The sequence below is a fragment of the Megalops cyprinoides genome, chromosome 21 (genome assembly GCF_013368585.1).
Source record: "Megalops cyprinoides isolate fMegCyp1 chromosome 21, fMegCyp1.pri, whole genome shotgun sequence".
NCBI classification, from domain to species: domain Eukaryota; kingdom Metazoa; phylum Chordata; class Actinopteri; order Elopiformes; family Megalopidae; genus Megalops; species Megalops cyprinoides.
In genome coordinates, this window is record NC_050603.1 from 9317538 (window position 1) to 9388299 (window position 70762).

Consider the following 70762-nt stretch of genomic DNA (forward strand, 5'->3'; position numbering starts at 1 on the left):
TCAGGATAAAATCTAAAAAGGCAATATGACCAGTGCCATTTTAATATAGCTGACATGTGAATGCAGGAGCAAATTTGACCTCTTTGGAAAATACTGGAGGAAAAAAACCCACCATAGTTGCAGCCAGGAAGAGATAGGGGTGCGCTGTACAGCACTTGATCGGTGTCTGGCAAAGAGGTATAAGAAACATTTTTATGGAACCTGTAGTGTTTCTGAGCCTACTATGTGAGAGAGTTATAAAAGCCTCATCGGCTGTTGGAATATTCACCCAACAGCACAACTTCAGTATAACTTCACAAAGCAAGGGTGAAATGTGCTCATTTCAAAAATTAAATGTTTTCTTACCAAGTATGAAAAGGTGAAGAAATATCACAATTACCTATCAGATCAGAGGAACCCCTTATTATTCAATAAATCTGACATTATTACTCGTTTTTCCTACAAACTGTTAAAATGATTTTTAAATGTATTTTCTGTTGTATCACATATTACCGTGTTATTTGAATTTTGATGCGGCACACCTAAAATGTACAGTATGAAATATATTTTGATACCAATTTTCGATATTTACATGTATTTCTATGCATTTCGTTATCAAAACATAAATACGGGAGCGCATCTGTATGGCGCAAAAACGTGTTGTCTATCGAATATACTATGTAGCTGCCTGGCAAAAGATATTGTGCTTCTCAGTGAAAGTTGCTGATTCAGTTGTTCGACAAATCTGTTTCACAGTAGTCGGCTGATGTTTTAAGATTGTATGTGAATAGCAACAAATTACAAACATAATCGAGATTTCCTAAATAAACTCATACTATTTTTTCCCAGACTTCAAAACTTGTGTAGACAGCCCTCCTCACTGCTGGGCTTTGTGCAAAATAATGATCTTTAGATGGACTTCAATGAACCAGGTAAGAGTGGACGCCTGCGCACTGCACACAGGCGGAACTTCCTGCAAAATAGTGCTCCCTAACAACAGACGAGTGCAGTGGAATCAATACGAGGAAATTGAGCACGTTGACTCGAATAAAGAGCGTTACCCTAATGGTAAGGATTCATTTTATTTGTTTTATTAATTTGCGTCACCGAAGTTACGCCGAAATTGTACGTTTCCCCATACCTGTATCTAAAGGTCAGGCTGTGCAGGATTTGAACTGAAAAGTGCACGCTGGATTGCCAGATAGCTAGTAGCTTGCTAATGTTAGCCTGCTAGCCAACAAAAATTGAAGTGGAAGTTTCTCTCTTTGTGTTACCCTTTTTAAATCGCAAAATACACAGTTTCTCCTAAGTCGAAACTGCATTGCTATTTAAAAATTAAACCCAGTGTACTCTGTTAACTTAGGTTGCAATCTAGTGTGGTGACGCCAGGTGTAACGTTAGCTAGCTAACGTTACTGTTGGATACAAGACGCTAGTTTGTGGAGCCAAAAAACCTACCAAATGACCCAGCTAGCTAGCTAGCCACTTAGCAAGCCAGTGTTTGCAATAACTCACAAGCTAAGTAACGTCAGCGTGATAATCAGCCAACTTGATCCACCTTTAGTGCACAAATTAAAGTGCACAAATTAACCAAATTGCTTAATAACATTGTGGCTTGCTAGTCAGCTAGTTATTTGCTGACAAGAGAGTACAGTAATTAGCCAGAGCGGATAGCCGTGTCTTGTTCTGGTCGCCACCGAGTTCTGCAGACTTCACCTTCAGTAACCATCCGTCCTTGAGTAGGCGGTTGCATGTTCCCTTCTTTACTGTCTAGCGAGCTAACATGCAAGCGGTGTGCTCAGCCCCACTTGTGATTGCTAAAATCACAACATATCGACTCTGCCCATCCGCAGGTCAAGAGGCTGGATTTCCTTTCCCTTGTCCACTTTTAAGAGATGCGTGACTTCCCAATTCCCCCGGCTTTTGTTTTATAAGAACGGCCCTCATTCCACATTCAAAATCCCGGAGTAACGTTGGCTATCTGGGTCCGCGCGTCAGTTCGCCGCAATTTGTTTGTGCCATTCAGTGCCGAATACAACCTCATGTATACAGCAGAAATATTTTAATTTATTTGCATTATTTGCCAACAGGCTTGCTCAGATGGACTTTATTGTGGTTAGTAGTGCTGCGGTTTTACTAGTCGTTTTCCAGGTATAGTCTGTGTGCAAAATTACCTGTAAACTGTTTTGACTACAGACACCGAAGATCTTGATGGGCGACACAGTAATATGTAAAGGTGCTGTCACATTAATTTATAGTTTAATTCATTATTATACGACATATTTTGAATGATTATATACAATATCTCTAGTCTAATGAAAAATCGCAACCCTCGCGTGTCCTGTCATGACAGTATGCGCATTGCATGATTTTAGTCAGTAATGAAAACATTTAATGCCGACAGAACTGAATAATAGGCAAGTGAATTTCATGACAGCCAACAAAAGTCTGCCGCAATATGTATCGTTAGGACAGCGGTGTCGCGCCCAGGATTTGACATGGGGAAAAGACCCGTTTGGGGTGTGTGTCCTATATCGTGTATAAATCCTGTATATACGAATTGAATCTATGTGGGGAATTGCAGTTGACATTTACAGTTCAGATATCGCCGACTTCTTTAACTTATTAAGCCGTTTCTTTAATTTATTAATTCCTCCATTAATTAACAGAACCCACCTTTTCAATTGACTTGCTAAAGTATTAAGTGTCGCACGTTTGCGAATAACAAGCCAGTAACGTCTTTGCTGATTCAAAGCAAATTGCTGCGCAGAACCTTTCATGTTTGAATGCTGATGCAATAACATGCAATAATTTATATTCTGTGTTATAACCTGTGAGATTAACTAACAAGTAGGCCAACACATCTCAGAGACTACCCGTCTGTAAGTGCAGACATGAAACAGAGCACCAAGGAGATGTTTACTGACTGCTGATTTTCCTTGCAGCAGTACAAGACCAGTATAATGGCCAGGTAAAGGAGGTACACTCACTCTGCAAAAGAACATGCTGTTCCAGAACGTTGCTCAGATCTGATTCTGACTATATCTGGATAGGCTAACGGTGGGCACAGGTGATTAAATTTATGCATCCACATACTGCAAAGTGGCTAATTAGCACAGTACCTGCTTGAAATCGATGGCCATAAACAGGGATAATGATTTTACAAATGGTACAATAATTGTAAACAAAGACAAATCGAACGGACAAGCAGGGAGGAGAAAAGAAAACCTTTGAGACAGTAGCATTGTTCTACCGTAGGGAAAATTCCACAGGAGCTACAGTTTCAGGACAGTGGGGTTGGTAAGGATTTCCAAGAAGTGGAAAGGGTAGGCATGCTCTTTGTGGTAGCCAGCTGCCGTTTCTTTCCTGTTGAACTAGATGCTTTTAACACCCAAACAATGTTTAATTGTATCTTTAATATAGCTTACTAAAATAAGCAGCTACACAATTTGGAACCATAGTCATAATAGCATGTGTGTGTTCAACAACAACAAAAAAAAAACATAAAATGAGTTAGCTGCACACTTCTCTGTGAAAACTGATCAAACCTGGTAGTACAAATAGAACTGGAGTCAGTACATTTATTTTTACTGCCAATATAAGCGGACAGAAGTAAGCTTAGCAGGTCCACTTTGGAGAAATACTACCATGCAGTTCTTTAGGGTGCAGTACCTAAAATACAGCCTTTAATGTTATTTATCATCATGGACATTAAGTAAGCACACAAAAGATAAGGAAGGGAATATGGAAGGGAAAAGATCTGCTTTGAGATTTTTGAATATTTACCTGAACTGGCTGTAGGAGCAGTCTCAAGCCAAGGGTCTGTTGCCTGCTCTTGCCGTAGGAACTGTATGGCTAACATGCAGAGACCAGCACAAAGACTCAGTGTGGGTGACACCAAGTAGAGCAAGGATTGAGTATGAATTTTAAGATTGAAACAGACCCAGTCCCCGTCAACCCCGTCAGGTCTGGGTTGGTTCAGGCTGTCTCATCAGTGTGCTCTTATGCAGCAGATCGGCTGTCAGGATGCTGACACTGGCAGAACAAAGGGCGCACTAAATGTAAAAATCGTGATATATAAGACTCACTCCACGTCAGACAATCTAATAAAAAGAGGATTCAACAACAACCATCTCAGAACTTGCTGCCATTCTGTCAGTTGGTATAAATTTAGTATAAAGTGATCAAAGAGGTGTCCCCCAATAGGTTCTTTGTTTGTTTGTTTTTTTTTAGGTGAAAATGTTCAACTAATTTTGACAGCCTGCCATCTTTGTTTCTGATGTTTGCTGTGAAAATCAATAATTTCAAAACTATGACTCAGATATGGTCTTTCCTTGGTTTTTGCAATATTTAAGGGCCCTAATAATCTGCACTAACAGCAAAATGCCCAGTTTCATCCCATAATTGTAATTTTTAGTTGAACATCATGTAATGTAATTTATCTGCATCTGACATGTGGTATGGAGTTGTATTCCTCAAATTAAATTCCAAAGACAATGGCATATTGTTTGGGTTGTGAAGGTTGTTTTTTTCCTGTCAAGAGAATAATTTATTGTATTTATCTTGTATTTAAACAATTAGACCACAAAATATTAATGTAATTTTCTTGACTCTTGACTTGAAAAAATAACCTTTGTTAACCAAGTTTCCTTTCTTTCTTTCAGATATCAAACCCCTAACTGTACCTGTAGTCATAACGTACCACATGTTTGAGAGCGATATCATTTCTATAAACATGTTCATAACAGGCTGAATTCTACTTAGCTTAAGTCTACCTGAAGTTAGCAGAAAGACCGAAATTAACAAAAGTTGCATTGATTACATGAAACTGCCATGGAAAGCGGGACATATCTTTTTACGATACCTCTATTAACTTTCCTGACATTATCAAGTAGTGCTGCTGTGTCCACCAGCTCGCCAATAAACAAACTGTCCAGGAAGCGGGCTTTTGAGACACCTTTGTTTAGTAGAGTTTAGTTGCTGGCTTACTACAATAGCTGCTTGCTTCTTGAAAGAGATAGTAAATGTTTCCATTGTTTCCATTTTCCCATCTTTAGTAAGTTTTAGTGCGATGATAAAAACTGTGTAAAAATGTTGATGAATATTGTCACAGCTTCAAAGCAAACTGAGCAGTTGGAATAATGGATTGGAAATACCTGTTTTATAAAGCAAGTAAAAAAATCAACTTAAATGATATTGTTGGGAAAAATGTAAGTTATATTCTAGCCAGTTTATTCTAAGTCACATGGTAATTTGATTTCAACGTATGTTTTCAGGGCCACAAAACATTGTCATTTTCTGATTTCTCAAAATTGGAAACTGACGTTTTGTCTGATGCCTTGGAGATGCTAACTGAAGCCATATGGTATGCTAACGGTTTACATTCATGTTTAGGGTAATGTGCAGAATAGGGATCTAAAAATGGTTTGAAAACTGTTCATTTTACCTGTGTCAGATGTTAATGAAGAAAAGCTGATTCAGCTTTATAATTCACTTTAAACCTACTGCACACTATTTTACTGTGGCAAAATAGCAGTTTTACTTTTAACAGCGGTGTGACTTAATCAGCAGTTTTATCTGCAGTGAGACCATACAGGCTACCAGGCAAGGTGACATCTGTTTGCCGCATCTCAGGGTAAAACTGCATGCAGTGGTATCGGGACTGTCAAGAGAACTGTAGCAAGTCTTCAGCAGTCTTCCTGTGAACAACTCATGACACCAAGGGGTACTCTGAGTGAATGTACCAGGCATAGCCTTCATGTATTCCACAGTGAAATATTGAGAAGATGAATGTGATAGGCTTAAGGGCAGACTCAGTGAGGCTGAAACCATTGCAGGGAGGTAAAAGTTCTGTGCATGTGTCCTGGTGTTAAAAAAAACAAACTGCAAGTGAGGGCCTATTCAAACAGCTCACCATTTAAGCTTGCTCAGAAAAAACAACTTTTAAAGGCATCAGCGATTTTGTTGCTGTAGAACACAATGGAAAATGCTGGCTTGGCTATGTCCTGGAGGTTTTCAGAACACATCGGAGGTAAAGGTGAGCCTTCCCCTTTTTAGTTAGCCTGGCTCATTGATTCTGCTATCAAACTGTTGATAATATTTTCCGATATGCGAGAACCAAGTTCATAGACCTTTTAATATCAACATACCAGAATTTGTCTGAGGGGCACATGTGTAGGGCTGGACACATGTTGTCCATTAGCGCTGTGACATAAGTTCTCAGAGATCAAATGGGATACATTGCACAGTGTCATTCTATTTATTGTATAACTGTGATATTTCTGTCCCCGTCATAGTCTGTGTTTTGTCCATAGAAATACAGTAAGCACCACTTGAAAATTTGCCGTGCAGAATTTCCGGTTTCAGAGGGGGCAAATAAAGATAATTCTCAACACAACACACAAGCACCATTGAGAAAAGTGTTTTCTCTGCCTACATTTTAAAACTAGTTATTGTAACTGGCTCTTCGTTCTTTCTGTTTTTGTTTTAACTGTGCCAGCTACTGTATATTGTAGTTCATAAATCACCCCTTCTTGGGAGCTGCTCGTGAAGAATGTTGTTTTGTGCTTTACATGCAGTTACAATTAGCTATAAAAGTACTCAAGAGTTCATGGTGGCAGCAAAGCATGGTGGCAGCTTGCCACTGACAGTGTTAATAACTCTCTGGATGTTTCTAGAATGCGTATATTAGTAAGTAACATTAACTGGTTACTGATAACTGATTTATAAATCCACTGAATTAATAGTCTGAGTAGTAACTTGTGTATGTGTGCCTGAGATAGAAATCAGAAAATCATAATTAACAGAGAACTGTCTGTTTTCCCATGAGACATTTAGCTTCATCTTTAGGAGCAGTGTATAGTCATGTAATATATAATCTATAACAGACTAGGTTCTTCTTTATTTTTTGGAGGGGGTGGGGGTTTGTTTAAGTTTTTTTTTTTTTCCCCCCTCAATGTGTGCTTATATAAAAGCACGTGTTTGTGATTAACAGAAACCTCATTTTATAACAGGTATCCGGTATAATTATATTGTTATGAATTGCCATCTGACCTCTTTGCCTTTTTTCCCCTCCTTCATATCGCAGTTATATAAATGATCTGTGATTGAGGTGGAAAAAACAGGACAGTGGCGGGGAGAAATCAGGTTAGATCTTATCCTCCACGCTACCTATTGATCTGACAGCTTGCACCTGAACATTTAATGCCCCTAATATAATCCGTGGAGAGGGCTGGTGGATAGTGTTCACTGAATGTAGGTTAGGTCACATGCAGGGAAGCGTCCCCCCACCGCGGTTCCCCCGTAAACATGGCGCGGCGGGCGGATCGGGTGTCGCGCCCGCCACACGTGCCTCACCTGCCACTCGCGTGCGGGAGATTAGGGCGGCGTGCCCTACTTCCTGCCCCGAGGTGAGGCATGGCGCCCCGTCCGGCCCGATGGGCAGAGAGGGGGAGAGAGGGTATTTAAAGCGACGCCCCTGTGTTTTGTGATTGCGTTGAAGCAGGGTCCAGGCAGCCCTCGGAGACAGAGAGAGTGAAGCCAGCAGCCTGTCAGAGCAGGGGGGGGCACGGAGACCGCAAGTCTTCCCTCTTAAAGATGGACGAGTCACAGAACCTGCCCGAACTGCCGGTGAGTTCAGACGACAGCTCCTGCATCCTCCGCAAGCAAGCACTACAACATGCAGGCATAGACACACACAGGCATTGAGTCTCACACAGGTGCTGACTGTCATACACGCACTGACACAAAGAGTGACTCCTCTCAAGGATATTGAAACAGTGGCTTGCTTCCTCAGTGACAAGTGCTTTCAAGGCCACATATGCTGCGGCGCAAGGGGCATGTCTGCAACCCACGCTCTACAACGCTAACGCTGTAATTCGTGGTAACTCTCTTGTTTTCCTTTAATGTGCTTCTACAGACCAAGAAACCTCGGCAGGAGCTGGAAGCTGGCCAGGAGAAGGGGTCAAGGTTTGTCATTATTACCTGATTGTTAATTTTAACACTAATTCCAGCATCTGCACACATATACAGATAATGACCATTGGGTGATATAGCAGCTTTTACTGCTTGTAATAATGTTGGATTTATCAACTCGATAGTGTTTTGAAAATATATAAAATCTGTTTTCTGCAAAGTTGATTTTCTTAGTTGATGGATTGATAAATCAGAATGTTAAAAAATAGTTAGTGTGAATGTCACATGTACTACACAATACTTTTGATATAAATCCAAGGGATGAGATGGGAGATAGTCAGTATATCTGTAGATATCACATCTATACTGCACCAAGAGTCAAGTCCTTTCCAGGGTGGCCTACAGTGACCACAGTAACCGCAAAGTCTGCCTCCTTACATTTACTTCTGTACCATTCAGCCTCATTTCAACATACAGAATTCAGAGACGATTTCATGCAATCACATAGTACATGGCTGAACTTGGAGGACCGTTTGTTCTTTTCTTGCAGTATTACATAGATATGATTCTGCCGTTTCCCTTAAAACATACAGTACCAGTTTAATGTTTGGACGCACTTTATTAAGATAATGGGAAGCATGCATTCAAAGACCTTTTGATCTGAAGACTTACTCTTAAATGCTTGAAATGTGTTTTTCCTCAGCATCAAATGCACTATTTATATTTGCCTATGCATGAATTTCTTTCCAAAATTTTTTTTTAAATCTTAAAATATTTTTTGGCTACTTTGAAGAATCTAAAATGTAAGGTAGTTTTGATTTGTTTAACACTTTTTTGGTCACTGCATAATTCCATTTGTGTTATTTCATAGTCTTGATGTCTTTACTATTATTCTAAAATGTGGAAAATCGTAAAAAATAAAGATAAACCCTTGTATGAGTAGGTGTGTCCAAACTTTTGACTGGTACTGTATCTCACCAGTGGTTTTTGGATTACCTGAAAGTCTGAATAAACAAACTCTGGTGTCATACTGGTTTCATACTGATATCATTAGCGGCAGGGATATTTTTTGCAAATGTGTTTGTATTGACATAGAATATGACAGAGAATACTGACAGAGGATATGTTTCACGTGGATGAATAGCTGTTCATGTGTGTTGTTTTTTTGTCAATGATCTTACGCATGTGACAGGAGGGTGGGGGTAACTGATGGCAACAACCAATCAGAAGGGGGCAATCAGACTGTCCTGGGGTCAGACATAAACTCTTACCCACCGCCTGCTGGCACCCAGCTGGAAGGAGGTGAGCTGCATCTCTTGCTTGTTGATAATCAGCACCCAACACAGCAACGAGACGCAGGGGAACGCCTGCGGCTTCTGTGTGGCAGATGGTACATATTGACTGTGTGATTTGATGTCATTTTACAAACGGCTGTATTTTTCTCTCCACTGTTGTATGACCCAGCATTGTCCAAACCTCTCCTGGAGGGCCGCTTACCCTGCATGTTTTGGATCTCTCCCTGCTCCAACACAGCGGATTTAAATGATCGGTTTGTTATTAGGCAGCTTCAGGAGTTCATAACGAGTTGATCATTTGAATCAGCTATGTTGGAGCAGGGAGAGATCTAATACATGCAGGACAAGCGGCCCTCCAGGAGAGGTTTGGACAACGCTGGTATAACCAATTAGGGGGAATTGTGGTTTGTATTTTGAATGTATTTTTTAACCCCTAGAGAGAAAAAGTCCCATTAGTGCCAGAATTGTGACTGCAGTGTGGGCCAAAGTTATGGGGAAATAATGTTGCCTCCATGTTACCCGATGGCTCATGTCGTAGGTAGAGAATGCAGCCATAGCTCTAACTGGACATTTCTTCCCCTTGTGCTTCTAGGGAGGTCAGAGTCAGTGTCTGAAGGTCAGCTCTGCACCGAGCCCAACGACTCCTTTACGCACACCGGTATGGCAAACACAACCCCATACACACTAACAGACACAGAGGCGTGCAGGGCATGACCCACTGAGTACATGCACCTTCCAACACACACGCACACATGTATGTTCACCTTTCCCTTTTAACGTCAGCGTTTCCTGGATCTTTTCTCGTTTTCTAGCTGTTACCTGTAAAGGCCTTACCACCACGTCCAGTGAATATCCGTCTCAGCTCTACCAAGGAACAAAGTGAGTCACGCACGCGCACACACACACACACACACACACACACATACACACACACACACACATTTTGCAGAGAGCACACTGCCACATCTACCAATTTTACCTGGCTTGCTGTTTCATGTAGGTTTGCAGTGCTCTCTGCTCATCAGAATTATATGCATCCAGAATGCTTTATTTTTGTTTAAGCAGTTTATTTTTAGAAGAATTATTCCAAATGAATGAATAAAACTGATTCTTATACGTCAGATTTTGTTCTTGCCTTTGGGATTCATCTTCATACACACAATCATTCGTTAGATTTCCAGTCGTTAGATTCTCCTACAGGTTATCTGTAATAAGTAAATGCCCTGACGATCCCATATAAGGACATGCTGACTTCTGAGTTGCAGGTACAACCAAAATGCTTTTCAAATTCAGAGATGTTAACAATTCTGAATACATACATATTTTGTAGTGTGGGCAGAGGAGTGTCTGGGTCATCAGCAAGTCACAAGTTAACATAAGCCCAATTTTGAAAGGACTCCAGTGTCTAAATAAATCATTTTTAGAACAAAAAGCTTGTCCTTGTGTCGTCTTGTCTAACAAATTTGTATCCACCACATATAAAGTATGTGGGAGTAGACATTGTAGATAAAAACCAGGAGTGAAAAGATATGAGGTGTATACAAAATTCGCTCTGTTCACATATATCCCCCATCCTTTAAGAACGCCAGTAATGTGGGACTTTTATGTATTTGGTTGTGTCACACAACACATTTGCAGCTTCCCTTGACTTCTGGGGGTTGACCAGCAGTGCCATCGGCCAGGGTTTTAGCACATTGTGTATAAAAGAGATTAGCACTGATGAATTTCACTTGACTGAAATGTTAAAGAACACATTTTTATAGATCTCTGTGTTTACCTTGTTTATGTTGGTGGGCTTTTTTTTAATTCCGGATACTAACAGCGTGCGGGTCAGCGTCTCAAAACCAACACGCCCGGGGTAAGCTGTGACTTCAGTGTTTGCTTATAGGCACAGAATTAAATGCTTTTCAAGGCAGTAACCTCTGTCACATATCGTGTAGGCATATTTAGGTACAGTTTAGAAAAAAGAATTAAAAGCCGAATAATCGGATTAGTTATGTAGTATATTTGTTTATTGCAAATATGCTCAAGTGTGTATGTATTTCAGTTGTGAAGTGCTATTTTGTTCACATAAATTTGATAGTTACAGTTTTATCAGAATGGGAAAAAGCAATGTGATTTTGCTCAAGTGTGTACTAGTGTACATGTTGCATGTGATCTAGAGGAGTTGTAAAACTAGTTCATACACAACCACAATCTCTAAATAAGAACAAATTGATGAATTCCAACATGCTTTTCAGATTGATCGTACGCACAAAATCGTTTGTGTGCATGAGTGGTGAAAGTCTTCCAAAATTTTTTGTATTTAATTTAGAAATCTCTTTAGCTGACCTCTTCAAACATGGAACAAAATGTATTTGAATTTGCACTGTTTTGTGGAATCCTTATAAAAATAGTAAGACTCATTAATTATTTGAGTTTTGCTGTCAGTAGTTGCTGCTGTGTAGTCTACCGTGCCGTGGCCAACTAAGTCTTAGCTCAAACCTAAAATATCGCTGACTCATGTTAATTTCTCAGTGGTGATTGGTACTGTGAATGCTCCAGAGGGTTCCTCTGGTCCACTTTCCTTTCCCTTCAGTCTGCAAGATGCACACGCTGATCTTTCAGAATCTTAGTATATACTGTGGTTCCCAATTTCACAGCTGCAGCTCTTTGGTAAGGCTCGTCAGCTGGCATTCCAGAGTCAGAGCTTAACGCTTTCAACGTCTCAAAATATTTTACATGCTCGTTGCTTTTGTGTTAGCTGGCTAGCCTGTTGTCTCAGTGCTGTGTACTGTGGAAAATTCATCAGTGTAAATTCATGCAGCTAATTAAGTTTACTGAACCAGTTAATCCAGAGGAATTTGCTGGGACCGAATCTCACCCGCCCACCGGGAGTGGATTCTTACCCCTCTGATGCAGGGCCATGTTTGATTAATGGGTTTTTTTGCGCAGGTCCCTTGGACACGTCCTGTCTCCGCCCACGGTTCCGGCCGTTACCTCGTACCCCAGCCAGGCATCCTTCTCCCCCCTGGCTCAGTCCACAGTCTACAGCGCCTTTCCCCCTGCCAGCCAGGGCTACGGCCTGCCACCCTTCGGTTCGTATCCACAGCCCCTCCTACATCACAGTGCCTGCGCATGATGTCATAATTAGAACACAGTTGGAGCCCTTCTGGAAAGTGCTTCGAGATGAATGCACCCAACCCTTCCCCCGCAGGGGTTTTAAATACAATTTCATGCTTCCTTTAGGTGATGGATGAAGGTGATTGTGTTGTCAAGAGCAATGTACTTTTCATCAGAAGTGCTGCCCTCAACATGCTGTTTAGTAGGAATGCCTTTAAAAGTATATAATTTGTTTACAGTGTGGTGTCTTTCCAGTCTTTCCAGTCTTTTTGTTTTACCATTCAGTTTATTTAGATTTAATAAATGTCAGTATTTTATAGTCAATTAACTATTAATAAGGCAGTTGTTTGGTATGAATGGATCTGTACCTTCTTCAAAGTTACACTGTGTGAAGAGGAGAGCGGTATTTACAGTTTTACCTAAAATGCCTAAAATACCAAGTCATGCCAGAAATAATCTATTTTTTTCCTCTCTTCTCCCTACTTTTCTCCTTTCCTTACTTCTGTCTCTCCCTCTTTTTCTCTCTGTCTCTCTCCAGGAGCCATGTGGCCAGGCATTAAGACAGAGACAGGACTGCCCGAAACGCCCTCTATAGGCCAGCCTGGGTATCTCAACTTCAGCACCACGTATACCTCAACCCAGGCTGGCCAGGCACACTACTCCTATCCGAGCCAAGGCAAGCCCTCTCCCATGCTCAGCCAGCCCAGCCCCTGGAGTCTTCTCTTAAAGTGTCACTTCCTGAAAATAGCATGCATTTGGGGGTGAGGGGGTTCCAATACATTTAAATCCTTTTTTTTTTTTAGATGAGGATGTTATTTCAGTCCAGTGTGGTGTGGATTTTGAATGATGGTCACACAGGCGGTAATATAATTAACGTCATGGCTCTGTCTGTGTGTCTCAGGCTCCAGCTTTAGCACGTCCAGTGTGTACACCTGCATCCCCTCCGGTACTGCGGCAACAACGGCCTCCACAACATCTGCACAGCAGGTGAGGGGGTGGACTCTGCCTTCTGCCCCTTACTGTCTACTTAGAGCACTATCTGGCATCCAGTTAGCACACAGCTTGCTCCATTCACCTTGCAGCTTGCTACCCAGTCAGTGCACTCCCTGCTCCAGTCAGACCACTAGAAAAAAAAGATTGCCACAGTCTGTTGTCAGATTAACTGAAAGCCCACTGTTCCATCACACACACTCTGTACAACACACTGGTGTACGATCAGACGCCATCCTGCTACTGAGTAACTGCACAGGACAGGGGAGTCAAGGAGTGGGGGGAAAAAACCACAGCCTCTTAAAACCCTTTCCTCTTTCATACCGGTCCCTCTGTGTGTTCAAACCCAGACACCCTAGGACGTATATGCCTTTTTGAAGTCAGCTCTGTCAGGTTGGAGAGAAATGGTTAACAGTAATCAATAGTCTGTGTAAAGCTGTGCCTCTGCCATTTCTCTTGCTTGTGTTGTGTAATGGGGAGAGATGGGGACAGTGTCCTATTCTCACCCGCTGTGCTCCCCCTGCTGGTGTAGGAGTACAACTACAGCTCCCTGGGACAGAACCAGTTCCCCCAGTTTTACGTGCCCCCCAGCTACACAACAGCGAGCCTACCCGTCACCAGCTTGGAGGGGGACGGTGTGAGCGTCCCGGGGTACCTGGCCCCCAAAACGGAGGGCAGCACCACAGCTGGACTGCCCAGGGCAGCAGGTACCCCAACAACCATCCCTTCTCTGTCACCCTCCCATCACTGCAGCCATGGCATGACCTCTCTGCAGCTGCTTGGTTTGATGCAGTTTTTTTATTTCTTAGGTTTGTGCATGAGCCAGTCTTACAGATCAGAGATTTAAAGTGTAAATTCTAAGTGCTGATCAGATTCTTTTTTCTGCCACTCGCCATAATGAATGTCGTTTTCATTAAATTGAGAATCTCATTCAGGGTGAGGAGGCTGTGTCCGAGCTGAAGCTTCTTGCTCGTTTGACCTTCAGCGTGGAAGACGTTGAGTGTTGAAGGTGAGATGAGTATGGGGCGGTGGCCCAGTGATCAGTTTGTCACTGTCCTCTTCCAGATGCCTCTGCGGGCCTGGCCCTCACCCCAGCGTCACGTGACCAGGAGGAGACAGGGAGGCGGAACAGTGGGGGGAAGGCCAAGTCCAAGGCGAAGAAGTCTGACAGCTCCCAGTCCACTGACAATGACCTGGAGGTATATACACAAACACCTACTGTCCCCTCCTTAAGACAGGCTTTCAGGCCTTCTTTTCAGAGCAGGAACCAGACCAGCTCATTATATCCCTTTTCCACTGTAGAGCAGGAACCAGGCCAGCTCATTATATCCCTTTTCCACTGTAGAGCAGGAACCAGGCCAGCTCATTGTGCCCTTTTCCAGTGTACAGCTGAAGCCAGACTTGGGCCGTTCATGCGTGGGTTATAATATGTTGTTATAATATATATATGTTATGGTCTCGGCCCCTTCTGTGTTTCAGCGGATCTTTCTGTGGGATCTGGACGAAACCATCATCGTCTTCCACTCCCTGCTTACCGGGACCTTCGCGCAGAAGTTTGGCAAGGTCCTTGTAAAATTCCAGATCCGCACCCCTCATCTTCTGTGTCTTACGTTTTGCACTTTTCCCTGCACCTCTTCCTCCTTGCTGACTCCCTTTCTGTTGCCCTCCAGGACCCAGCGACTGTTCTGAACCTGGGTCTGCAGATGGAGGAGCTGATCTTTGAGCTTGCCGACACACACCTGTTCTTCAATGACCTGGAGGTGAGACTGTTTACAGTCTACTACTACTACATGAAGCTTGACTGGAGGCAGGAGCTGTAGAGACAGGTTATATATCCAGAGATTTAGAGATGACAGTTGTTTGAGTGAGACGAAGATGACGGTTGGGTTCTTTACTGATTTGGAAATGACAGCTGATCGAGGTTCACTCCTTCTCATAAGTACCACATGCCTCTCTCCCCAGGAGTGTGATCAAGTCCATGTGGAAGACGTAGCCTCTGACGACAATGGACAGGATCTGAGGTGAACCAAACCCCTAATTTCCGCTGATTCCTTCCGGCATCTCACAGGTCACACAAGATGGATCTGAGCAGTAAACATAGTTACAGTGGCCCAGTGGAAGAGGCGACGCCTGTTTGCTGTGGCCGGGAGGAATTGCAGGAGTCGTGCAGAAAAACCTGTTTTGTTTTGATTTTTCCTGATAAAAAGAGATTGTTTGAGAACGCTCCCATCGCCACACAATTTTCAGACATAGAAGCGTAATTTGTAATCTTGTTGGCTGTCGTCAGGAATGTGAGTGTCAACGCTCTCATTGGCAGCAGAGCTTTAAAAATGGAATTATCAGGAAAAGGTTCTTAAAATAAATTGGCAAACATGCTAATCTGTCAATAATGTCACTGATACACCTCAACATATATATTTAATAACATTTAATAATATTTAAAGGGCTGCGCATTGATACATCTATTTAAAAACTGTATGAAAATGTACATATTTTCTATGAATTGGGCCATACAGTAATTGCAAAAGTAATTGCAAGTGGGCTTTTGGAAGACATTGTTAAGACTGTGGCATTAAGACAAGAGAGTCTTCAAATGTTTTAATTTCTTTATGGAGTGCACAGAATGGTGAAATAAAACTCCACATAAAAAATAATTCAGAAAGCTTGTGATTTTTCATGAATATTATCGAGTTGCATATGCACATCTGGTCACAATACACCTGTCTGTTATTGGGGTTGGCGGTTCATCAAGTCTTAATGTCTGCATGTTTCGACAGCAACTACAACTTTGTGGCAGATGGTTTCACCAGCCAAAGTAGTGGCGGCAGTGGCCCGGGTTCGACCAGCGGGGTTCAGGGGGGCGTGGAGTGGATGCGGAAACTGGCCTTCCGATACCGACGCCTCAAGGAGATCTACAACGGCTACAAGGGGAACGTTGGGGGTGAGCCAGCCGAATATAAGGAGATCACTGTGACGTTACACACAGGTTACGCAGAGATGAAGCTGGCAGTCATTGATGGGTTCTCTCAGCAGTGAGGGCCTGGCAGAGACTAAACTGCATCTAAAGTCTGCACCAATGAGCAGGTTTGGGCAGCAGTATAGCATAGGTATGGTAAGGAGTGGGACTTGTAACCAAAAGGTTGGCAGTTAGATTCCTGGCTGTTGTACTGCTGCTGGCTGTACCCAAAGGGCAAGGTACTTTACCTGGAATTGCCTCAGTAAATATCCAGCTGTATAAATGGATAACGTGTAAAAAAAAAATTGTAACCTATGTAAGTCACTCTGGATAAGAGTGTCTGCTAAATGCCAGTAATGTGGTGTAGTGCAGTGTTTGAATAGCTACTGCATGGTGGTGAGAAGTGCTTGGACCGCCACCAGAGGGCCCGGGTGAAGATGCATTGCGGGGGCGGAGCTTGTGGCGTGGGGACAGGGGATTGGCTCTGACCCGCCCGTTCTCTCCCAGGCCTGCTGAGCCCCATGAAGAGGGAGCTGCTGCTCCGGCTGCAGGCGGACATCGAGACCGTGACGGACTCCTGGCTGAGCACTGCCCTCAAGTCCCTGCTGCTCATCCAGTCCAGGTGCGTTAAACCCACACCTACACTCACCAGCAAACCCCTATGGTGTCTTAAAACGCCAGTGTTTCAGGGGTCATCCATATCTGAACTTCTTGAAGGAACAAAACATTGTGACATTTGCTTTAGGCATTGCATTTGGCTGAAATTATCATAACTATAATTCAGTGGTGAATAATGAAATACATGACTTTTGTTGCGCTTGTATTAGCAATCGTGATGTGTGTGACGCATGTATCCCCAATGAAGATTTCGAATTGTTTATGTCTTGCAAGTATGTGCTGGAAGGTGTTAGCAATTTTCAGTGTCTGACTGTCACTAAAAGTGTACCATGCCTAGAAGAAATTTTGACAACCCTGCTTGTGCCTTAAGCATTAGTTAATAAAAATTACATGATGGTGCAGTAGTATTCAAGGGCAGTTCTGCTCCTAAGCACTGAGCCAGGACCAGTTTCCTTTGGGTTAAAATTTGCTGTAGTTACTGATCCTGGATCAGTGCCACATGAGCATGTGCAGGTCATGCAGAGCACAGTGCTGATGAGTGTCAGTGGTTTGGCTGCAGGGGCAGATGTGTGAATGTGTTGGTCACGACGACCCAGCTGGTCCCCGCCCTGGCCAAGGTGCTGCTCTACGGCCTGGGAAACGTCTTCCCCATCGAGAACATCTACAGTGCCACCAAAATAGGTACCCCTCTCACCTGCTCATCCTCCTGCTACCCACCCCAACTCCTGACCTCTCTCTCTTGTGAGGCAGACTGTACTAAGCATTCGCTAATCGTTGCTTTAACGACTTCACAGTGGATCTTCTGTTAGGACTGCACAGTGCGTATACGCAGGTGGAAATCTCACCGAAAAACTTCTGTACTAACTCTTGTACAGAGGAGAGTCAGCTGTGTGTGTGTGTATACGTGTGTGTGCATGCGTGTGCATGCGTGTGTGTGTGTGTGTGTGTGTGTGTGTGTGTATACGTGTGTGTGCGTGCGTGCGTGTGTGTGTGTGTGTGTGTGTGTGTGTGTGTGTATACGTGTGTGTGCGTGTGTGTGTGTGTGTGTGTGTGTGTGTGTGTGTGTGCGCGTGTGTGTGTGTGTGTGTGTGTGTGAGTGCGCGTGTGTGTGTGTGTGTGTGTGTGTGTGTGTGTGTATACGTGTGTGTGCATGCGTGTGTGTGTGTGTGTGTGTGCGCGTGTGTGTGTGTGTGTGTGTGTGTGTGTGTGTATACGTGTGTGTGCGTGCGTGCGTGCGTGTGTGTGTGCTTGGGCCTCTGTTGGTGGTCCGCTTTTTGCCTGAGCCATCCTCCTGTTCCTACAGGGAAGGAGAGCTGCTTTGAGCGAATCGTCTCTCGCTTTGGGAAGAAGGTGACATATGTAGTGATTGGGGATGGTCGTGACGAAGAATTCGCAGCAAAGCAGGTAATATTTGCATATACAAACAGGCTGACAACACACATACGGGTGGATGAGAACGGCTTTGGAATGTCTAGTGTAGGTGGCCAGGCTTTTCTTTGAGTTAGATTAGAGGGACAGACTTGCCTTTAACTGACTTCCCCTTTACATTATATTCATTTAGCAGGTGCTCTTATCCAGAGCAACTTCCAGCACAAGCAAAATATGTATTTAAAGCACTTACCTCTCACCTTTCTTTAATATCAGCTGTTCACATATCCCTTTAACGCTGTCATATTTAAGGGAGCGACTCTTAATCTTGTAGATTGTTCAGATTTCCATTGCAATTCCATTGCTTCGTAAAATGGTTAATGGCAACGCTGTGTGTTATAAAACAGACTACCTGGGCTGATTCTCTCTGCTCTGACTGTCTCGGCAGCTCAACATGCCATTCTGGCGCATATCCACACACGGAGACCTGGTGTCCCTGCACCAAGCCCTGGAGCTGGACTTCCTGTAGAGGGTCACGGGGGGGAGGGAGAGTTAGGAAGCTGGCCCCTCCCCGCTCTGCTTCAGCCACACCCCTCTGCCCCTCCCCTCGCAGTGTGACCTCCCTGCTGGCCCCGCCCCTCTGTGATGCGGGAGCCGGTATGTTAGTGACTCGGAGTGACCGAACAGTACAGGACCCAGCAGGGTCGAGCAACTCCCTCCTTCCCTCTCACCTGACGGCAGCTATCCACTGTGGGGTCGGCCCCGACACACCCGCGGAGGGCTATGAGGGGACTGGAGGAGGAGATGGCAGTATCTTTCTCTCTCTCTCTCTCTCGCTCCCTCCCTCGCTCCAGTGTTCTCCCAGCAATGTTGGTTTTCTTCTGTGTCTTGGCAAAACTAACCACAGGACAGACCAAAGGTTCGCACTGTACTCACAACTTTATCATGGTATTTTCGGTCTTGTTTCTTTACTGTGATTTTTTTTTTTTTTTTTTTTTAGCAGAGTTCATTTGGGTTATTCATGAAACATTAATGTCATCTTAAATTCTACAGCTGGATATACTCGTGTGTTTATGTATGTGTGTATATATGTGTGTTTATGTATACACACACACATATACGCATATATATATACATACATGCATACGTATAACATCATTGACTCAGTATTACGTTTTGTTGAGTTTTGTCCTGGTTTATCCTTTAAAAATTATGGTAGTAGCACATGTTGAATTTAAGATGACTATAATACTCTATGAATAAGGCCTACATTGTGTCTGGCTCCCCCTATCCCACACAGCTCAATGCAGTCATGTGTCATTCGACACCTAAGCCAAGTCATCGCCCATCCTCCACCCTGGCACTGTTCATGCAGGGAGGGGTCCTGCACGTCATCACTAACTGAATCAAACACTAAAGGCCTGTATGCTAAAGGAGGCATTAGCAGGGATTGGTGAGGCCCACCATGTGACAGCTTTCATCCACAGACTCTGAGCTGAGATGAACACTGAAAGCTGACTCGGATTCCTCCCACCTTGGTTTGCACCAGGACCCAGAAGTCCTGAATCCCAACTTGGCAGGGTCTGTGGATGACACCTGTCACGCAGTCCTGAACCACTGACTGCAATCTTCATCCCATGATACAGCCAAAAAGTAGCTGTCTTCAGCCTCACATGAGGTGTCTCACAGCTTCCAAGGGCTACAAGAGTTGTTCTCTGACAGAAAACCTAGCCTAGGAAAGGTCCATCACATTTGTCCTGTTAGCACTGGATTGGGGTTCTCTTGAACAAAACATGCATTTGTTTCAGTGGTCCAAGCTTGCCTCACATTACCTTAAAAGGGCTGACTGATTTAAGATCTTGACTTTTCCTACAGAACACTTTCACTGGCATTAACATTTTTTCAGAGAACAAGTCTTTGTGTCTCACTGAATTCATGAGTGATGGAGATGCTGAGGCCGAGAGGCGAAAACAGCCGCTGAGGTTGTAGCCACGTTGTTGGTTTGTGTGTTTTTCATACTGGAATTTCTCGCTCTGGAACTGGAAGGCCTGTGCGAGTGACCGTCACGAGCTGCACTGATGTCATCAGCCCCCTGCAATAGGAGTCACGTGAAATGACCCGATGGAGCAGTAAGAAAGCAAGCAAAGACACTTTTTTTTTGGACTGGGTCCTCTGCTCCACAGAGATGCTATGTTTGCTCATGCGTTTTTGGTTGCAGCCGCTGCACCTGGTTCCTCACCGACCGACTGACTGAATGAGCAGCTCCCTGAAAGCAGTGACCGTACCTTCATGCTGCCACTAGATGGCGACAGATGCACTAATGGGCATCCACCAAAGCTGTCTCAGCCCCTGTAGGGAGTTCCTGTTCTGCCTTTGTTTTCTTGTTCGTTTCATTATGTTTGTGTGCAGCTGGGAGAGCAGTCGTGCTGGAAGCTCAATATCTGTTTCTGGAGAAAAGGGGGCTGCATCCCACAGCCTGAATATGCTGTACTGTTTACCAAAAAGATCTCCACTGTGCTGCCCTTTTCCACAAAGCCAGCATCCACACCACAACTCAACCTGGACAGGGGGAAGCAGCTGCAGTCAGTCCTCGGCACTAAGAGGTCCAGTCTAAGAACTGGAAGTGATCTGCGCATATTCATCAGTGATCAGTTGAGACAGACTCCACATGGGTGGCCTTGTCTACCAGCCATGTCTCAGGCCTGACAGCTTGCTATAGACAAAGATAATGTATTCTCAAAGGCTGAGCAATCAGAAGCAGCAGGTGATGCATCCACTCAATCAGTGTGCAATAGACATTGCTTATTACCTAAGGATGGGTAATAAGTAGGTAACATGTAATGCCCCTCTGTGGTTCGTGCATGCTTGTCTCAGTGGAGTGTATAAAACATATTTAAGGCTGGCTGAAATAAGCTAATGAACTTGCCCATTCTCTGTTTTACATTTACTAGGAAATGCAACGCGCCCTTTAGCTCCTCTACCCATGATGCAGTGGGAGAACAACCAAAAATAAACAGCAATGTGTATAACTTACACACCCAAAGTAACAGAGGCCTTTTTGGGGGGGGGGGGGGGGGGGTTGGGTTGGGGTGGCTGTCAATTAGTATAGAATTGATGTAGATACATAGGCAAATATTTGGAGGAGTGGGGGTAACAAATCTTCCAATTGTGCAATAAATTTGTCATCAGTGGTACATTCAGATTGTTGGACGCAGAAGTGGAGATGGTTGGAGAAAGGTGCAGAGCTGATATCTTTGGTCTGTGAGAGCTAAAGAGCTGATATCCCTGATCTGTGTGATAGAGATGCGGAGCTGATATCTCTGGTTCCTGAGAGAGCTGAAGAGCTGATATTCCTGCTCTGTGTGATTGAGCTGATATCTCTGGTCCCTGTGAGATGATGACTGAACAAATCTGAGCCTGAAGATTTTTGCATTTTCACACACAAGCAACTCGCTTGATGATTACGAATGTGTATTCCGTGTATTTGTGTGCGTGTTTGTACATATTTATATAGTGCCTTTCAATCCATATATATCAATCTGTAAGGGATACTTGTGTTTAACGTATTATGAAATACAATCATTGTTATGCTGTAGTAGAGCTGAAGTGTTATTTCTTTTTGAATTGTATGCCTTTTTTACCATTGCATATATCTTTGAGCAGTGCTGAAACATGTTTTGACATCTATGGTAAAACTTTCTTAAACTGTTACATGGACTTAGTACGTTCTCCCTAGCAGGTTATTCTCCCCGTTTATGCTGAAATTTGCTATTTGCAATCTTTTGGAATGTTGTGTGTTCAATGCAATATGTGCTTTCTGTCGCGTCGTAGCATTGGACGAGTGTTACTCTCGGATCCAGGGCACTGTGAACTGCCACCTTATCGCACAGACAATCAATCAATCAGTGGCCTCCATGTGAGGGGCACTCAAAGAGATGCTACCAGCAGCTGCTGCGGTTCATTAGTCCCGTGTGCCTCCAAAACCAGGGGGAGTTCATTGTATACTGCAGTGCAGCTGGAAGCAAGCAAAATGATGCAACAAAACCCAATTGGTTGATGACACTGTCTTTGTTAACGCCCTTTTGTTTCGGTGCCCTTGAGCCAATTTGACCTTTTGAATATTGTCTCTAGGTACAGAATTTTCCATGGGTAATACTGGGGTGGGGTGTGTCATGGAGGAAATGGGGCACAGTGATTTTAAGTTGTAAGAGTGAACTCTTGTAGTCTGTAATTGGCACAGCACTGAGGGGAGCAGGAAATAATCAGTAAAGTGACAATTAAGGTTTGTTCTTTTTTTTTTTTTTTGGTGAAGATGTTCTGTCAGCATATGCTTGTTTTAAATGGAAGGGCCTGAGTTATTCTGACAGTTGTGGGAAAAGCAGAAGAGATTGTTCCCCTTTTGATTTTTTTTTTTTTAACCCGCAAATTTCACTGCTTGGTTTTCCCCCTCATTTAAATATTGTATATGCAAAAGTTTGGGAACTCAAAACCTGAAGACTCATTTGTCAGTTTGCCACTCTATTTATATTTTAACCCAAATGCAGACAGAATTCAATTGCTGTTAGTAGTTTTACAGTAACTGTTGGGTCAGAGATATGGTGTAAACCTCTCAGGCCAGAATAACATTACATGTTGGTGAATCTTTTTGTTTGTTTTGTGTCCCTTTGAGCATCATTTGGTTTGTTTCCCCATAGACTTTTTTTGAAGTATTTGCAGTTGTGAATGCAAATTTCACAAGAGCTGTTAAGGCCCAAAGCTTGTTGGCAGCGTATCAGGTTTAACTTGCCTATATGGTGATCTATATATTCACTCAGTAGTGGACTATGGAAAATATTCAGCAAAAAAAGTTTTTTCGTTTCATCTGGGGTTTTTTTGTCTTCATTTTGTATTGGACCGATATACTGTTGGGTGGCCCAAATGTTTTCCTGTGTACTGAAAGAGTTTCATAGTTGTGTAAATAAAAAAAAAAAAACTATGCGAAATTGAAATTGTGTCTTCATCCAAAACACCATTGCATTACAATAGTCCATGTTCTAAATCCTGCCTCTCCCATCTCGGGCTGCTTTTCAGTATCATACACTTTCCATTCCGTCTTTTACAACAGTATATTAAACTTCCATGAGCCCACTGCTGCAGGCTTTTCCAGTTACCTAATGAAGGTTAGCTAATGGTAGTTCTTTTGAGTCAAAACAGGCATGTTTTGCTGGTTCCAACAAAGTGAAGTAATGCATTAAGGCTTGATGGTTCCCAACTTGTCCTAATAATACTTGGCAAACCAGAGTCTGGCCTCCTCAGCAGCCATTCTGCAGTTTGCTTTGTGCCCTAGTGTTGTGTAATGAGAGTTAGCTGAGCCAGCTGGTTAGCTTCCCTGCCCCTCACAGCCTTGCAGCAACACCCTTCCACTCATTTGTTTCTGCTTGTTGTGTCGTCTTCTTCAGGTCGTGTCAGAACTTGGCTAACAGAGGTGTGTTTGTGTGAGAGCCAAAACTGCCCCCAGGCTCTTCCAACTGCCAGGTGCGCACCGCAGCAGTGCTGTGTACCGGGGAGGCTTCTGAGGAGCGAGTGCGGCGGAAGTACGGCCAGCATCCTCCAGACGAGGTCCCACTGGACCAGACGATACTCGACAAGTTTAAGAAACGTAGGCCTTGAAGGGCCAAGGGTCAGGTCACCTGTGAAATACTCAGACGTTATCAGTGGATATGCATCTATTCTCCAATCCACATTTGAGGTGCATTGTGGGACTTGTAGTCTGAAAATAGTGCTTGGTGGCATGAATAAGTCTGTTGGGAGAATAGCGCTCGTCTTACTTCAGCACTCCTGTGCAAGCATAGAGGGTGGACACAGAGGTGAGCCCACAGTAGTAGGATTGGCAACTCCAGAATGTTGGGGAAAGAAACAGGATAACTTAAAAAAAATTTCCAGGGTTTCCACATTTCCAAATCTGCTAGTGGGAGATGGTCTCATCATACAGCTATGCTCTGAAATCTCCACTTCTCACTCACTCACTGGCACTGTGTAGTTTCCAGGAAGTGAACGCGGGCACTCATCACAGAGCTAAGACCACAGAGTAACTGAAACTGCCCGCATTTGGCATTGAAGCCACAGTGCACAATTGCAATGATGACAAACTTCCTCTCCTCAGCTGCAGTTACACAGAACACCATTTACACTGAGGGCCTCTGCTTGGACTATAACATTAAGATATTTTCCAGGAAAAATAAATTGCATAAAACGCCAATAAGGTCACTGGAATGTCTGTTGCTTCTCTGAATTTTGTGTTCATACAAATTACTGTCCTTACTTGCCTATGGACCTCCTATTTCATGGATGTTTTTTTTTTTTTATCGAACCAAACATACATCAAGTATAAAAGCAGAGGCATGTTATATCCCAACAACAGGTGCAAAAGTAGGGTCCCACCATTATAAGCATTAATGGCCTTGCAAGACAGCAACTGCAATCAGCTGTAATATGCAAATGTAAATGTAATACCCTAGAGAATAAAGGGCATTTCCCACACTTTGTATTTCCTGTCGACTTCTAACATAAACGAAGAGTTTGCATCACATGCTAACATCACGTTAAACTCACCAGCAGAACTTACAGGAATTGTTCTTGTGTTGTAACCGGAATTCAGTGTTACAAAACAACACAGACACACTGTCAAATGCATTTCATTGAACAAAATGGCACTACACAGACTTTATGCAAGATGAATTTGGTCCATAACAGAAGCCTCAATCAAACAGATGACTGATGATGTTCTCATTTTTTACGATGTAGTAGTATTGGTGAATGAAGCCTTCCAGCCTCTACAAATTCAAAATGATAAACCGTTGACACAAAAGAGTTGGAGTGTCCATTTCATCTTAACTTCACTCATTTCACACACAGACTATGCTCCTCACTGCCAGTGTACAATCAGTTATTTTACTACTAAACCAAGGTAATTCCAGATCAGAAATGCACATCGTACATGCAACAGTGTCAAATGCAAAAAGGTACAAAACATGAAAATCAACCCATATATCATACTATAATGAGGTATGAGATTCACCAATGCCAGCTAGCTGAACCATGATTTATTGCTATATCTCAGCGATTGGAAATGATAGTGTAACACCAAAGTAACAACAGTAAAAAAAAAAACTACAGTAAAGGTCTGCACAAACAGCACAAAGCCCTTGTAATTATAGCTTTGGCATATCTAAACATTTACTGCATTCATTTTCGTTTTTTCAAAAAAATTCACAAAATGCATCAGTGAGGAAAAGATTTTTCTACATATAATGTAAAAATCTACATGACATTACATCCAACAATAATAAATATGTATAAATAATGTAAGGAATATCAACCCTGGAACTGTCAATATCGGCTGCAGCATATACATTATTCTGTGCAACAAAGCATATCTTGGCCATGTGTAGCAGCCAATGCATTACAAAAATATCAAGACACCTGCTTATCATAAGCATGTACTGTTTCAGAGTTTGCTTCAATAAATATTGTGCTTTTAAACATTAAAAACTTTAATCGTTGACAGACTCACAAGAAAAGATACTATGCCCATTTGGGCAAAAAACAGCATGAAGTTGGACTGGTTTGTGACGTCACAGTCCTTAGACTCAACGTCAATATACATTAACTTAACGCTCCTTTCACGGCTCTGAAACACTCATCCAGATGACATTCCCCTCCTGATAGGAACATACTATGAGGGTTATTGTACAGTTATACACTTAGCCAGAGCACACAAATAAAAGGAATAAGTTCAGTCCAGTAGGGGTCAAAATGAGACTAGACTGTAAAAATGGGGCGGCAATGTAGCATAGTGGTAAGGAGCAGGACTCATAATGGAAAGGTTCGCAATTCGATTCCCCACCCGGGCACTGCTGTTGTACCTTTGGACAAGGTACTTAACCCAGAATTGCCTTAGTACATATCCAGCTGTGAAAATGTGTAACATAAAAAATTATAAAGTATGTAAGTTGCTCTGGATAAAAGCGTCTGCTGAATGCCAACAATGTAATGCAAGGTAATAAAATGGGGTATGCAGCTACAGGAAGTCAACTATAGGTAGGTTTGTTCCCTTTCAGAGATAGCGCTGGTAGATTTATTCCTGTTCCTGCTGACAAGAGGCTGGGGTGAACCTGTGGAGTAGAAATATTGGGCGTGGCCGGCCATCCTCTTATTCCACAGCGGTGATGAGACAGCGGTCTGAAGGGAGTGGAACTGACGGGGCTCCTGGGCATCAGGCACATCCTCCCCTGCCTGACCGCTTTGGCTGTACAGCTTGGGGTGGGAGCAGGTGTAGTACAGGCCTTTGAGAAGCAGGCCCACGAGGTAGGCCAGGGGCAGCGCCAGCAGCAGGCCCCCCGCGTAGGACTGCGTCAGATCGGGGTCCCTGTACCACCACCAGGTGAGCAGCAGGATGGCTCCATCGGCCACCATGAGGGAGTGGTAGATGGTGCTCCTACCCCTGGTCCGGCCCTCCGTCACGTTGAACCAGCTGAAGTACCAGATGAGGCCCACGGTGGCCCGGTAGAGCCACTCTCCCCCGGCGCTGTCCATGAAGTCCGTCTCCTGCCGCCAGGCCCACAGGACCAGCGCCGGCCACAGGGACAGGAAGTGGACAGCGATGTAGGCGGGCAGGACGGAGGCGAACAGGGCCACGGCGCCCACACGTGGAGCAATCAGCAGGAGGTTCCACAGGAAGTAGAGGACAGAAGAGCCCCACCCCTGCTGGGCCTTGTCCGGTAGGAAGGAGCGCAGGGAGCGGTGGTAGTCCACCACCATCCAGGCCACGGAGGAGGTGGAGGCCGCCACACTCACGTCTGCCAGTTGGACAGAGGGACCAATCAGCTCACACAGGCACAGACAGAGGGACCAATCAGCTTGCAGAGTAACTACTCAGAGGGAACTGTGACCTCATCTTACTTTGAATATATTTGCAAAGACGAAACATGATGAAATGGGAAATGAAATAGCTTTTAACAGTTTTTATTGCTTTAGTGCCACTATTTATATTTCACTATGTATGAATTTCTGTCCAAAAAAATTTAAAAATATGTTTTGGCTACTCTGAATAATCTAAAGTATAGGACAGTTTTGTTTAACATGTTTTTTGGTCACCGCATAATTCCATTTATTTCATAGCTTTGATGTCTTTACTATTATTCTAAAATTTGGAAAGTAGTAAAAATAAAGACAAGCCTTTCTATGAGTAGGTGTGTCCAGACTTTGACTGGTGCAGTATGTAAGCATTATAAGGACGTACGCAGAGTCACTCACACTGCATGGTGCGCGCCCGGTTGGTGCGGAGCATGATGTAGAGCATGAGGGTCAGCTGGGGGGCGCTCTCGCAGAAGGTCTCGATCAGTCGCAGCATGCTGAGGTCGTGGGTCATGTACACGGCGTACTCTGAGCCGCGCTTCCGTTGCCACCACACCTGGAACCCCTCCTTGATGGCTGAGATGTGCCTGCGGACACAACCAATGATGAGCCTTCCTCTCACACACAGCAGGTGCACATTTGGCCCTTACGGCCCTTACAGTGCGCAGTGGTTTTCACGGCACTTTTCATGGCCGAGCTGACACCAGCGGTGGTCATTAAGAAGCTTTACATACAGGGAAGGCTGAGGACTTTTCCTTCTGATAAGTTTCTGTGTCATGCTGACAGTGTTTTTCATTTCATTAAAGTTAAGTTCAACCCGATAAAGCTCCCAACTCCCGAACCTGTTTTTCATGATTGTCAAGCCAGTTTGAGTGAAGCTCATTAGGCAGCTGAACTGCTGGCATTATCTTTGTGCATTTCACATTAAATCACTTCAAGTTCGACAAAGAAAGTGAAGGTTGGTGATGTGATGTTGTGGAAGGTGATGTTGACATAGTCCATTTGGCCAATCAGAGACTAGTGTGCTGGCTGATTTGAATGATTACTGGTTATAATAAACATTCTTTATTATTACTAATATGTTGTCCTAAAACATAAGAAATTTAAGGAATATGTTCTCCAGCATATTATCCAATGATTAGTCCAATAAGATCTTATGGACAAGACTGTTTTCTGAATAATAAATAAATAATTTATATTTATCTTTAAATATAAAAATATGTCATGTATGTCGTAGCTTCATTTTACGATATCAGAAATGCGCGTCTTACGATTTTAGATTTCATAGTTTACCATCTTCGTACATTCCTTTTTCTTACGACTTGCTTGTTCCAAAATAACTGTTTTACAGCTGTGAGTAGTGGAAGTAGGTTGTAGCTAACGACCAATAATATACTATAGCTGATATCAAACTAAGTTATCAAACTTAAATTGTTATACTGCCAGCCAGCAGGCAAGCTCGCATCATATCGTGTCCGTTATCTACCTGAAGAAGAATCCAAGCTGTAGAACATGCAGCCAACAGTACAGCTTGCAGCGTCCATCGCTGCACAGAAGCACATTTTCGCCAGCTGTTTGGAAGCCCTGGAGCTCCCGGTCGTATTTATACCAGAACCAGCTGAACATCTGAACGACGACGGAGGACAGAACCATGAAGGAGACCAACACCCCGAACCAGAAGAAGTCGCCCTCCACGTAGAACTCCTTGGCGACCCACAGATCGGATCCCACATCGAACAGGAAGGTGCAAACTCCAATTACCGCGAAGGCGAAATCCAGCCATGAGTACGTAGAGAAGGTAGAGCATTCCATGCTACCCGTACCGGTAACTGTCCGCGGCAGTGACACTCAGCCGTAACCTGAGATAACTTCAGCTGTACACACTCATCCCTTACGAAAGTGAAGGACCCTTTCCAGTCGATCGCTAGCCAGGTTTGCTAGCATCACACTGCAGTTTGGTCTTAAGTTAAAAAGTTGTCTCGCACATGTTGAGCTAGGCGTCTACGTACCTAGCTGACACGACTAGCTTGCTCCGCCTGCGAGCAAACTTATGCAGATGTTTTCATGAACTACCTAAAATATTTATCATAGTGTCTTGTTTTACTAAACTAAACTACAAAATACCATCTTTATCACAATGACTGCGAGGGGAAGTTAGTTCCATTGCGGAAAGAATGTTGTTATGGTGGGCTGTGACGCCGTCACTACCGCCCGCTGCTCACATCCCTTTGCAATTTACAACGCACACTACGCTTAGCAGCTAATAATCAGTTTGGGAAGTTGCACGCCCCTCCCATTACGAGAGCGCATGAAAAATATCCGGCAACTTTGAGCCATAGCGCAAGCTTGATCTGAATTTGCTCTCTACGAGCAACCCGCTGCATGGTTTCTCGCTTAGGTTTTAGCGGTGGACCGCATACATTCTTTAATATTTATGTGGATAACTGTGAAAGTAGTTGTTGGAGATGTTGTCTAGAGATATTGATGGTAGGGTAAAAAAGCGAGGGAAAACAGTAAGCAAAGAATACTTTGACCGTGAAATCCATCTCTGATTCCCAAAGCAATGTCCTTTTTTCATTTTTCACGTACGAACAGGACTTTCAGAATAAACACATATAACACTTATCTCTCAGTTAGAATGACTGTTCTCTGTATTTAGTGTAATTACTGTCAGTAACGGGTTTTCATGTGGTCTCTTTTTACCTTTTTTTAAACTACATGTTTTTAGATATATGCATGTGTATTCTCTGTATGTTTCTATGTGCATTCTTTATCCAAAGGATCGGGTAAATGTTGCCAAATGGGTAATATGAGGAACATTTCACAGATATTGGAAGCTTTTCTGTCCTGTCCATTCCACATTTGGTTACATTTACAATTTAAAGTAATAGGCAACGCTCTCAAAGTTGAGACCAAAAGAGGAGGACAGAGGGCTGGAACCAGACCGGTGACACTTACACTCTTAGGGGACCACACCATTGTATACTGATATATTCCTAAAATAGTTACACTGCAGACCAAGGGCGTAGGTTTGCATATGGAAGGTAGGGACATGTCCCTACCAATATTTGAGTGAACTCGTTTGCATTATGTTTGGAGTGAAGTCATATTAGATAATTCCGATGTGCCCTCGGTTGTTGTGTACCTACCAATGTTGAGACCAAACCTGCGCCCTTGCTGCAGACATACATCATTTATTTCTTCTTTCACGGTTGCATTTCCATGCATAAACTGTAGCATGCGGAGCACTATGTGTACTTGTGTAAAGTATGAAAAATATATGCATACCTATACATACGTAAAAAATAAATGTGTGCAAAGATATTTTGCTGAGGTTACAATTAGATATTGACATTGTTGTCTCAGATTACATTATTAACCCTCTAATAAGCAGCCTAAAGTGAGCTTTTTAACCTAAAATAGTTTAGAGCAAAAGAAGGCAAGGCAGCAGCTTAAACATGAGTCCTTGATCCATGTGACCCGGAGCCAACATCACAGACAAACATGGGACACACACACATCTCCACATGCCTGAACAGGAGACAAAGGAGATGAAGGTAATGCATCATGACAAAGTAGTGTATGCAAGTATATTGGTGTGACAGTGTGAACGGAAAATGTAATTAAAATGATGAGTTCCCCTTATTAAGTGAAGGCATAATTATTTCTGATGTGGCTGGCTTGCTAGGAATTTGCTGCATTTCTTAAGGTTGCATGAGGAACCATAGGCCGTCTGTCACCCCACACAACACATGACAGCACTACACAGGATGTAGTGATGTCATAATCATCTGCTAATGGACAGCATCATGTTCCTGTGAAAGACACCCCCCACCATTCCACAAAAATTACACCATTTTGGAGATGAAATAGAGAAGGAGATAATAACTGACAGTTTGACATAGATTCAATTTAACAGCAATGTGCTTTGTCACAAGATTTATGCATATACAAATCTGTGAGTGGATATTCATTAGCAGTAAAAGCAATCATGAAAACATGGAAAAACTGGATACTTGTGTAATGCCTGACTACATTATTGTTTAAAATAAAGCTATTCGTTTAAACTTTATTGTTTACAGCTAAGGGCAATTCTTGGATTTTTTTGGTTCAGGCAAAAGTATGTGCATGTGTGTTTGTATGTATGAAAAGCACAGGGCGCAAAATATTAGGAATATCCAAATCATAGTAACAAATGCAGAAATCAGTGTATATAAATACCAAAAAGTTCAAGTTTTGTCCTTTACTAACTTGTAATTTTTTGCACTTTTATAACTTGCAATAAGCATTTTCTGGAGTTGCACAGAGCGTTGTGTACTGTGGCATACATAGGGCTATTTTTGTGCCATGGTAGTATAGTATTACTCGATCTGCTATCGAGTATGTATTATTGTGGGCTTACTATTTACCACATACCAGTGTATACTCTGAAATACTTTTGGAGAGCTGTGAGCTAAACTTTCTGTTTTTGTGTTATTTATGCGTGCATTATAGACTATATATTCAAATATCATGTTAGCATATGCCATCAATGCGTTGATATGTGGTACTAGTAATTACAAAGACACATTTTCCCCGTTTATTTCAGTGAAACGTAACAGTTGTAGAAATGTTCAATTGTGCGGCGCAGCAGTGCACGCCTCCTCCAGAGCGCGCCCTATGGCGTTGGTGCGACGAGGGGAGGGGTGTGTGTGTGTGTGTGTAATTGATGTGCGCTTCGCCCGGGCTGTATATGTTTTGTGAGTGTGTGTGGGGCACACGAAACTGGGACCGGGGAGATGTCAAGAGTTTACATCGGCAGATTGAGCTATCGTGCAAGGGAAAAAGATGTCGAGAAGTTCTTTAAGGGTTACGGGAAGATATTGGAAGTCGACCTCAAAAACGGGTAACAAAATAGCTGAAGGCCGAACGAGTCATCCAGAGCTGGCCGCGCGTCGTGGCCTGGCTGGAGAGGCCCACTTAAAGGATGTTGTAGGCAATCGTTTTTTTCTGTAGCAGCGACGCGTTTACACATAAATTTTACGACAAACGAAAATTTATGTACACATTGGCTGAATCTTTCGTTATCTTGGGTATTTACGATGGCACGCATGCTTCCAGATCGCACTCCGCACCGATAGCTTGCTTGCTAAGCTGCTGATGTGCCAGCTTGGTTCATTGTTTTGAATTGTTGCTGCGTGTGTAACTAGGTATGTTAGCTAACGCTTTAGCTTCCCTCGTGTTGTTAATGATTTTTGCTCTATGCAGTCGATGAAACTCATAGTTTTCCACGAATACATGCGCTATTGTAAGGATTGTAGCTAACAATGTTTTAGGTTTGCCAGACATACGATATTTGGCAGCGCGTTTTATTTGGTTGGCTAGTTAGCTACCACGCTAACTTTTGTCGTTAACGGCTAGCAGGTTAGATACCTTAAAAGTTGGTAAGATACTGTTTCGCATCTTTAATGTTAGACACTTTAACTGATTAATGGAGGGTAGTTCAGAAGAAATACGCGTTTTGTCGCCCAGCTAGTTAATTCGTTGAGACGGCATCGGCTTCAGTTTCTGTCGTGCGAAGCTAAGCTATCTCGCATACCTTTAGTAACGCAAGGCCCAGGCTGCGGCCTAGCTAGATAATGATCCACGATGCAGCCACAACGTAATATCCACTACTACCATTTCATTGGTTGCACGGACAGTTACGCTAGCAAGCTAGCTCATGGTTAGCCTGATCAGTGTATGCGTTTGTTACACGACATATTACTACCCCGGCTAGTTGTTCTTTACGTAGCTTTAGCAGCAGCACTTAACCAGAGCGACTTAAATAGGTTCCAGTTTTTTACATTATGCATTTACACAGTTGGATATTTACTGGGCCAGTTGTGGGTTGTGTACCTTGCAGATAGGTACAACAGGAGGACCCCTATGGGGAATTAAACCAGCAACCTTTCGGTTACAAGCCCTGCTCCTTACACTGTACTATACAGCTGCCGCATTTTGGGAAAAAAAAAAAACAGCTAGAATCCGTAATACCTAAGACCAGTGATAGCTAGGTGGCAAGCCACTATTCAGTAACCATTTGTGTGCGAAACGGTATGCTAATATTTACTGTGCTAACTTGCGCCTCTGCATTTCCATTGCCTTTCGGTGGAAGCCCCGACGATACAGTGCGATTAACTTTTAGTTAGCTAGGTAATATGTACCTAGCAAAACCTTGAATTTTTGAGTTTGTTAGATAGCTACTATTTGTATGCCTTAAAGTGTACTTGATTGGATTTTAGCTATAGCTACTGTGTTTCAGCTACAGTGTTTTAGCTATTTTACTAAATGACTGGGCCCCCAATATGTGCATATCCACGTAGGTTGCTAACTTAGCTAGCTGGTCACATTTCCGTAAGATTTATTTCAGAGTACCTGATAGGCTTGCGCTCAAAGAATGATTTCTTCGAATCGGCCCTCATCGTTTTGAGTGGCGTAAAGTTACGCGAAAACTTTGTTTGCTAGATATGTTGCTAGATATCGAAATTGTTCGAGTTTAGGTCTCGGAGAACTGAACAGTACCCCGTGTTAAAATGCTGCTCAGACACATGTAATCTTTAGTTACATGATCCGAATCGTTCGTCTTATTCATTGAGCCCATTACCTGATTACCGCACTCCATGTAGTAGTTATACCTAACTACGTAAATGCCAGTAAATCTGCAAAGATCCGATATCGGGTTGCGCCTACGTGGAGGAAGGGTAACATGACCTTAGTGGTGCAAACATAATCAACTTAACGTTAGTAGGCTACAGTGTGCCATTTTGATTGTAGATAATACACTGTGAACTACTAAAGCGCTAACAGACCTCTACTTTTGTAACTCGATACGCTTTGTGTAGCGCCAGATGTGAAAACATTTGTAAATTTGACTGTTCATTGACATACATCAGGAAACAAATTTGCCCGAAAGACCACAACAATAAACTGAAAAAGCACCGCTCTATTCCGAATAAAACGTGATCCCAGAAAGAACATCGCGCTTAGTTGCATCCAGAAAAAAATGTTGGCAAAGAATTTCTGGAAAGCCCCGGGGTATAATGAACCGACTTTGAACGGGGTAAAGGGAACGTGACTTGCTGTTAGCGAGTGGTATTTGAAACTCAAAATAGTATTCCTCAGAACCACGTGGTACAGAATATTTTTATGAAACAGTATTTTTAGATTCGTAGAATGGGAGTTCAGATGAAAACTGTGCTGGACACCATACACCATTTGAGCTCCAACTTTTATGTACGTGGTGGTTTGATAATTACTTCAGTAAATGACCAGTTAGGGTGCAGTGTCATAGTTTTGGGCATGGGGGCAGATTTTTTGAAGGGGGGGTGTCACATGTTTGGTGGACACTAATTTTAAGTGAGGTGGTGGTGTCATTATTTGTTCTGTTTGGGTTCACTGACCTCTGATATAACATTACCTGCATAAGGAAGAGAATACACCATTTCGGCGACTGTTTCTGTCAGCTCCTGTGTTTGGGTTGGAGAGTAGTTGAACTGTTTCCCTCTCGTTTATTATTTCTGGAAACTTGTTTATCCTTAATTTTTGCTCTCCGGCTCTTTGTGTGAAGGTATGGGTTCGTTGAATTCGATGACCCCCGCGATGCAGACGACGCAGTTTATGACCTGAATGGCAAAGACCTGTGTGGCGAGAGGGTCATTGTGGAGCACACGAAGGGGCCGCGCCGTGATGGGAGCTATGCTTCGGGAAGAAGTAAGTAAAGATGACCGTGTCACCGACCGTACGATTGGACAGAGCTGTTACACTGCATTGCATTTAATCAGACAGGCTACAGAAGGGGGCCCTTAGCTTTGGTCCCGGGTGACCACAGTGTATGCTGATCTCTACCACATGTTAGTGGTTTTTTTAGCCATTGAGTCAGTATTTCCCTCCCCTGGTCCTGTGAACACATTTTGTGTGCTGGTTTCTGATCCAAGGGCTACTAATTTAATAAACCATTGATTGCATACTGGTCTGAGTTCAGGAATACTTGTCTGTCAACAGCTTTACTTGTAGAAAGTGTGTTGTCAGAGTCATGTGGCGCTAACAGAAGAGGTGCAATTAAATATTTGTTAGTTTAATATTTTGCCCTTGAAGTTGGGGCAGCCATTGTCATTAAGATTAAATGGTCACTCCATTACTGACCAGAAATAAACCGAGTTACTAGCTGACATCACGCAAACGCACCAATCGCATAACGCAACCGCAGAGGAAAAACAGCGCATACCTATCAAGTGATTCTTGAACCCGGATGAGTATCGAGTTAAAGCCTCGAATGTATGTGAATGCTAATGTGTTGAGAGCAATAATCGGTTTTTAAAGGTAAGATTTCAGCCTCCTCTATTTTGAGCTGACGAGGCACTGCTGACATTCGGGGCTGTACATGTGATCCATGCTATAGGTGGAACAAAGCCATGCACTGTAGCCACCAGGGACCAAGCAGGGCGCCCTGTACATAAAGCAGACATGCACAGCCAACAGTATAAGCCTTTAAGTTACTGATGTACATGCGTAATGTGTAGCAAAAACAATCTGATGCAACAAATGAATTGCAACAGCATTTAATGGAACAAGTTTTCAGAGACCAATTGACTTGAGTTTATTTATCCACTGTTGTAGTCATTGCCAATAATAACTCGGATGGATTTTTTTTTATTTTTGGCTTTTCTATTTATATTCTTTTTTCTTTCTTTTTTTTTTTTTTATAAATGTGATTGTTATTAACGCTAGAGATTTAACAAAGAACCTCGATGTTTTAATTGAAAGAGTCCTTTGAGCCTAAGATGACTGGCTGCCTGCCCCTATTGCTGGCCTTGGGTTCCCTTTCCAAGAGTGTGGCTCTTTGACCATTCTGGGCCCCTGGCTGACCAAAAAACGGGGAGCCATTGAGAATGAAGACCGCTTTTCCCTATAGCCCGGGTGGTGAGGATGCCATGGGGTTAGGAGCAGATGTGGGTTAAGCTCTTATAGGTGCCTAACAATCTCTTTTTTTATGTCTCTTAAGTTTGATATTAAGAAACAAAACTGTAATTCACCGTAAGTACTTTAAATGAGGGTTATGTGGTTTTTTTTTAATATGCTTTCATAAGTCGTGAATGCACACATTTTTTCTGAATGTAGTTGAGCAATCTTATTTTGTTGTGTAAGTAGATTTGTATGTGTTAGATGTTGTGTAACATGCATTTACTAATGTTTACAAAAGTCCACTGACTAGATTACATATGGATGGTGTATAGAGAGTGCAGGGATAGTGTGTTTTTTTTTGGTTTTGTTTTTGGTTTTGTTTTTTGAATAGCTAGCGGTTCTGATGGCTTTGTCGTGCTTCATGTCAGTGTGATATGTTGGTTGTATGGACAGGTTCTGTACAGTGGGTGGTAATCCCAGCGGGGGGGGCGGGCTGTGCGTGCTGTTGATTCTCTGGCCTGATCTGTGCCGCTCTGCCCTTGTCCTGCTGAAGGCGGTGGTTTCGCGCGCGGCGGGAGGGACCGGTACGGGCCACCCATGCGCACAGAGTACCGGCTGATTGTGGAGAACCTCTCCAGCCGCTGCAGCTGGCAGGACCTGAAGGTACGGCAGAGCCCCGCGCGCCCGCCTCACGCCGTTAGCACACCTACGTGCTGACAGAATTCGCCCCCACTGCTTACATGTCTGTCCCTACCATCGCCATGCCCTTTCCCTCCACCCCATCCCTTTCTGTTGTGGTGTTGGTACCTCCAGCGGTGTTTGTGATGGGTAAGGCCGGGAAGCAGTGTTCACAAAGATCCTGCACTCACATTTGCCTGAGTTTGATTCCCAGCCCTCGCTCAAGTGAAACTGACACCTTAATACTAACAGTGGACACAGAAAGCAGAACTGCTTGGTTGATGGAATTCCCCACCCAGGTTTCAGTGGTGGTTTTAGCAGTGAATTTGAGTTGTAGCCCCCCTCTTGTGCCCTGCCCCCTCTGCAGGACTACATGCGGCAGGCGGGCGAAGTGACATACGCTGACACCAACAAGGGCCGGAAGAACGAGGGCGTGATCGAGTTCAGGCTGTACTCGGACATGAAGCGCGCCCTGGAGAAGCTCAACGGCACCGAGGTCAACGGCAGGAAGATCCGCCTGATCGAGGATCGGCCCGGGTCCCGCCGCAGGCGCTCCTACTCCCGCAGCCGCAGCCGCTCCAGGTGAGGTCCAGCTCTGATTCCCTGCAGCCTCTCCGGGTGAGGTCCAGCTCTGTTCCACTGGAGCTCGGGCACTGAGGGACACTCTGGCCATTGCTGCTGATACCCACTCAAAATAGCGTTTGATAGAAATATCACCTTGCTCACTCATGTTGTAGTATTTCTTCTGTTTTCTGTGTAATATAGTGCCCTTTACTAAGGCAGTGTTACTGAGCGTATTAGAAGCAATGGAAAACCATAAGTTACAAAAGGGAATGGAATTCTGAAAGGGAACGAAAATACCACCAACAGAACAAACTGGTTCGTTGCAGTACAGGATGTTCCTTAAAAAGAATGTAATATTGACATATTTAAGCCGTAGATGCAGGTCTTAATGAGGTATCTTAGTATTATGTATGTTGATAGTCAGGCCTGCCAAGGCAGACCTTGCATCCCAAGTATGTGTTATCAGGTGAGAATACCGTGGAACGTGATCCTGTAAGAGACTGCGGAAATTACATTTGATTGAAAAGATAAGGGAGAACTAAGTCTAAAAGACAAAAATGCTGCAGTATTTTGAGTCCTTTACGGCAGATGTAGGATCACTCCCAATCCTTACCCCAACCATAGAGGGTAGTGGGTGTGTGGCCATCTGGTTCAGTAGCTGAGAGCAAAAGTTTCCTACACAAACACTAAGTTGGACAGCAGTGTCCACATTTATTGCCATCGGGGTCTGTGATAAAAATGTGGAGGAAATACACGGTTTACCTATGACCCTAATGCCTGGCTAGCCATCTACAGTATTTTAACTGCATGTTATAATCCAGCTAGCTAAATGAAGCGAGCGGTATCATCCAGCAGGCTAACGCCCCCCTGTGGGACGATTCCCCCCCTCCCCCCCAGGTCTCGCTCCAGGAGCAGGCGCTCCCGGAAGAGCCGCAGCCGCAGTGAGAGCAGCAACAGCAGCCGCTCACGCTCCAGGTAAGAGAGCACAGCCTGTAAGCCCTCTCGTAGGGCCTTTCGCTTTACCCTTCTTTACATTTACATTGATTCATTTGGCAGACCGCTTTTATCCAAAGCGACTTACAAGTGAGGCAGGGTACAGTACCATCAAATAGCCCTGTGAGGAGTCGTCAATATTAGAAACACAGTATTAGAAGCATATGTTATATTTGCTTTGTTCTGCAGTGTAGCAATGTTTAAGGAGGAGGACTGGTAACCGAAAGGTTGCTGGTTCGATTCCAGGCTGGGGCACTGTTCCTGTACTCTTGGGCAAGGTTCTTAACCCACAATTGCCTCAGTAAATATCCAGCTGTATTAACAGATAACATTGTAAAAAAAAACCTGTAACTGATGTAAGTTGGTCTGGATATTGTATCTGTAATATTCCTTAAGTCTGCACTAGGCTAACGAGGCCTTGGCGACAGTCAGTGTGTTTTTGTCTTAACATCCTGTTGTGGCTCCTCCTCTTCCTGCCGCAGGATGGCGTCCCGCTCTCGCAGCCGGAGCCGTGACCGTAAGAAGGTGCGCGGCCGGCGGGAGGGGGAGGACCGGAGCAACGGGGCACGCCGCAGCCGCAGCAGGAGCCGGGACAGGAGGGTGGGGCGCAGCCGGAGCCGCAGCCCCAAGAGCAAGAGGAGCAAGCGGGACGGGAAGAAGAGCCGCAAGGAGGAGTCCGGCTCCCGCTCGCGCTCCAGGTCCCGCTCCCGGTCCCGCTCCCGCTCGGGGAACAAGGATCGCAGCCGCAAGTCCGGCTCCAAAACCCGGGAGGCCAAGAGCGACAGGGAGGAGGAGGGCAGCGGGGGCGGCGCTGAGAGGGGATCCCGCTCCCGGTCCCCCTCCCCGCCCAAACCCAGGCTCAAGTCCAAATCCAAGTCCAAGTCCAAGTCCAAATCCAAGTCCCCCTCACCCCCCAAAGCCAGATCTCGCTCCCCCTCGGCCTCCCGCTCTGAATCCCGCTCCAAATCCCGTTCCCACTCGCGCTCCCGCTCTCGATCTCGTTCTCGATCCCAGTCCTGAGGTGCAGAACCCCACCACCCCCCCACCCCCACATTTGTCCCTTTTTTGTTTTTTGATAAATAGTTGTAGGATGACAGGACACTCCTGCTTGATGTGTCTATTACATATATATATGCTTCCCTTTCTTTTCATAATTATAATAAATCTTTTCTCAGTAGTGCTGTCTCTTAATGGAGGTGTTTGTAAAATATGAAGTATGTGAGTTTAGTCTGAGAGGGTATTGCTCAGATAGGTTTTTATAAGTTGAAAAGTGTCTAAAAAAATACCGTAATAGGTGTCTTAACCTTTGTATTGCATACCGTGTTGACAGCATTGTGTGGGGTGGGGTTCATGTGTTTTTATTCTGTTGCATCCTTCAACTTTGTGGGAAATCCTTTTACCAGTTACTTAAGAAAAAAAAATAAAAAATTGCCTGATACCTGGAATGATGTCATCATTGTTGGCATGGCCCCTCAGTAGGTCTCTTTTGCCTGTCTGAGTGTGTTTTAACTAGTGCGTAATCTATAAGGGACTGCAGAAAAGTGGGCTTTTTAATGTACAGATACCTCAAACTGATTAGATATGATAGAACACTTCACAGCATCAACACTAGAAATCTGCTACAAAATTGAGATTTCTAATCTTTTTCTTTTCCTCTGGGAGTAATGCTCTTATTTTTTGAGGCTAAGGGAAGGAATGCATTTACACTTTTATCAGCACAAACACCTTGATCGCATTTTTTTCCCACACACACACACGATAGCAGGTGTTCCAGAGCAGTGTTCAATCAGCAGCTCGGTGCAATCTTATTAAGGCTCAGCTGGAATGAAAGCTGGGGGGAAGCATTCAATGCCATTGCATTTGTTTAATGTTGCTGTCTGGTCCAATAGTTGCGCCCCATCAAACAACATATTTGTATCCATCAGGTATAATTGCAGCAATGGAATCTAATTTTATGTGTAGTTGTACAATAATGAATGTCTTGCTTGTAATGGCAGATGGAAATGTGGGGGAAAGTAATTTTCAGTTGTGCCATACTCAAGGAATGTGCTGTGAAACTGCTTCTTTGGTATGGTCGTAGTAACTGTCATGGGAGGGTGTTTTTGGATGTTGAACATTCCAAATGCCCTGTTATTTGCTTTATTAGAGGGAGGGTGGGGTCTGTAACACTCCTGTAACACTCCTGTAACACTCCTTGTACCATGTGTACAGGTTTGTGGTCTTTCACATGGAATGTCCAAACCTGATTTTTCTATATGGAATCAGAAGAGGGGGGGACAAAGACTGAGGAACTAGTTTCTCCTGAACTAGAACTGATGTGATTTCAACAGCGATGTTAGTCTGAAGTCTCAAGTTAAGTCTGCATGACTCATATTTGGTATTCAAATTTCTTGCTGCCCCCTAGAGGCGAAATAAAATAATACAGGATTATTTTAGGAGCTCAAGATCCTTCCTGCTGCCAATAAATTTTAGCTCCATCATGGGAAGCCTGTAAAATTACAAAACGCTTATAAAAACACAGAAGTATACAAATGCTCCGTAGCAGTGGAGCTATGTAGAATCATAAATGCTTCCCACTGCTATTTTAAATTTGTCTCATGCAGCACCAAAATTTTAAAAGACCACATTCAGAATACATAATACAGAATAAAAAGCATGCCAAGTTGCGTTAAGAAACACTGGATAGCTGGGGGGAGTTGTGCGTTGATTGTCTAGATTGTCATAAACAGGAAACGTTCGAAGCTGCATAGTGAACCTCCCACTTGCTCATTCCTCGACTCGGCCAAAAGATAGAGTGATATCACTCAGCCTCTCGTTTTTATTCAACGGTTCGTAATCATACCCATCCATTTTATTTTCCAAGATTTGAACTGAATTCATATTCTGGTTTTAGTCAAAATATCTTTTGATTTCGGATCAGCATATCGATAGCACATTTGTATATTGTATTTGTATATTGTCCTTGAGTACTTATGGCACTCAGTTTTGCTGTCACTAACGGTCTCATTATGATTGGCTGCAGCCAGGACTTTGCTTGTTTGAGCCTGTTGAGCACGCCTGTCCTTAGACAGTCAGTTTTCAGTGCTGTGCATGACTTTCGGATGGTTTTGTGGTTTTTCAGTCTATGACCCACGGTTCAGGCATGTTATAAGCTTGACCTGTAGATCCATTACATAGTGTTCAACAGTAGCAGGCTATTTCAGTAATTTGAAAGGGTTTATGACAGATGCGACTATTCAGACTTAGGCCAATGTGAAACGAAAATGCCACTTGCCGAAAGTGATTGGATTTAATTTAGCTGTATTTCTTCATGCATTAGACGATTAAACAGTTTATTGCTATAGACACAATTTCCTACTGGCTAGATTTAAATTTATTCGTTAACAATAAAGTATACAACAGATTCGTATGTATTTTACGGGGAAAGGCTACTGAGGGCTTCTTGTTTTGTTCTGCGGTTTGGGTTTTGCTTGCAAAGTCGGCATGCCTTTTCTTAAATGTAATATTAAAATGACGGATATCCCGCTATTTACTGCATTATTTACAATGCCCTGAGCAGTGGGGAAAAAGAATCAAAATCTAAAATTAAAAATGCAGTGACCATTGAATCGGTGTACAAGTCGACGGCGTTAACGCAAAAAGAAAGCACAGTAGTTTGACAGCAAAAACATGTCAAGGGATGTCTGGTGGAGGGGAGGCGCCACAGATGGAAAAAAGAAAGGTGGATTGCTCAGTCGAGTTCAGGATGGGATAAGATAAAAAGGCAATCAAACGCTGTTTTAAAACGCACGCATTGCGCACCGTTAAGAGTGATGGTCTCCGGGGGTGCTGATTGTTAATACCTTCCCTCAGAAGGAATTTACGGAGGGCACAGTACAGCCTGTGAGAGTCCGTGCTTTGGAATTTCAGTGGATTCCGCTACCCTCTTCGTGCTGCCCTGGCGGTTTTGGATTTATTGGCAAAGTCAAACATATCAAACTGCTCGACGGACAGCATGAGCCCTTAACATGTGTGCTCGAAACCGAGTGTGGAGATCGAGCTGAGCATAAGGGGGGAAGGTGCGCACCGGAGGAACGCAACACCCAAAGGCAAGTAACCCCGTCCAAAACAACAGCCGCTTTACACTTAAGTTTAGAATCGACGGTGTTGTTCACCAGACTATAATATTTTCCTCAGTCTTACATCTCATCGCTGCTTAACTTCAAGTTTGTCAGGATACGTGAAAGCGCCCCTCTTCACCAGCATTTGGAAGTATATCAAACGCATTTTTAAAATTTTAAATAATTTTTTGAAAATCGAACAGATCCATTAAAACCGTCAGAAGTATATGTGCATTTTATCCAGTGGAAAAGAGGAAATAGCAAATGTTCTCATCGTTGACCTTTATGAGAGAATTTGGTGGAATCTTGATTTGGTATGACGTGACTATGGCATACTGTTGGCTCTCCATATAAATTTACTATGTCAGTTTTAATAATTAATTTATCATTGTGTGTAGAAACGAGACATAAGATTAAGAATAATACAGCCTAGTGCGTATTTCAGGTAGTAGCCGCTGGCAACGCAGTCTTAATCAGTGTAAATGAAACATTGAAGTTGTAGCAATACATTCGTTTTCCCCTTTAACCAACAGCTCATTTGGTGTGTGCAGCATGGTCAATGCTTTCTGCTGACGCTGTTCCTTAAATTGATCATGACGCGAGTTATTGAGCCGTGTTATCCGCACTGAATCTGCGCTTACCAGCGCGTCTTGCCTTGGGACACTCAACTGATAATTGCGCCGGAACTTGACAGCGGTGGAAATGACCTTTTGAGAAACCAAGTGCATGCAAGGTAAGGGTAGAAAGGAAATTTGTCTGGTTGCATATTGCAAATTTGCATATTGTTTCCCGTATATACACAGGTAAAACATTATAATCGAGATAATCAGGCGATTAGAAGAAAATCTAATGTAGCCTGTTTTAGAATAGAATTTGTCTCTTCGAGAAGAGGTACTATGCACCTCACGCAAGGTACTAAAAATAGTATTAGAGATTATATTGCACAAAACCTTCTTCATGATATAATTTTAATTCAGTAACGAAGTGGTTGCATTTATACTTGAATATGTGTCATCTAAAGAGAAGAGATTCTAGCAAATGATGGGGAAAAACATGTTCTGTATATGTGTATGGTTAAGCACTGATTTTTGATTTGATTTTATATGGACATATAAATGCTAAAATAAATGCTAAAATAGCAATGAAATATAAATATGTGTTTGTGAGGTTGGAAACCCAATTAGGACTTGTAAGGAATCACATAGGTTACATAAAGAAGAACATTATGAGAGCATAGAGTGCGTAAATATTGAAGACATTGTATATAACACAAAATGACGTTAAACTACATGAAAATCAACACAACATGCTGATATGGGATGACATGGAGCATGAGGAGTTTATTTATGGTATTTAATTGATTGAGTTAATAATGAGTTTTTCAGCTGCCTGTGGCATGCCAAAGTCAAATACATGAAATTACTGTCATTTAGCAGACGCTCTTCTCCAGAGCAACTTACATATGCTACAATTTTGATGTGCAGTCCATTTATACAGCTGGATATTTACTGAGGCAATTGTGGGTTAAGTACCTTGCCCAAGGCAATGCCCCAGCAAGGAATTAAACTGGCAATCTTTCATGTATTAGCCCTTCTCCTCACCACTATGCTACAGTGCCACCCCGAAAGCAATTCGAGGTGTTTGCTAGATGGGAATGTAATGTTTGATGCATGAGGTGAGCTAAAAATGGGGCTATCATTCACCAATGTATCATTCAGTTTCTTCATACCTACAGTATATCATGATCAGCTTGAATTTGTTTGTTCTTTTATAACTTGAGACTGTTGTTAGAGCTTGGTTTCCATCATGGAAACCAAATTCAAACAACAATTTCATAATTCCGGTTGTTTTGCCTTTACAGTGAAATACAGCTGCTAGCAGCATTGACTGCAGGTGGAAGCACCAAACGCCCCTGTCTCGCTATGACTGGCATTATAATACTGATGAGTAATAACTCCTGGAGACAGATTAGTGAACGTCTGCATGTGCAGACATTAAACAGTCTAGGAGAGGATGCAGTCAAACAGGACCTGTTACACTGAGAATTATCACCTCAATAGATAACATTCAGTGGTTTGTCATGGCTATCTTTTGTTGAATATTACTGCAAGCTTTTGGAATGTTTGGGTGTGGAGTGAAGTATGTCCGTGTGAGATTTCATGCTGATGTGTTTCCATACGCTGTTAACTACATGGATGAAATTTTGCTCCAATTGCGCCCAACAGATGCCATTAAAAGTTTAATCTGCAGATTTTGCACAAAGTTAATAAATTGATTATTTTACAGCAGCCATGTTGTTAGAGGTGGAAACATATGTGAAAATATGCAGTGTCCATGCTGATCCCTTTCCTCTCTCCGCAGGGTCCTGGTACAGAACATGACAGCCACTGGAGCCAAGCGTTCCATGGGGACTCAGGGAACCCGGCCCTCTCGCCCACGGCTGTCCCTCTTTAGCCTGCGCTCCAGGAGAAGGAAGGAGGGCGCCATCCGTGCCAGGCTGCGCATCAAGTCCTCACCAGGGGCCTTCCTGGCGCTTGGTGCTTTTGTGGTAATTGTAGGCGCAATGGTGGCAGCAGTGGGATACTGGCCATACCAGGCTCATCAGGCAGGGATTCTGGGTCCGGGCAGCGCGGGGGGAGGGCTCGGTGACTCCCAGGTGGCAGGGTGGAGCCTGGGAGCCATGGTCGGCCCCCCCCACAGCGAGCGCATGAAGCTGTTGGGCCCAGTCCTCATGGGCGTGGGGCTCTTTATCCTCATCTGTGCCAACAGCGTGCTGTACGAGAACCGTGACCGCGAGACGCAGCAGCTGGTGAGCCGAGCGCGGGCTGTGATCTGCACTGTGTCCGCCTCCGTGCCTCCTGAGGCCCCGCCCTATGGCCACGCCCTGACCAAACATTACCAGTGGATGGCCACTTTACCTGCCCCCAACCTCGGCCTCTGCCACTTGGGGCCGCTAGTGGGCTCCGAGCCTGTGCTGTGGCAGGCACAGTTCAGAGAATTCAAGTGGGCTGACATTGGCCACTCCCCAGCAGCCCCGTTGACCAACCACGAGCCCCACGGGGAGTCCCCCTCGCCTCCTGTCTCACTTTGCTCTGCCCACTCTGACTCACCCATCTCAAGTCATGCCAGTCCCCCTGCACTGACCGCTGTGTCACTGACAGTGCCTGGAGTGGCCCCTGAACCTGGATCCCAAGAGAGAGATGGCTGGGACATCAGAGCACCCCCTCGACGTTGCTACAGCCTGAGCAGCAGGACTGTACCACGCCAGGATGGCACCCTCGGGAAGGAGTCTGGTTCACATGTGTGTCTGAACATGATGGACCCACAAAGCTGGTCTACAGACCTGGATAGGGCATCAAGACACTGCAGCTGGCCCTGGCTGGACCTCAACAGCACCAGGAGTTGCCTGAAGCTAGAGAGCAAGGAAGAGGTGGACACGGTATTGAACCTGGTGGAGCAGGAGTGATCTCATTGGTAGAAGACCTAAGGCCCCTCCAAGGATAGTGGTTACCAAGGCAGCCATATTGGTGGGGGAGGGGGTGACACTGTGGCCAACCATCTTGGTCAGGCCAATGCTGAGGTTATTTTTAGGGTTGCCACTGATCATTTGGAAGTAGAGATCTTCCTGATGGGGTTTTGAATTTGCTCCTGCTGACTGGGGAGCTAAGGAGAGTTCAGTTCTTCACTGTCATTCGGATGTTTGGTGGTACAAGGCTACCAGTCTGCAGCCTGTAGTCTGTGTTTAGTCAAAAATATTCCCAGATGATGACACACAGACATAACCTCTGCTGAAGTGGAATCAATTTTACAAAATTCATTTGTACAACTGACTTTGTTGAAAGGAAGTGCAGACCCCGTATAGTCAAGGGGGAACACCTATTGGCTATTGAGCTTATGGAAGTGTGGGGTTCCAGTAAAGAAAAGCAGTTGTCTCTGGCACCGTAGATGTCAGATGTTCTCAGGACATATAGCAAACACACAGGAGATCTGTCTTTGCTGCGCAGTTTGAAGAGGTCCCCTAAACCAGAGTCCAGGAAGCCCTGTGGTGTTGAGTAGCATCTATGAGAACCAAGAGTGTGATTCCAGTCCTAAAACAGATGAGTTAGACACACCGAAATAATGAGCTATGCAAAACTTTGGACCACAAAAACACAAATGACTGTGTTTCTCACTGGAATGATGTAGTACAGCTTTGGCAGGCTGTTAGCTATAGGGCCAATGTGCATGAGCATTGATAAGCTCCCAGAATGCGGCCTGTTTTTCAGCACAAGGATATCACTCCCATTCACTCCAATGTGGGTGCAGTGATGGAGCATACAAAGGAGCCAGACCGGGCCAATCCGCCTGGACTCCTGGGAGAAGCAATTTCCACCCCCTTGTCAGAGTTGCCTGTTTTGTATGATGCTGTGTGTGACAGTTTGTGTCACAACTGTGTAACAAGCAATACTTGCCATCCTGTCAAGTCACCCACAGGCACAAAATTCCACTATGCTGATGTTGCTGAAAAGACTAAATACCCTGCAGCTGTGTTGTCACTTATGGTATCAAATCATACAGAAAAATAACAAAAGCAGACCCCCCCCCTTCCTCCCTCCCCAGCCCTGCCATCCAGGGTATGCATATAAGATGTCTGTATTCTACACAGGGGCTATGAGGACAGTACTCCTCCCGTGCTTTTCCCCCCGCTGGCAGGTAACCAAAGATTGCGATGGATGAGCGGTTTGAAAATGACAGGTAGCACAAGCCCCCCTGTGCCCTGCAGACTCCTGCATGCATGCCAATGCACTTCCACATGCCAGTGTCCTCCGCGTTGTAACCTGTGGCTAGTCTTTCCGGACCATTCCCTCCTCCCTCCTGCTTGTTCAAGTCTGGAATTAAAGTAGTTCCCTCATAAGATGTGTTATGGTATTTCTTCTCAGACACAATCCACATGTTTCCTCATGTTTTAACATAAAAAAAAAAACAAAAAAAAAAAACAATGCCGTGTTTAAACGTTGGGTTTATAGCCCCTTGAACCAAGCCAGCCTCATGATTCTTCTCAGAAGGGCTCTCGAGGGACTTGCACACCCCCTCTTCACAAGCATGCCGTTTCCCCTAACACCGGCTTTTCATTCGGTATCTGACAGCCCGTAAAATGGCAGGCACGTACCACGCTCTTACTGCCACTGTTCAGAGCCCTCCATTTCTGTCGCAGAGATTCAATCTGTGACCAAAGCCAGAGGGAGCTGCCTCACCTACATTAGCATTTGGCAGGTAATCAGAATCTCTGAGACAATGTCAGAGGTTGATACAGCTGGAAAAAAAAAACTTTCAACAGAAAGTCAAAGAAAGCTCATAATAAATAGCAAATTTGCGTGCGCACACACACGCACATACACACAGAAACACATATATATTCATGTACAGTATGTATAAAATAAAGATGGACATACAGATAAATCAATAAGGATCAGCAAAATGAAGAAATGATTAGTTCACAGAAACTATGAGAAATGTAGCCGTCCACTATTACCACTATTCTCCCCTCTCAAAAAAAAAATCTAAGACCATTTCCAGAAGACAGAGAAAGAGCCTTGTCATCTGGATTACTGAATGTGAGAGGCTATCTGTGTGGTGTTTTAAACTGTTTTCACAGCAGTTACACCCTGAACTCAGCTTGGCTGGCCTGCTTACAAGAGCCGATGGGATGCAGGTGTCAGTTAGGGAATGGATTCAGGGCATGACAGGGGAAAATGGGAAGAATGAAAAAAAAAGGAAAAAAGTCTGACATGTTCTGTCCTTGACTAACAGCCAGGGGGCTAGACTTAAGAAGAGCTTTCTGAGTAAACTCTTGCTCCTTTCAGAAGCTATGCAAAACACCCCTTCAGAGTTCTCTGAGGGTGTCAGCTGAATAAGGCAGAAAGCTGTTTGATGTCAACAGGCAGAAAGGAATTTTCACCTCAGGTTTCAAAGCTAGCTTCTCACAAAAGGTCAACGTAATTGCGTGGCCTGGACATATGCTTCAGCATTACAGGCTGCAGTGTGTGGTCATCTTTGGACTTTATTCGTCAGTACAGGCTGCAGTGTGTGGTCACTTTTAGACTTTATTCATCAATACGATGCAGTGTGCAGTCACCTTTAGACTTGAGAATTCTGCATTATGCTGTGTGCTCAGATAGCTTTGGGACCTGTGGTCTGGCTCTGCTTGAGCATTATGCCCCAGTGTAGGGGAAGTAAGATTGGCAGATTGGGTCACTGCATGGATGCCCCACTGGCCTCTTTCCCATTCCTTAGCCCCAGAGAACACCCTGCACAGACTGTCCTACCTCTCCGAAAAGCAAATATACTGTACATTCATAGATGTTCACCACTGTGTCCCCATCAGCAAGGGACGTATGCTGTCACATATTCATTTTTCAGCTCATTTTCAAACACACCCGTTGTACACCTTCAGCTCAGAGTCTGAACAGCATTACACCCTGATCCTGGTGGAGATTTCTAAGATGCTGGTACCTGTGCGCAAGAGTGACTGGACACTGGTGCTTTTGAGGTCATAGGTTTACACCTGGTCTCAGGGCGAGGTTGTTGAACAGCCATCATCAGGCGAAATCTATACAGCAGAAGGGGAGAGGGAGAGGTGGTGTGCTTCTGAAAACAGCTGACACATCATCAGTAGGAGGAATTGTTCTGGTTTTATATTAGCTGGAAAGACTTGTTTGACAGATTTCTACAGTAATAATTGGTTGCAGAACTGGCTGAAAATTCCCTCTAGAATATTTGCTTAAAAGCTCTGTGTGCTGTATGCTTATATTGAATATTGTCTGCCCGTAGATGCTACTCATATTATACACTGATACTAAAATATATGCACATACATACATGCACACAATGATAAATAAATATATATACAGTATATATATGATAATAATGAATTAATTTACCTAAGATGTACTTTGAAATGCATTTATCATTTGTAAATATATGTTCCTTGTTATTTTTTCTGTTATGTTCTAATAAGCAACAATAAGTAATAATTAATAATTAGATCATATGAGCAGCACTGATTATAGTCAGGGTCATCAGTGTGGTCACCATGCTGGTATTCTCATCCTTGGAGCCCATGAGACAGTTTTGCGCACTTTGATGATGCGAGGAGAGACTCTACCCCTGGGAAAGGAGCATCTTCCTGCTCACGTTGACTCTGGAGATATTCAGGTTTCCTGTGTATCTATGTTACAGAGTCCCACACCTGAAAGATCTCTCCCGCAGTGTCCCGACACTAGGAAGTCTGAAATGCCTGCATGTGGCTTCTCTGTTCGCGACAAGCCATGGGAAGAGCGATGTATTGGCTCAGTATGTGTGCTTATTCCTTTGAAAGGAGCCAAGCCTTCTTGGATTACAAAACAGACCCTCCTGGTCAGAACTCTTCCTGCGCATTGTTGATGAGCGTTCAGGAATTCTTTGTCCTGGCCAATCACGACAGAGCTCTCTGGCATGAAAGAGACCACATGCTCTGGGGCTGACCGTTCCATCATCCCCCCAGATCAGAGCAGCAGCAGATCCGCCACTTCCTGTGTTTGTGTTTGCATGTGTGCGTGTCAGAGCACTGCTGAAGCTTCCCCCACCCCCGTGTACAGAGGCTCCCCTAAAATACCCCTTCTCCATTCACCCATGTCAGTTTTTTGAGTCAAACGGAACTCTGCAGCCCCCCCGCTCCCCCATAATGTCATTCTTATGTAAGGGGATCAATTTTGGGTAGAAGTTTGAAGATTGCATGAGAGTTGAAAAAAAATCTTTTTTATTCTGTCTCTGCAGGCAAATTAGCTGACATCAGACAGACGCTGAGGCTGATTTCAAAGCCAGCTGAGGGGACCGAATTTTGCATCGGGAGGAAAGTTAGCGGAGGTTGATTTTCCAGCAGGCTCTGTGCGTGCGCCTGCCCGAGTGTATTTTGTTTGATTTGAGCTCTCCTCAGTTTATCCAAGTCCCTTGATCTCAGGGGCGCAACCTTAGAAACAACACTCTTTTGGCTTAATTATTAATTGATTTTGCCTAAGGCAGTAAGAAAAGTAACATTTGTTTGCGATATGGGCTTTTCTCCATAAATTGTGCTTGTGTACACAAGACTTTTTTGAGTTTGGCATTCCAGCAGTATCTCAGAGAGGGGGCGATTTGTCTCTTTTACTAACAAGCTCCTCGATAGATACTCAGCCCCCACACAGTCCTCTGCAGGGACATTTTCGGCCGTGAGATCCTCCGCAGTGAGCTCTTCGGCAGAGATCTTCCACATCTTTCAGCGTCCCGGGTTCCATCATTATCTCCTCCCCTCTGCCACATCATTGTTAAGACGACACTATCAGCTATTTCCACTGTGCTGTTTTTCAGTATTTGGAATAAGTACTTGTCACGGTTTTTTGAGGGGTGCTTATGTAAGGGGGCCCGCATCTCGTTCTCTGTCTTCCCCCCCCCCTGCTGTTGTTTCGGTCTCTCTCTCCCTTTCTCCTTCCATATCCATATCTCTCTTCGTCTCTTTTTCTTTCCTTCAGTCTTTCTCTCCCTCTTTCTCTTTCCCTCCCTCTCTCTCTCTCAGCAGAGTTCAGCAAAAGCACAGCCCCCCGCAACCTACCCGCCCGTCCTTGAAACATGCCCATGAGCGACTTGCCCTTTCCTCCCTCTCTCTTTATCTTTCTGCTCCTCTCTGCAGCGGAGGAATGCAGTCTGAAAGGCGTTTGACTGCTCCCGCTCATACAGACGTGAAAGAGCCTGCAAGGCCCGGCCCCTGTGCCACACACGCGCACAGTCATCGTCTCCGACCTGCGACTGGAGGGGAGATCCGAAGCACGATCCTCTTCCGATCTGACACGGGGGGGCCGTGAGCGGGCGGCGGGACATTCTGCAGAAGGGCAAAGGTCACTGTCACGCTGTCTGTGGTAGGAAGATATGCCCGAAGGAAGGCTCTGTCTGGCACGTCACCGGAGTGAAGGGTTGACGTCCCGCGCTGCCAGGCCGAACAGGCGGGAAAGCTGAGGTTGCCGAGGCGACAGCACGCAAGCTGGCTGTGCAGACCCTGCCATCGGATGCAGCCCAGGGCCTCACAACAGGAAGTGATTCTTCTGAGCACGCTCAAGAGCCACTTCACTCCACAGGGAAACCAGTACCTGCAGTGATCTATGTCGTATTTCACCTTCATTTAGCCTGGAAGGTCAGCTGAGAACTCATTCATCTTTTGCAATGACTACCTGGGGAAGCAAGTTGGTCAGGGAATGCAAAGGATTGTGTTGCCAACAACTGTAAGGGGGATGATCAATTAAATATATACACATTGATAGACTTAGGTGGAATGACTTTTATGTTACATGGATGCTGCCGAGTTTGTTTCAACATTTTAGCACAGGATTTCTGCATTAAAACATGATGCCCATTCTGTTCCCCCCGCCTCTGGCAAATGCAATTTCTCTTCCCCTGTGCACAGTGGCCATGTACTAGTGTCCTTGTCATGGACTGAACCATTTACATCCCATAGGGAGGGGGGGGTGGAGAAGGTGTGCACTCTCATCCTCTCTACTTTCTCCTCTCCTTTCATCTCCCACCAGGATGGGTTTCACGCTGGATAAAATGACGGTGCTAAAATCCAACAAAGCTAAAAAAAAAAAAAATGCAGCGGGAGGTTTTTGACAGGGCATTTCCGGCAAGGGAGGCATGAATATGAGCATGCGAGAGCGTGCCATTGAGTCCGTTACATAACCCTGACAGGCAAGGCCGACGCTGAGAAGCGTCTCTGATAACAGCGATGGCGGGTCCTCACATTTCACTCCGTGCCTCGTGCAGCTGGCGCAACATTAAGGAGAGTGCATTAGGAAAAAGGAACGCTAAAAATGTGTTCCCTGTGATTTTGTATTCCGCACGTATCGGCTTGTTTTACTTCTTAACAAAGACGGCGGGGGAAAGAGTGCCACTCTGGGAGACTGAGGCACAGTTAATCTGCTTGAACGCAGAGCCGGTCCCCTTCCACCAGACAGAAACGAATAAACGGCAGTGCTATGCTTTGCTTTGAAAGAATTCTGTCCTTTGTTTAGTTAATATCTTTGTTGTTTATAGATGTTCCCCCTCGCCCCTGGGCTTCGACTTGGACCGATACTATATCTCCGCAGCTCTCCATTTTTACGGTGCATTAGACAGGGCTCAACAAACTCTGTCAAATCACAAAATGATTTCAAATTTGATTTACCGGCGCATGCCTAAGCGCTGTAGAACTGAGGCCAGGGCCTGCAGAAAGTGAATGAGTTTCTGATGCCAAGAACAGAGTGGAGCCTCACAGAGCCACTTCAGATATTATCTATCAATCATTCTATATGATAACTGGACTGTGCTTTGTGTGTTTCAGAGAGGGAGATCTTTTTATGAAAGAAGATCTTGTGTCTGAGAAAAGTAGTGTATCTGATGGATGTGGGTGTATTAGTGTGTGTGTGTGTGTGTGTCTATGAGTGTTCACGTGTGCATGCATATGTGTTTGTTAGTAACCGTGTATGTGTGTTTGCAACTGTGTGTGTCTGATAAACACCACACAGTGGTCATCTAAGCCGCGATTTCACAGAAACCAGATTCTCCCTCTTTCTGAAACTTCCTCACTCCCACACTGATACAGGGCAGTGTAGCCACCCTCAGACCTAAGAGACACTCACAACTCCTCCTGATACAGTACTTCCACCCTGAAAAGTAAGAGAGAAACACACTTTTGCTGATGCAGCACAGACTTTATGTGTTCTGTGGGGTATAAAGCAGTTCCTGCAATTAGAGCAGGCTATTTCAGGGACGAATGAGGTGTGGAAGTATTGCATTCTTAGACATAAACAAACAAACAAAACTGCAAATGGAAATCGTATTTTCCCCAAAAGGGACACAATTAAAAGACGAGGTGTAGGTAGTACATTCAATATTAATATTTCAGATTTATGGGTGGTAAAAAAGAAGATGTGGAGGATGTCTCTAATGCCTGCAAACTCCAGAGGCCATTGGTTAAAGCGGTCTCCCTCGTGTCTTATACAGATCCCCTCTGGAACAAAGCTTTGCAAGGTTTCCAGGCAAGCTGTCACTGGGGGCTGCTGGGAAGTCAAAGAAATCGGAAACTGTTCCCTTCTTTATCTTTCACAGCTGCAGCAACCAGAGGGAAGCTGGGTAAGAGGGACAGAGCAACCTTTCTCCACATTAGAGAGGGGGAGAGGGGAGGAGGGAGGGACGGAAAGTGAGGGGGAGGAGGGAGAGGAGTTAGAGTGGGGGAGCAAAGAAAGGCGAGAGGGAGGAGGATTGAGGGGGAGCAGGGAGAAGAGATGAAGAGAGAAAATGACAGGAGGGAGAAAGGAGAGAAGGAGCGGGAGACGGGGAGGGGGGAAATGATGGGTGGTTAGGAAAAAATGACTGAGAAACAAGGTGAAGACGAGAGAAAGGATGGAAGAAACAGATGAAAGGAGTGAGAGTGGAAGAGACAGCCTGGCTGAGAGGGTGTGATCTAAACGGAGAAAGGCAACTTGCCAGAGAGAGAGGGGGAAGGAGGAGAGATGAGAGAGAAAGAGATGAGAGGAGGAAGAGGTGGAGGAGAGGGCAGAAGAAAGGAAGAGGTGGAGGAGAGTTTGGTTTGGTGTATCAGCAGCAAGGAATAGGCAATAACTCTGGCAATTTAGAATGGCACTTTTGACAGCGTGTTCTCAGCAGTCTCAACGCCAGTCAACCTGCAGCTCTGAAGCAGGACTCTCACAGGCAGATGTCAACAGCCATATGTCCACTGACCTGAGGTCAGCTGCACCTGAGGCGAGCCCGAGGCGTTTTTACAGCAAGGAATTACTGAATTTAGCAGAGCTCCCACGCAAATCTGACACAGACTTTCCATGACTCCTCAATGTCCTTTAAAGGATAAATGTCAGATTTTCCTTGGTTAGTTTTATTATTGCATTAATCAAATTCCCGTTATATTAGGCTGCTTTGAAGATGGAACCATGAAAGGTACTTCTCTGGATGCTTGCTTTTCTATGGCCCTTTATGAGAAACTGATGTTTTTTTGATTGTTTGAGTGCTTTAATTAGAAGTCTTTCCTTTCAGTATGTCATTGTGATTATTATTGGACCATATTAGACATTTTTACATTTGCATTTAGTCATTCAGGAGGCACTCTTATCCAGACCAATTTATAAAGTGCATACAAGAAGATTAGGCTAAGAGCTATGTTGCTGACAGTGCTGTTTTTTTCGAAGCCTGTAAACTGAAATGATTTCCTAAAAGCAGTCCTGAGCTAATGTTTGTGTGGCGCTCACTGCATGTTGCCAAAATGCCACCCGTACCAGTTAGTGAGAAAAGTTGGAAAAGAAAAAAAGTAAAAGTAAAGATTAAGTTTCTGATTGTTACAATTTCAGTGACATTCAGAGTTTCAAGGACAGTGGGATATTACACCACTTTCCAAGGCTTTCCAGGATGAAAAACGTATTCAGGGACTGCGGCGGGAAGCTGAACGCAGGTAAAGAAAGGGAAGCAGTCAGTTTAAGCCCTTTTCCACTGTGGTGCTGGAACCCGGCCAGAACAAGCTGAAGCCAAAGCTGGCTAACCCTGTAAAGCAGGATTGCTTTTGAATCGCATTATCTGCAGCTACAGCTGTAGCACACAGTGTCACAGGACTTCATCTGCCCTCCGAAAGCTGAGGTGAACCCCAAAAAAGAATAAGAATCCATTTTACCTCAATCTACCCCCAGATGTTTGCTGTGATCAGCAATGGAAACACGCTCCCTCCACCTCTCTGCTTTTACCTATTGCACCAATGCCAATGGATGCAGTGCAGTGCTTTCTGACCCCACTCACAGCATGCTTGTAATGATACCAGGCTAACCTGACATAAGTTAGCCCAGCAAAAAAAGGTGACAATAACCATAGCCTAAACCAAGTGAATCATTGCAAAAGGGGTATAATTAGCTTGGCTCTAGCTGTACGGTGGAAAATAGGTATAATGAGCCAGCCTGGTTCCAGCTCCACAGTGGAAAAGAGGTATAATGAGCCAGCCTGGTTCCAACTCTGCAGTGGAAAAGAGATGTAATGAGCCAGCCTGGTTCCAGCTCTATAGTGGAAAAGAGATGTAATGAGCCAGCCTGGTTCCAGCTCTGCAGTGGAAAAGAGGTATAATGAGCCAGCCTGGTTCCAGCTCTGCAGTGGAAAAGAGGTATAATGAGCCAGCCTGGTTCCAGCTCTGCAGTGGAAAAGAGGTGTAAGGGACTCTAGACTGCAGCATGTGCCTGTAAGCACGCCTGCAGTTCTGGGTGAGCAGAGAGAACACAGCCTCAATGACGCAGGGACGAGGGACTCTCCGAGGATCGGTGACGCAATCACCCCAAAGCCCCCAAAACTGAGGATTCTGGGAGTTTTGTGATTCGAGCAGAGCTCTCGGGACGTGATGAGGCCTCGGCTCAGGGCTGTCATTAATCACCGCGTTAGACAGCATCACATGCTGCCGCTGTCCATTTTGTCCGAAGGGGCTGAATAGCATGCGTTCCTGCCATTTCAGCATCGGCGGGGCAAATTAAAAGCGATCAGCTTTAACGGACGACTTAAAGGGCTCATTTAATTGTCTTTGTTTTGATGGATTAGCTCCAATGAGGATACATCCCTGCTTAACAAAGGAGAGATTAATTTCAGACTTTTCCTGGTTGTTCAGATAAGATGTGCGACTCTCACCCTCCCTTTGACACTTTAAACAGCAATTAAACCACGTTTAGCCCAAGTCTTAAATCAGGATTAAAGGATTGGAACTTCATCCTTGTCGACTTAGCATCCGGCTAAGATTCCTCTCCATGCACTTTCCCTGAGCCGGTGTCTGTTGGGAACATGGAACCAAGCCTCCAATAATCCTGGCCCCAAAAAGAAACAGACACCAGAGGCAGGGCTGTGTGAGCTCTTTTGTGGATATTGGTGACCCCTTGGTGAGGGTTCATAGTCTGTGAAGTCTGTTCCAACCCCTGTCTCTGACTTGACACTCAAGAACATCACTCCTTCATAAAATGCATGTTTTGAATGTTCCAGGTTTTGCTTCTAAATTCAAGAGGCAGAGTCAACTATGGAGAGACAGTCAGCTACATGAAAAAGACCTTAGTGTTTTTTTAGTTTTTTTTTTTTTTTTGGTACCATTACATTCCATTCATTGAGCAGACGTTCTTATCCAGAGCGATGTCCAGCACAAAAGAACAAAATGTATCCATTCAAGTTGAATGAGCAACAGTGTCAGACCAGGCTAACAACACTCCCAGACCAGTAAGTGTGAGCATAACACCATTCAAGCCCTACCACAACTTGTGCAGCCACAAGGGAAACCAAGTATACTATCATACATCAGTCACTATATCACAGAATCCAAAGAACATCAGGATACTACCTGTAAAATAAACATCAAGTAATACATGTATCAGGTGTTAGGGGGTGGGGATTGAGGTGGAACCGAGACACAGTCTGAAGAGGTGGGTCTTCAGTCTCTGTCAGAAGATAGCCAGTGATTCCGCTGTCCTGACCCCCATGATACCAGTTGGTGCCAACCTGAGCTCTTTTCGATCATGCAGGCTGCTCGTTCACATGGTGGCATCATTACCAAGTTCAGCTTCCTTTCACTGGTTCTCTCTGCAGTGATTTACAGCTGATTTGTTTTAACATAATGTGCTTGCTCCAGCCTATTTAAAAGAACCTCAAATTGTATAAAGCCACTATCCCTTTGATCACAAGAGGTTTTGCTATATAAGTGAAGATAAACAGGTTTTCTTCAGACGCTCCCCAGCAAAATATTAGCAGACGTATTCATCTCACAAACATCGTTGTTGTCTGGTAGCGCCAGAGGAGACGTATGTCAACAGCAACAAAACAATCAGACAGGCACACTAATTACAACAATCAAGGATTATGTAACAGCCTCGTTCTTTCAACATGTCAGCAATCCAGTGAACCATAATAATGATAACAGCTCCCGTGGATTCAAAAACTTATCAAAATCAGATGGATCCAGGATCCATTCTCGGCCTGAATTTTATGATCACACACAGTTATGCATAAATTGTTTGATCATTTATATTAGGTTGAGAGAGTTGCGACTGACCTTCTGTTCTTCAAACAGAAAAAATCTCCACAACAGAAAAAATGCTTTTGTCTCTGACATGAAATATCCTGCAGCTTTGTAAATGTTCCCACAGGACAGATAAGGGGTGCAGGCACATAGAGATCAAAAGTTTACAAAAATGTTTGCCAATTAAACTGAGTGTAATCAGCCACAAAGCCAGAGAACATTCAAATGAGTCTGAGAGCCCAAACAGTGCTGTGATGATAGAATTTCATGTTACATCTCGACACCAGAGGCTGCTTAGCAGAAACAATTAAACAAAGGCACCAGGAGAATCGGCTTCATGCCCGATCGGGGGTTATGTAACGATAGATGCTGAGGCCCATAGTGCAAATTTCTCAAGCTAACAAGAGCCAAACGCTGTGAGAACAAGAGTGTTGGGGAGGGTGGGCTGAGGATTACCCGGTGGCTGGTTTCGTTCAAGGTCTGCTCAGTTTGATTTGCACACCGGCCGTCCCCAATAATAAAAACAACATGGGTGCATACTCTCAAAATTCCAAGCGCATCAGATCAGAGACACAGAGAAACGACTCTCACCAGCTCCTCTTTGAAGTCACCCCAGCCAACGCTATTAAACTAGTACAAGTCCTCCAGAACTTTGTGGCTCCTCCCACTCTTGGTTTGGGTCTCTCCTCATGTCCCACTACTGGTTGTCAACGGTAGCCACTAATTTGATTTCACACCCTGGGATTGGTGCATTAGAAAATAAGCCACATACCCCTCCCACCTCCAGTATAGCCTGCATCGTCTCTCCCCACATCTCTTTCCTGTCCCTTCATAGCACTGTTAGTCTTTGTTTCCTACACTGACCAGAGATGTGACTCATTTGGACTGCTGTATTTTAGAGTCAGGGGTACCACAGGTAGCAGCTAAATTATTTAACAACAACACTATGCATTCTGTAGTTTACATTACCTTTACATTTGTGTCACAGGTATAATTCTAACATTGTTCTTAGTAATTGTGTTTTAATACATTTTGCACAAGTCATCCTATTTATGGGTGTCTGCCAAAGCACAGCACAGCACTAATGGGGAAAGTAAGACAGACAGACATATAGACAAGACACTCATTTGCCTCTTGGAAACCCCTGCTGATTCTAATTTATTTTCTTTTTTATTTATCCTAGTTCCATAACATTATGTTTGGTTTTGAAAATTTTAATCTCAGTAGAAAACGGAAATGTTATTTTTTGGCAGAAAAACGACAACTAAAAAGTATTTTCAAATCACCCCCGTGTTGACCCCCCCCCCCTCCCCCCCCACCCAGAGATAGTCACGGCAGGCTCGGGGCTGTGGGTGTGTTCTGTCATGTAGATGAGGCGACAGTAGACCTGCGTTCGCAGTCAGTTCCCACAGGGGATACACACCAGACCCTCCTCTCCAGCCTGGAGAGTCACCCACACCCCATTACACAGGACAGGCAGACCATCAGTCACACCCCTGCTCTTGGTCACACCCCTTGCCTCTATAACCATTCAGGGTGTTCTGGATAAATATGAGATCAGGATATTTCTGACCAGGATATTCTCTCACGTTCTCTGTATATGTACAAACAGACAGAGAGAGAGGAGTGGATGATGGAAGAGGAAAGAAGAGAGGATAGAAGACAGAGAGAGGAGGATTAAAGAGGAAGAGCAGAGAGAGAGACAGAGAGAGAGACAGAGACAGAGAAAGAGAGAGAGAGACAGAGAGAGAGGGAGGGAGAGAGTTATAAATTCCCTTCTTTGGTAGCACCTGGACCTTCCTCATCATAACCTGAAGAAACACTGGGTTTCAGGCGAACAGGTCTAATCGCACAGCCTCATACAGTCTAACACAGCCTCCTTTCCTGCGTGCGTGTGCCAGGTATGAGCTGTCTGTCGCAGATGACTGCACTGTGCAGACAGCTGTCAATCTTCATTGCCCTCCTGTGGTTAAACAGAGAGGGAGACAGAGGAGAGGGTGAGACTTAGAGAGATGGGGAGGAGGAGTTGGAGAGAGAGAAGGCCTCTGTGTGCTGCCCTGACAGAGAGGTGATGGAGTTGATGAGCCCTTAACTACAGCTATGAGTCATCATCAGCAGCTACTGGAGTCTGTCCTCAGCACCTAACAGCAGATCCAGGACTAGCTTATGCAAACTCAGTTGTACCCCATCCATAATATATGAAAAAGCAGGCAAGTTGACAATGACCCAGGGCCAGTACTTTAGCACAGTCCCATTGATACCAGTACATGAAGTTGCAACACCTTCACAGTGTGTCCCTCTAGAGATCACACCGGGGAATTACAACCCTGTGAAACGGGGAGGTAACCCTGTTACTGAAGTCTATTTGTTCCATCCAAGCCCTTAATCGCACAACTGGATGAATTATTGCATTAAATTTATGCAGTATGTTGTTCATTTGTAAATGCTGATTACCTTAAGCACACACTCATTAATGCAACTATGTAATGAACTCACAACAAAAATAAGAAACATCCCTGGTACTCCAAGACCACAGCTGCATACCCATTTTAGAATACTGAGCAGAAGAGATGGGTGCTTTTGGGCAAGAATAATTACTGTCCCTGTGCAGCAATACACTATAATAACTCCAATTACTGTAAGAAAGAAGTAAAAATCATGTGTTTTAAGCATACAGGCACACAAACTTTCAGAGAGGCAACACTGATGTAAAAGGAAAACCAGTCTGTTTTTTTTTTGAGATTTCATTAAAATTTTATTTTCCAGGTTTGTTTTGCCATCTTTTCAGAAAATGAGGATGAGAAAGAACACAGATGAAAGTGAGTTCATTGTGCAAAATGTCCTCACTGCCACTCCAGGGTTTTATTGCAGTTTTGCACCAAAAAAAATAAAAGTGTGGAAGAAGACAGATCCCTCTGGAGAAGGGAGATCTCTCTCTTCAGCAACACTTTTAAGTCTTCTACCGAATCACTAAAAGTAACGTCAGGCATCTCTCTACATATCTGCTATTCTAAACACGAAAAGAAAATATGCGAAGGAGGGAAAGATATTCTTTCTACTTCATACGCATTGTCATACGCATTAAGTGTCCATTTATAAAATAAATTTGACTTTTCACTCACATTTCAGTTTTGGCAGTCCAGAAATATACAAATGCTTATCTCCACTGCAACATTTAGACAAAACCAGGTTCATTAAAAACAGCTGCCAGGAATTACAAATGGTGTCATTGCTTTGAGTGCAGTCCTTAAGTCCGGCTAGTTTCAAATCAGCACACTAAATGGACACAGGAACAGAGGCACCAGGAGGAGTTTCTCATTTATAAAACTTAGAAAAATAACTCAGAAGCCCAGCCAATCAGTAGCCACCAAATATTGGCAATACCCTATTAGGAGGCAGAGCGACCTGCTACTCAGTAGTACATTGATTCAGTGTAGCCATTAGTGTATGCTGGCCTGATATTTCCTTTACAGAACCAGTCAAAAGTTTGGACACTCATTCTTTATTTTTAATATTTTCCTCATTTAAGAGTAATAATAATATATAAATAACACAAATGGCATTATGCAGTGACCAAAAAAGTGTTAAACAAATCAAAAATATCTTTTATTTTACATTCTTCAAAGCTGCCAAAAATATTTTTAAAAATAAAAATTTATTTAGAAATAGACAAATATAATTAATGAAGTTGTTTCCTAACAAACAAATTTCAAGCCACTAAGCACAAGTCTTTAGATCAAAAAGTCTCTGAATGCATGTTTCCCATTATCTTAATCAGGCGTGTCCAAACTTTTGACTGGTACTGTATGTGCATAGGAATGGCATATTTATAGGTCTGGCACTGACATGAATAGAGGTAAATATTCAGATTGTAAGAGAGAGAGTATGGAGATAAACATGGTTCAGTTTGTTGTTCTCATTGCTTGGAAACTGGGTGGATGGGCTTGTAATCTGATAAACCGAACCAAAGGTAAGTGGAGCAAATGTTGTGTCACCCATAACCACTCCCACACTCGCTCCCCTACCTCATCGACAGGCCTCTGCTGAAGAGCTCTGCATGATGGAGTTTTGTGTATGCCATTGGTTCAAATATTGTTGACTCGGACTGCAAACAACGTCTGCAATCCGAGACTTCAGCTGCCTCTGCTGTGACGTGAACTGGCCTCTTGGGACGAGCTGGCCTTTTTGGTATTCGAATAAATCACGCATCTCTGTAAACATGGCCAACCACGAAATTCCACCATAATCGCTCGCTGATGTTTCTCAGTCTCCAGTGCCAGACTGTCTGTGAAGCCTGACTCGCTCCTTCACCTAAAAACATCTGTGGTGCTCTGCTCTCTGCAGTCTTTTCATTGATCCCACTTCAGAGAGTATCTATGGTGTCTGAATAACAACATGACTTGTCTTAGCAATGTTCCTAGCATGTGGAAGTCATTCTTCTCAACCAGGTACCGATAATGACATACTTTTTATGTTCGTCATACCAAGGTGTCCACAAATGAAGGAAATATACATAAAATAAGCTATATTTCCCATGTTGTCTGGGGACAAGTCCAACAGCTAGCAACCTCTGTTGACAAGATTTTTTGAGGGCAAGCTGTTAACTTTTTGCCCTGAGCTGGAAACGGTGTGAGGAAAATGACCCATGTGGATTTGGACAATCCTACGGTTTAACTAACTACCACCAAGGTGGGGATTCTGGCCTTGAGAGAACCAAAGGAACAACCTGGGTCTCTGTTTATGGGCAGTGAAAAGTCTGGAAATCAGTCAGCTGGTTCTATGTACATATATACAGTATCAACGAAGTACCAAAAACAGCATAAAGAGAGAAAGCACATTCTGTTCTCCTAAAAGCTCAATGTGTGACACGAACTCAATGGGCAGCGCATTATCTTTTTTTTTTTTTTTTTTTTTTTTTGCACATTTCATTTTTCAGTGATGACAATGAGAGCGGGTTCAGGCTCAGAAACAGGAACCTCTACATGAAGCTCAGCTCATTAATCTTCCACTTCCTGTCTCCGCACAGACCGGGCTAAAAGGGCACGGCACAAAAGAACGAGACAACACTCCGAGACGACAACACCGCACAGCAAAGAGGCCGAACACTGAAAAACAGAAGTGCTGACCTCTTCATCGGCCTAAGCATGGTTTACGGGGACATTTTGTATACCACAGCATGTAGAGTTTGGCTGCTCTTTCTCCATTTACTGACTTCCTTTCAGGATGTGTCAGATAAGATGAACTGAGAAAGTACACAAATGGCAACAAGATTCCAGATGAACAGAAAGTATGTTTTTGGTCAGTTTTAACGAGATACATCTTATCTGTTATTACTAATTGGTCCACTGAAATATTGAGGGACAATATGTGTTGGCCAGAAAAATCTATATTTCAAAAAGGACATGTGCTCAGTATTCAATTACTTTATCTCTAAGTAGCACTATATTCACTCTTGGATTAGACTAAGCAGCCCAGTGGATCTCTATGGTTCACACTGTGGATAACCACATTCTGCCCCCTTTAGACAAAAGGTAGAAATACACAATATGACCAGGAAACGAAACCTTGTCTCTACATTTCACGGTTAAAATAACATGCCTTTTGCAGGCGTAGGCCTGCTGCTGCACTCAAAATGGAATGTTCTGTTTTCCCCATAATCCAAAAATCAGACAACCTATCAGTTCTACAAAGCCTGGATATCTACAGCACTGCACTTATGAACACAAAAGGAGACCAAAATCAGATAAAAATATAATCTAGAAAAATGCACCTTCAGTATTTCCCCACATTCCCACACTCCCTCTCTGAGAAATGGCAACAACAAATAACACTACTATAACTAAATAAATATCAATCACAGATTAAGTTACATTTTAAAAAGAAAGAAAAAATAGCCCAGTTTTTTTTTTAATTGAATGCAAACATTCTCGAGTGAAAAATAAGAAAGAGAAAAATAGTTTGGCTACATCCATTTCAAAGATTATAAATAAAATGTTGAATTTTTTTCACTGAGAGCCTGGACAGATGACCCGGACATGCTGAAGCAGAACTCTGTTTCCCACAAATCCCTCTGCCCTCTAGAGGGTGTTCAGTGACAGGTCAGGTTCAATTTAACCAATTAATCATCCTGAGGGAAAAAGTGCAAAAACTCATACAAACAGTAAAAGGTTACAAAACCCCTTTGTCATTAGTAAAAACCGGATGGTGGAATCTGGGGCCATTTCAGGTGCTGGTGATCCACTCCGGGTTTTGGCAGTGAGTGGAGAAGGAAGAGTGGGGAATTGTGGGAAATCAGGGACCATCAGATGATGAATCCTGGAGATTGCCCGTTGGTTTCCAGGCAACCAAGATTTCCCCCACCCAGTGTTCCGCAGTGCCTTAAGAAAATGGCTGGGAGAGGCAGGGTCAGAGTTTTGGGTTGAGAGTTGAGGCAGGTTGGGTGGGTGCAGGGGACCCTCTGGTTGGCTAGTCGGGGTTGTTGGAGGTGGTGGAGGCTCACTGCGGAAATGCTGGTTTAGAATCACGCCAGGATGGGGGGTGGGCAGAAGGCAGGCCTGTCTGTTCACATTATTGAGGCTCCCCTGATGCTCCCCTCGAGAGCTGTAAGGACAAAGCTTCAGTCAAGTTTTATTTTATCCATAAGCACGTCCATGGAATTCTCCACCACCTTAAATGAAACTGAACCCGGGACCTGGACAGACTACAGCCAGCACTGTACCCAGATCAGTGATATCAGAAATGTTGCTATGAGCAGAACAGAGGCATGGTTTGACAGGGCGAGGGGTAATGAGGCACGTCCTGTCTGAAAAGGACTGAAAGGTTCGAAAAGAAAAAGAACAAAGCTGAGACAAAACACAGGGGATTTCACAGTCAGACCGTAGAAGGTGGAAGCCAACAGGAGAGCACATCTGTACACACACACACATACTGTTAAACATGTACATATCTGTATATACACACCTTGAACACACTGGCATTCAACACACAAAACACAGCCAATTCAACAGACATTCACATATACACACACACACACACACACACACACACCCTAGACACTCCACATTTGAACACCGTAAACACTCTTACAGCCATATACACCTCATACATAACACTTTGACTAGATAAACACTAAAAGGAAGAAAGCTGGCAGCTGAATCTAAACCCTTTATTAACTGTCAACATGTTAGCAAACACTAAAAGTTTTTTTTTTTATATTTAAGAACATACTTAAATAAAAAAAGTATTAAATATTAAGCACATACTTGTACATTTATTGTGTACAACACACGTTTAGATGTGGATTATTCTAACTAGTATACTTGTAAATACCCAAAGATGTTTTAGTTACATTAAAAATGTACACAACACTTCTTTGATTCTACCTGAGTTCAGAATAACTGTCAATAATCGTGATTTATTGTGGCAAGATGGGGAAGAATTAGAGATAGGCAGTACGTCCAGTCCGAAATGGACCTCGGAGCGATATGGCTAAAGAAACGCAGAAGATGCAGAAGGGAGGGATGCTCACCTTGAGGGCGTGGCTGGTGTGAGTCACTGCGGAGTTATCTCCGTCTCCTGGTGCACCACCACCCTGGTGACCGACATGTCGGGGTGCTGCTCCTTTGCCTCTTTTATGGCCTGGGCTAGAGCCTATGGGGCAGGGGCAGGGGAAAGGGCAGGGGCAAGTATGGGTCACAGTTACAACTTAGTGTTTACACACATACACGACCACGGCAATATCTGAAAGTGTGTTCTTTTTTTTCTTTTTATTATTATTTTATATATACTTTCCTATATATTTTATTCATATATTAAAGTTTGGACATGCCTGATTAAGATAATGGGAAACAAGCATTCAAAGACATTTTGATCTAAAGACATATGCTTAAATGCCTGAAATTTGTTTCTTAAACAAATATAAACTGTGAAGTTGATGCCTATGTATGAATTTAATTAAAAAAAATATGTTTGACTACTTTGAAGAATCTAAAATATATAATAGTTTTGATCTTTCAGTGCCACTGCATAATTCCATTTGTGTTATTTCATAGTTTTAATGTCTTTACCATTATTCTAAAATCTAGAAAATAGTAAAAATAAAGGATAAAAGTTGTGTCCAAACTTTTGACTAGTACTGTATATATGAACTTCTCTGAATATATATGGATTCATGCCTCACCTGGTCATGGTCGATTTCCGCATCGCCTGTAATGACAATCCTCTTCTCAATACGCGTCTCAGAAATTCCTCCTCTCACCGTCTGGGGGTGGGGGTGGGAGGTGTTGAGGGAGAGAGGCCAAAAAGGAGAGAGAATAACAGGGAGGGGAGAAGTAGAGAAGGAAAAAGAGGAGCAAAAGGTTAAAAGGAATATGTGAGCTGGGTGTGTACCCCATGTAGACACAGGTCCACAGTAGAATGTGTTTACAGACCCCCTAGAGTACACATTATAACGTACGCTCTAGCACACATCAGGAACTTAAAACATTTTTTATAGCTCTACACAAAGCATGAGTATTAGGAACTGCGAATTATCTTTGATTCCATGAGTCCTTATGGAAGATGCCACTGCAGCCACAGCTGCTTGTGACCGATCCAGATCGACAAGGCTGAGAACGGAGCGCTAACCTTGGTGATCTGGGTGGTGGTGGTCGTGCTAACCGTCTCCGAGGTGATGGTCTGTGCGCTCAACAGCACTCCGGAGTCCCCACTGTCCAATGGCTGCAAAGGAGACAGCTGTTGCACACACTGCCAGACCTCAGCACTGCTGACACACAGCATATAGACAGAACCACATGGGCAGTGGTGGTGGAGAGGGTTTGGGATGAGGGGGAAGGGGACGTTGACTACCTGTGCCGCCTCATACGTGATGGTTTTGGTCTCCGTGTGCACGATGGGGACCTCCATGGCGGACACGTCCCCGCGGACGGCGTTGGTGACGTCGGAGATGGTGACGGTGTGCGTTTTCACCAGTGGGGACTGAGCAGAAACACACAGACGGAACGAACAGACAGACACACGGACGCACACACATACACACAGACAGGGTTAGGGTTTCTTCAACTGCTCCTCCAGTTCTGTGTCCCAGAGGCTCCCCCTGCAGGTCAGACAGCTGATGAAACCAATTACCACCGTTCATCAAATATGCAGATTATGCAAATGAGAGACACCGATAAAACCACTATCATCTCAGAGCTCAAAACCCACCAAGACGACATTTGATCACCGAAGTTTATTACAAACCACCCGCTTGTGAAGGGGTAACATGCCTTTGTGCTTCAATACATTTTGCCATCTGCAATTCCACATCTGGCGAAAACAGGAAAAGCAAGATATTATACAGAGATACCCAGTAATCATTTCCTGTTTGGATTTTTTTAAACAGGGAACTCCAGTCAAAATCTTTAATTCAGCATGTTTTATGATATGCATGCATAAGTGGAAAGTAATTTCTAGTATGCTGGAAAAAACTGCTGGAGCCGGAGTATCACATCACAGTCCCACTAATTCATGGAAAGCCATTATTCTTTCTGTGTGAAATCTGACCAACTCCTCCTTTCCCTCCAAAGGTCTCTCCCTACTTAAATACAGAGAATGTGCTAATGTTGATCAATACCCAACATGCCTATATTTCCAGTACACAAGAAATGACTTTATACCAATACACGTACATCATAAAAATCATAAATGATATGTACTGCGTTCTCCTTGAAGTCATGGCTTTCCCTGTCAAGCAAGAAAGTGAAAAAGACCATAGCTATTTTGTCATGCTGCTGTTTTTGGCTTTTTGGTTTGTTCAAAGGAAAAACACTTTCACTGTCTCTTCAAGCTAACAGGATGCAAGCACAAGAGCTTTGGAAAGTATGCATGTCAACAGGTATTCCTAATCAATCTGAAAATAAATAAATAAATAAATGTCCTTCTTCATCCCTAAAAACCGTTAGCTGGGGGGCTAAGCTCTGAGGTAGGACCGTTATGTTATATAACATCCTGTTCTTTTCTTCTCGGCTCCTCAGTCTCTCCGTAAACAAAATTAGTACCACTCAGAGCAGTTAACGCACAGTTTAAGGCAAGGCAGTGAGCCAGCGGGAAATTTTTTTTGGAAAGTCTGTGGTGCTAAAGCATTAAAGAAACTCCAAGCGATATACGGGTTGAGAAATTAAAGCAGCAAGTGACATCTGCCAGCTTTCCCCTTTACAGTCTGAATATCACAAACATATCCAACATAACCACCAGCCATGTCTTATAAGAGCCACTTATAGGTCTGCAGCGAAAGAGCTCTATTGTTGTGCGCATAACAATGATTTCCCAAGGCAAAAATATTCAACTACAGTAATATTTTTTAGTTTTTGGTCTTGTCCTAGAATACACTTTTTCATCTTATTTTCAGCAGATGTTTGTCTGAGTGTGTGTGTGTGAGAGAGCGTGTGAGTGAGTGCGTGTGTAAGAGTGTGTGTAAGGACGTGCTCTCCTCCCGTGTGGAGGAGAGCACATGAAAGAGAAAGGAAGTGGAAGCAGACAACAGAGCCGGAATTTTAAACGAGGAGCGAAAACCCGCTTTCTGCCTCTGAGAGAGTGAGTCTGCACGGGGAAGCTCGGCGTGATCAGTCCGCCCGAGGGGCGGGGAGGGGGGGTTCGGCCGCCTTTCATAAAAACACCAGCCACCACAGAGCCACGGCCATCACCAACAGGAAGGACAGGAGGAAGGGGACGCGAGGGCGCTGCAGGGGGACGAGAGACAGCTGGCACGGCTTCACTTCCCCGGGGATGGAGACGGACACCCTTTGGGGACGCCCCTCCCCTGCCTCCTCTTCTTCCTCTTCTTCACCCTGGTCCTCTTGGTCCTCCTGCCGGACCGGTGGGCCCCCAGGAGCCAGGGACTCTTCCCGTAGGAACACAGCGCCTCTCTGTGGCTGCGTTTGGCGACAGAAGACCGAGAGAGACAGAGAGCCATGAACGAGCACGAGGTCGCGGGAATGCAGGGGTTTGGGTGGGAGGGGGGAGGCATTTCAGGAAATTAAGGGTGACAAACAAGGTGGTTTTCTTATACAGTCTGGCGGTTACGGGAAGTGACCGTTATAATTTGAACATTGCAAATTTTGCAATTTAAACAGTGTGCCGTTATACTTCATTTTGTTCCTGGTCTGTGCACAGCTGAAACTTTCCAATCAATTCATTTCTTTCGCTCCAGCTGCAATTGCAATTTTTTGGCTGAATTTTGCAGAGCTCAGGATAAGGTGGGAGTAATACGGTAAAAAAGAGGTAACCTTGATATGTTGCCTTGCAACAAACTGTACCTTCTCCCAGCTCGTGTGGCTTGGTACACAGACACAAAAATCAAATGAACAAGAACACTGAAATTACGTGGCAGCTGTAAACTAAAGTGCTACCTTTTCATATTCAAATGTTATTTCCAAGTAGATTTTATGGAACAATCAGCAGACAGAGTGCCGTTTCCACCTTGTTCTCCCCTCTGAGAGCTTTCTGTGCAGACAGCGGTCAGCGTGGAGTGGGGCGTGGCCGGACTCCACGCACTCCTTCTCATTCAAAGCCTCAAAGCCGCGTGATGCAGGAGCGAGCACGGCGGTCCACCGGGCCGCACCCACGGAGCGGCGGCGTGGCGCTTCAGTTTTAAGAATTCAGTTCCACCGCAGGATCAGACCTTATGTTGAAAAATTGTGTTTTTTTTTTTAATTTCCAGATTATCTCTGACAGAGAGGAAATGGGTATAATAGAGGAGAATGTAGAGAGGAGAATGGAGATTTAGGACAAAGAGGAGGAGAATGGAGACTCAGGACACAGTGGAGGGGAATGGAAACTCGGGATAAAGAGGGGGATAATGGAAACACATAACACAGAGGAGGAGAATGGAGACTCAGGACACAGTGGAGGGGAATGGAAACTTGGGACAGAGAGGAGGAGAACAGAAACTCAGGACAGAGAGGAGGAGAAGGGAAACTCAGAATGGACAGGAAGAGTAAGGAAAATAAGGACAGAGTATCCTCATAACAGAGAGGAGGTGAGCGTATCCTCAGGACAGTTCTTGTTGTCTCTGCCGTCAGAGGGACACACCATTAACCCGCCAGTTCACACTGCCCGAGTCACTGTCTAACTAGAGACGCCCCCTGAAAACACCGGAGGATAAATGGTGCTGTGTCCGCGTCCTGCCTGTCCCCCGGGTGCAAACCGTGTGTTACATGATGACGGTCAGAGAGAACCGTGTGTTCCACGATGACGGTCACATTCAGATTTTTCCCCAGAGGCACGGAGTTGGGCTCAACGGATGGAGCGTCATGGCGTGTGTCTAAATCCAAACACGGCAACTGTGGTGAGGGAGGGGCTCTGCATACACAAAGGGGCAGAGCCGGCCAGAAGAGGACGTGATGAAAGGAAAAGGAAAGACAGATGGGGGAGGAGAGAGTCAAGAGAAGGGAATGGGATGGAGAGAGAGGGAAAGACAGGGGAACATTCCTCCAGTGAAGGGAAGGAGAAGAGAAGAGAAGAGAAGAGAGGAGAGGAGGGGAGCAGGTCTGTGAGAGAAATAACAATTAGAGTAAGAGCGGCCAGACTGCCTGTCCTTTCTTTGAACCTCCTTCAGACACATAAGAGTCTGTCATGCAGCTTCGCTCTGTGGTCAGACCAGCCATGCTGTTTGCATCAAGCAGAGCCTAAGCTGAAAGCTGCCATTCCTGGGGCCTGGGACCAGAAAGAGGGTAGGCAATGGGGTGGGAGATGGTGGATGGGCAGGACAAAGGGGCGTTTTCAGAAAGGGGGGAGGGACAGAGAAGGGTGATGAGATTTGTGAGGGTGGAGGGAGGGGTGAAAGAGAGTGTGTATACGTGTGGGTGTGTGTGTGTGTGTGTGTGTGTGTGTATCAGAAGGCTGGGGAGGGGTCGGGGAGGGGGGGGTAGGTAGCAGGGTCGTGCAGTGGCTGTCGTGATGCTACTGGGAGCGCAGCTCAGCTAAAGCTGGAGGCTGCCGCTGGCCGGGCCAGAGTTGCAGCCTCCTTCTGCCGCAGCTGTCCTTCTTTCTTTATAGCTCATAAAGAAACGCGCAGGAGATCAACTACTGATTGCTACTGCAGCCTTCGCCGGTAACAGCACCGCATTACGCTGGTGTTACCTCCCAAGCACCACCAACCCGTCTGTGTGCCGACGCTAAGGTGGGTGTCTTCACCTGCATACACACACAAACACACACACACACACACAGCATCTTCAGCTGCTGCTACACACAAACTCACAATGTCTTCAGCTGTGTGTACGCACACCACACAAAAACAGCACCTTTACTTGCACGTGTATTTCTGTTGGTAATCAGATTTCATAAGAAGC

The 70762-nt window shown here is 44.2% G+C and overlaps 5 protein-coding genes across 7 annotated transcripts in view; 3 read left to right on the plus strand and 2 right to left on the minus strand.

The window, feature by feature from the left end:
* Positions 1–979: 979 nt before the first annotated feature.
* eya3 (EYA transcriptional coactivator and phosphatase 3) lies at positions 980–19326 on the plus strand. Its single transcript, XM_036515670.1, has 20 exons — positions 980–1047; positions 7480–7607; positions 7897–7946; positions 9085–9194; positions 9780–9845; positions 10000–10066; positions 11010–11045; positions 12122–12264; positions 12828–12965; positions 13191–13276; positions 13812–13986; positions 14345–14478; positions 14759–14842; positions 14950–15039; positions 15242–15300; positions 16057–16220; positions 16743–16857; positions 17413–17534; positions 18157–18257; positions 18670–19326. The coding sequence occupies exons 2-20, from the start codon at positions 7575–7577 to the stop codon at positions 18748–18750; spliced, it is 1854 nt and encodes a 617-aa protein (XP_036371563.1). The 5' UTR covers positions 980–1047; positions 7480–7574; the 3' UTR covers positions 18751–19326.
* Positions 19327–26228: 6902 nt separating this feature from the next.
* Positions 26229–29163, minus strand: LOC118768991 (XK-related protein 8-like). Its single transcript, XM_036515985.1, has 3 exons — positions 28603–29163; positions 27516–27703; positions 26229–27058 (listed from the first exon to the last, which is right to left on the minus strand). Exons 1-3 carry the CDS (start codon positions 28926–28928, stop codon positions 26295–26297), a joined length of 1278 nt encoding a protein of 425 aa, XP_036371878.1. The 5' UTR covers positions 28929–29163; the 3' UTR covers positions 26229–26294.
* A 2629-nt stretch (positions 29164–31792) lies between these two features.
* On the plus strand, positions 31793–39718 carry srsf4 (serine and arginine rich splicing factor 4). Its single transcript, XM_036555383.1, has 6 exons — positions 31793–32001; positions 34705–34847; positions 36592–36701; positions 37084–37298; positions 38178–38255; positions 38756–39718. The coding sequence occupies exons 1-6, from the start codon at positions 31895–31897 to the stop codon at positions 39291–39293; spliced, it is 1191 nt and encodes a 396-aa protein (XP_036411276.1). The 5' UTR covers positions 31793–31894; the 3' UTR covers positions 39294–39718.
* A 2308-nt stretch (positions 39719–42026) lies between these two features.
* LOC118769209 (transmembrane protein 200B-like) lies at positions 42027–45884 on the plus strand. 2 transcript variants are annotated; one of them, XM_036516241.1, is made up of 2 exons: positions 42027–42361; positions 44735–45884. In XM_036516241.1, exon 2 carries the CDS (start codon positions 44751–44753, stop codon positions 45837–45839), a length of 1089 nt encoding a protein of 362 aa, XP_036372134.1. In that variant the 5' UTR covers positions 42027–42361; positions 44735–44750; the 3' UTR covers positions 45840–45884. The 2 variants fall into 2 exon arrangements, with proteins under 2 accessions (XP_036372134.1, XP_036372135.1); XM_036516242.1 differs by lacking the exon at positions 42027–42361 and adding an exon at positions 42913–43106.
* Positions 45885–63324: 17440 nt separating this feature from the next.
* The window catches only part of LOC118796291 (protein 4.1-like), a 23798-nt gene continuing 16360 nt past the window's right edge, over positions 63325–70762 (minus strand). For both annotated transcript variants that reach the window (XM_036555114.1, XM_036555113.1), the window contains 5 exons: positions 66279–66407; positions 66057–66149; positions 65611–65691; positions 64960–65081; positions 63325–64031 (listed from right to left, as the gene is read on the minus strand). In XM_036555114.1, the coding sequence (XP_036411007.1) occupies positions 64983–65081; positions 65611–65691; positions 66057–66149; positions 66279–66407 (402 nt within the window). In that variant the 3' untranslated portion in view covers positions 63325–64031; positions 64960–64982. The remainder of the gene's footprint in view (positions 64032–64959; positions 65082–65610; positions 65692–66056; positions 66150–66278; positions 66408–70762) is intronic.

Coding starts and splice junctions, on each gene's coding strand:
- LOC118769209 (XM_036516241.1), top strand. CDS start 44,751: ATGACAGCCACTGGAGCCAAGCGTTCCATGGGGACTCAGGGAACCCGG.
- eya3 (XM_036515670.1), top strand. CDS start 7,575: ATGGACGAGTCACAGAACCTGCCCGAACTGCCG. Junction 13,987..14,344: donor TGGACTGCCCAGGGCAGCAG/GTACCCCAACAA, acceptor GTCCTCTTCCAG/ATGCCTCTGCGGGCCTGGCC. Junction 15,301..16,056: donor GACAATGGACAGGATCTGAG/GTGAACCAAACC, acceptor ATGTTTCGACAG/CAACTACAACTTTGTGGCAG.
- LOC118768991 (XM_036515985.1), bottom strand. CDS start 28,928: ATGGAATGCTCTACCTTCTCTACGTACTCATGGCTGGATTTCGCCTTC. Junction 27,704..28,602: donor CAGCTTGGATTCTTCTTCAG/GTAGATAACGGA, acceptor TTGTGTCCGCAG/GCACATCTCAGCCATCAAGG. Junction 27,059..27,515: donor CCGGGCGCGCACCATGCAGT/GTGAGTGACTCT, acceptor TCCAACTGGCAG/ACGTGAGTGTGGCGGCCTCC.
- srsf4 (XM_036555383.1), top strand. CDS start 31,895: ATGTCAAGAGTTTACATCGGCAGATTGAGCTATCGTGCAAGGGAAAAA. Junction 36,702..37,083: donor GCAGCTGGCAGGACCTGAAG/GTACGGCAGAGC, acceptor CCCCCTCTGCAG/GACTACATGCGGCAGGCGGG. Junction 37,299..38,177: donor CGCAGCCGCAGCCGCTCCAG/GTGAGGTCCAGC, acceptor CCTCCCCCCCAG/GTCTCGCTCCAGGAGCAGGC.